The sequence below is a fragment of the Sinohyriopsis cumingii genome, chromosome 11, assembly GCF_028554795.1.
Source record: "Sinohyriopsis cumingii isolate HCF-2022 chromosome 11, ASM2855479v2, whole genome shotgun sequence".
In the NCBI taxonomy this organism is placed as follows: Eukaryota; Metazoa; Mollusca; class Bivalvia; order Unionida; family Unionidae; genus Sinohyriopsis; species Sinohyriopsis cumingii.
In genome coordinates this window covers 83,783,115-83,855,203 of record NC_142971.1, presented here as the reverse complement: position 1 = coordinate 83,855,203, position 72,089 = coordinate 83,783,115, and the positions used below count along the sequence as shown (strand labels likewise).

Sequence of the window (72,089 nt, the reverse complement as noted above, 5' to 3'; positions counted from 1 at the left end):
CGTCCGTAAATATCAGCCATTATACTTTAAGATCTTTTTAAAACGATAAACGGCTACTTGTATACTCATGCACTGCTTTATGAGGTGGTAACGTTGATTTTGATATAACATTAAGTACATTAATTACTCCACGACCACATGTTGGGGGATCGGCTATTGTTTGTGTTGGCAATGTTGAATACCAAATTGCAGCTTTTATTCTGTTTACGTGGTGGAGCCAACCCATACGAATCGAAATAAGCAATTCCACGCAGATCAATTGCGATTGCCACCCGACGAGTTCCTGGACCAGAACTATTATCGATATTAATATATAATGCCTGTTTCAGCATTGTTTGGTTTGAAAGATAACTGATCACGCATGAAAACGCCTTTAAACTTTTTGTGATTTGATCTTTTAATATCATCAAGTAAATCAAAATTTGACATTGGAAGAATTAACGAAGTGTTCCTGGAAGTCTCAGACCTTTTTCACATCGATAAGGAATTCTGGTTGTAACAAGATTCATAACAGAAGACTTTTGACGATGATGGAAATACAATGTTTAATAATGAATGACTTGAATGAACAATTAATTATGAATAAAGTGTGCGTATATATAATCAAAATATTGGATTAATTAACATAAGAACGCATAGACATAATTATGAAAAATACAAATACATTACTTTACAAAATGCAACGTCAAGGGATGAATGATTCACAGTAATTTCACAATAAAAGAGATGGATATGGTTTACTCAAATAGTAAACAATGTAGAGTTTTACTCATGTAGTAAAATGAATTCACTCAGATTTTGACATTATGCAAACAAAAGGGACAGATCTACAAATCATCTTTACAGTCCCGAAAGATACAATGGGTCTTACAAACCCAACAATTAGACTACGGCTAATAGATTATATGTAATAAGATACACTCCGTCATCAGCACACTTTATTTCAGCTCCAGTTTAGCTTCACTGCGGCTACAGTTAAATTCCTGTAGTTGACTTTACGGCTCGTACCACGTCGACCCCGATCACTCCAATAACTTTGAACGCTCGGGTCACTCCGATCAGTTGGACTACTCCGACCTCACTGGCCACTCTAGTCACACTAGACACCCCTGACACTCCAGACACTCTGGACAGCACTACACAGCTGTAACACTCCGGACAGCTCTACGCAGCTCTAAGCAGCTCTACTCAGCTGAAAATATATCCAATACCGTGTACTATACATGACACGGGCATATAAAATGTAATAACGTTATACACGATAAGTTATACAGATTACATTATCGGCACGATAGTTACAAGTTCATAAATAAGCCTAACCCTGCTCGATAAGAAAAATAGAAATATTTGCATTATACTGCACAAATCAAAACTACATAGAAAACATACAAAAATAAACGTGGTAATACAGTAGTTATAACTTATATACAAGAAATTAATAAACTTACATACCTCTAGAGCAGAAAATGTGCACGTCCTTAAAGTAGGCCGCTGACTGACAAGATTATCTTTGACGTAAATAGTTTTACCTACAGCGAGGTATTTATACACAGATATAGTCTGTGCTCTGAAGGCATTCGGTTCTTCCCATCGAAAACACTTCGCACGTGCAGCATAGGATGAACCGAACTCACTATTTTGAAAAACAACACAATATACATCAATCACCCTCAGGTATCGTATATCGTATATTTAATAAATATAATAATTTACACAACTCCGTGACACTGGTAATCTTCGCCCTTTCCATCTTTTTCTAAATCCTTGTCCTGTTGCTTTCTTCAATGCCATTCTAGAGTCAGTTCCAACAGCACCAAGTGCAGCTGCGTTTGCTACAGCTGGAACCGCAGTGGCTATTAACGCTTTTATAGCCGCAATAAGTCGAAATATACCGCCTGTTTTAATTGAGTCTTGAATGGGACTCGGAAAAAGACGAAGTTGAACTCCGGTTTTTGATCCTTAAACCTTTGTTAAATGTTTGAGTTGAGTCTTGGTTAATGATACCTTGTTTGGACCACCACATGAAAACTGATCATTTTTAACGTTATTTTTGTCCGCATTTACTTGCAAGTTTTACTAATTTTTTCACCTGACCGGAAGTCAGAGTGACATTAACGTGAGCATATTGCATTATAAATATCGTGAGCGATTTAATTAAGTGTTTTCTACTGGTGCGTCAATAACTTGCATTCGTCCACCAACACATTCATGTATCATTACTTTGTCGCTGTGTATAACAGCAACTACTCTGTAATTAGGAACAGCTTCCGCGTCTCTATTTACTTGAGCTCGAATGTGAATATCAACGACAGATTGTCTGGATTAATCAAGATGTTTCAGCGAAAAGTAATCAATCGGATACAGATTTGTAAAATCTAGTCGTGATATTTTCAAACCAGTATCTATATTTTAATCAATGTAATTATCCAATGATATGCACCTGCTTCATGATTTAATTCAAAATTTAATAAAATATCTCCAGCGGGTTCTTGATGTCCACTTGTCCTCAGTGAAACTTCAGAAACTTCAGGTTTGTGAAATATCATTGGACTCCTTTTTTGCGAGTTTACTCGTTCAGTATTTTGAAAAACAATGACAATATGCCTTGGCGCAGAAACACCTTGTGTAGATGCTATATGCCAAGTGAATAAACCATTAACGGTACTTTGAAGACTGTCTGTAGTTGTTGTTAACCATGATAATAATTATTTACCGCCTGAATACATTAAAGAGAGTAATTTTTATTCTTCGGAAATCGTTGGTGCATTAACGGCATCCATAACGAAAGTTTTGTTAGTAATACTTTTACCAGCATTAACGCCAACGCCATCTTCTACTACCTCTTAACATCGATCGACGTGTTGTAAAATCCAAGTTGAAACATACATTAACGTTGATCATTACATGTTGTGAATCAACAGCAGCGGTGGTTGCAGCGTTTTTTGGTTGTCCTATATTATGCTGTCTGTTGTCAGGAAAGTCAGAAGTCTCTGTAGCAAACATCATTGATGGGCAGCTGTTCTTGTATAATCATCAGAATATCTTGCTAGACCTATTTTAGTTGTAGCAACATCGACGTCTTTTTGAATATTTTCAATATTTTCCGTCAATCATGTATGTAGCACTGTCAAACAACGCCATGATACCGTTATGAACGAAACTAATTCTGTCATTGGCATTATATTCTGTATGGTCAACTTTCAAAAGGTCCCCTTGTACTTCAATAAACGCTTCACTTGGTAAGAAATATCTGCTTTTATCTTGAATTTGCAATTCAATTTGACTACACTGATCTGGTTATCGTGCGTCATAAAAATTATACTGATAATCACGCACAGATTCATCTTTAAGAATTGGTGCGTTCATATCCAACGCTGGATCGGATACACGTTTGAATATTTTATTATAATTGTTATCGTCTAACACGAAGACCACTTCCTGCTTTTAAACTTGCAGTTGTATTTTTTCTTTTTCTGACTAGGGTATATTAGCCAACTCTGTTAGTTTTTTTATTTGCAGCTTGATTTATTATTTTACTGACATTTGCAGACATAACTTCAGTGCTTGGTAATTTTGCTTGCTGAAGTTTTCGGCGAATTACTTGAATTACTCGTGCTAGTCTGTTCTTAATCGATGAAAGCGCTTTAATGGCAGCATTACCAATCGCGCCAGGAATTTTTTTTCCAACAAAATTAATAGATTTCATTTCTAGATGTATTCCAATCAGTATTGTTTTTATGGCTATCCTTCTAAATTAAACTTGGACAACATTACCGAGTCCATCTCCGTAAATCGCTTTATAAGTTGGTAATCGTGCGTTTACTACCCTAATTATTACAGGCCCGCGTTGAGCAATGTGCATAATCTATTTTAAATTACATGGTGATTAATCAGTTGATTTTTAGTAGCTGTAATAATCATCGACAATTTCATTAATGAGAGAATGATAAATAGTACGATTCATAACACCTCGTGCAAGCAATCTTCGACAAATATCAGATATTTCATTAATAATGTCTGGAGAATTATTTCCTGCACGTTTTCCTTCGATCAGTATTTCTAGTCGGTCAACATCGGCATAAACACAGTCATGACAAGTTCGGTGAGTAACAAAACCACTTCAAGTTGTTTATTCTACTTCTTTCTTACCAGGTGATGAACATAATTCCTATACTTGTCTAATTCTTTTAAATTCTGGATCTTTTTCTTTTCCTTGTTCTCTCTCTTGTTTAGCGTCTTTGAGAGGACACGATCGAAAATATCCCTACACAGTTTAGTGCCGGTACGCTAAAATAGTTTTGATTTGAGGGATAGAGAGAAGTCAAAGAGCATGGGGCATGATACAAATGGCAAACAAATGACAGACTCGTTTTTTTCTAAACACAACCTATTTATTCAAATGACTCACAATCAACAGTCAACAATAAACAATATTTAACAAACTAACCAACATTTTTTATAATAACCATCTATTTTGGGCAAGGATGACAACGTTGTGAACTGAAGTTGGATTTCCACTGTTGGAAGTCATTGGGTTATTGATGTACACTACGTTTCCTAGCTAAAGAAACTGATAACAATAATGGTCACACAACCATCTATCTCTCATCATTTCTAGAAGAATGGCGATCAAAATGAGTCACTAAATGTTCTAAAGAATATCCCAGACTGCGTTGATGAAGGAAACACACACACACTATCGTCCACACACCATGGAAAATGTGCCTTGTAATTTCACACTATTGAATAGTGTTGTCTGAACAGTTCTTCTCATCAAGTCAATGATATCGTCTTCCAAAGGGGGCAATCTAAAGGAACCACACAACCTTCACGGGGAAAGTAGACGGCTACCCAGTGGGATCGTGGGAGATGATTGTCTTCCGTGTTGATGACATAAGCTTGATTGTCTTGAGGTTTGCGATGAGGCGGTTCAAAAGGTAATAAAGTTCCCAGGTATCGATTTCTCTTGTTGTTTTGTTATTTTTCTTCACAGGTAATTATAAGTGATCATTTCAATCCGGAATGTTTGCCTGAAAATCTCTGACAAGTAAACGTCTAGTAGCTCGATCTTCGTACGCTGGGCCAAGAGAGTTTCGATGCGACAGATCTCCAGGGTAGATACTGGATGACAAGAATGTTCACGCAGGCCTTTATACCACTCATGACAAGGCTGTCTTGGTTACACTTTTAGGCACAAGTACGGCTCAAGGGAAATATCTGTGTCCTTTGGCAATGGTGAGGTAACACGGAATGGTACAAATCGACGGGAGGCAAAACTTTGCACTTGATCAAGCCTTCGTATTGTCGAATGTTGTACAGGCAATGTGTTCCGTCAGCTATTTCGGGTCCCCAGTAGGAAAGTGACAATATTTGCACACGTAGGGATACAGTGAACACACGTCCAAACATTTGATTTCTTCTCCTTTCTCTTCGTCAGCATGGTACAGCAAACAGGTGGTTTTTGTCCGTCCTACGTATAAACTACCCATTGTGTTCAGAGGGTCAACCAGCTTCTAACATTCTACGATACGTTTACACTCGGAGTCGGTTTTCAATCGCTTATTGTATTCGTGTTCCCACATTTCCACCACTTGGTATCCTTGCTCTTTTAACTTTAAGCGCCGCTGACAAGTAGCCTGGTACGAGTCTTCCATGGTTCGTTGTATAAACTGATTATTGTGCCACTTTCAGGGTAGTAGAGGGGACATCGGTGAAATAAGCAACCGTTAAACTCGTACACGATATTGGCGTTTTCTAAGTCTCAGTCATCCACCGAATAAGTTCCGATGGTCTTTTTGCCTCCTCCGTTGCAGGCGTGCTGGATCCATTTGTCTTCCATGTCGCACAAGTAATATAGCCAGCGCAGAGCTCTGACCTAGTATTGACGTCTGATAAAGTTGGTTGTTTGAGGGCTAATGACAGCTAGGGTCTTTTCGGGCATAAATCGTTGTCTGTACACTAAGGAACTCACTTTGGCAATTGTGCAGGTTTCTTTCAAAGGATCGACCCCTCCGTGTTCCATGAACAGTTTCCAAATTTTCCACAGCAACGTCGTAAAATGTCCATGTCGGAACGACAATACTTTAACATTTCTTCCTGAAAATCGAAGGGGTCCGAGGTGTAAGCCTGGTACCAAGCGTTAAAAGCTTCTTGTTGTTCGGTACGCATGTTGTCGGAGTCCTAATCGTGAGTCTCAGGCAAATGGGGTAGAACGGCGTGTTGATTGGCTTTGGTATTGAAAATGTGAAGAAAATAACCTTTAGCCATTTATGTCATTCTAAACGTTTTAGGCATCCGATACTCAAAGGCATGGCCAAATAGCTCATCAAATCTTTAAACTATTCTTGTCCCACTTGCATGGACATGATTTTTGCCCCGTTCAAAGTCAATTTAGGACGCATGGTGCCTTGATCAGTATAGTATCTCAAAGGAAACTGTCCATCGTATCCCGAGAAATTGTGAGCCATCACTGTGGCATGACGATGACAATCTCCGCACCGTTCGACGTCCTCCTGGCTCCACGTCTCGTCGATGGGGTCTAAGATCCATTGTGCGAAATCAGCTAACGTGCTCGGTCATCTTCCTCATGTTGGGATTGGTACTTTTGAATGTAGCATTGATGTTCCAAGTCCACGATTTAGTGACAAATGTGACATCGTTTCTTTCCTGAACATACGTGTGCCTTGGGATTATTGGTACGTATGCATTGTCCACAAGTAGGACACAATCTCAGGAGTAGACAAGCACATTTCTGCTGTGAACCTTGTGTCTTCAGATGTTATTGGCAAAAGGTAGGCCTGACAAAATGGCGCTGACAAGCTGGACAATGCACTCGTGTTTATCCTTCATCTAGACAGGGTTGAGAGTTCAAACATCCTGAGCATTTCGTTCCACAATGCTTGTGTTGCTCTCGATTGTTATAGCCATGGTTATATTTCTCACCATAATAACCTTATTCTAGGAATCCAATGATATTGGTAGTGGTATCGAAATGTTCATCGTGATAACAGACGTGAATGTATTTTCCGTCTTGGAAGTCTTTGCCTCGAAACAATAGAGGTCCTCGCACTTCTTTAGGGTGCACTTTCAAGGTGTAGCTTGGAGCTAGGACATCTTGAAATTTTTGCAGTTGATGAATGCCACAGGGTGTGTCTTAGGATAACACCACTTGCTGTTACAGGAGTTCTGCTTCATTTCGTTGTATGGCATGATTCAATTTTTGAATTGTTTGCCAGACTTTTTTTCCATTCTGCCGTATCGTTCTTGTCGGCATACCTTCGTCGTGCCACAATGGCATTGGCTAAACACATCTGGTCTTAAGAGTTGTTAATTCGAACGAGGCTACGCTTAATGCTAGGAAGGTCGTCCAATAATAACACATTTTTTCGTCCGGTCCCTTTGGGGAGAGAGACATGGGTCATGAACAGAGTGGCTTCTCCATCAGTGATGTGAAATTTGTCGTTGGATTGTTGTACGTGTTCAATTTTGTTTATAACATTGGAAGGTGTCAATTCTGCTGGATCGCTAAATTCAGTCCATACGGGGGATTTCAGACTGTCGTGATGAATGGAAAGTCTCAAGCGATCGTCTTCTTTGGCTTGACATTGGCGTTTCAGAGTGGTTAACAAGGAATCCCACACCTCAGTGATGAAGCCCCCTGCTTTCTCCAGTGGTACGTTGGACTAGAAATACTTAAACTTCACTGTGTAGGTGTAAGTGGTCGTTTGAAAATTTCTAGAGGAGGGCTTCTCAGTCTCTCGAATGTGATAGAAATGTTCAGGGTTTACTAATGGTGGTGAACTTTGATTAGGTGTAGAATCGCTGGTCCTGGATTCTGGATCACTCATGTCATCTTCAAAATCACTGGCGTGAATTTGTGCCAAGACTTCAGTTACTGTACGAGGCGATAAATCACATTTCTGCCTCTTACTTTCTTCTTTTTTCTTCACAAACTGATGCGATCGTTTCATCTTGACTGCAAAAAGTCAAATGACTACATTTTAAACACCATGGGTAACTTTGTATCCATGGCAGACCGGGGTATATATAAAGGGGGGTGTTTTGCCTTCCACTATTCATTTCACTCTCAAACTGAGCAGAAGGATGTAAGAGCCGACACAGATCGAACTTTTGATCAAAGTTTTGCGAGGTGTCATAAGAAAATTTTCTTCAGAGAAGCCGCCGGACTACTCAACCTCCTTTTCAGATAAAAGTCAAGATTCTTGCTATATCTGTCTTCATTGGTCTTCCGAGTGTCTAGACCGTCAAAAAAAAGCAAAACAGGTGCTAGAAGAGACAAAAGTCGTGATACCTGTTATAATTGTCAAGAAAAATGACATTGGTCTTCCGATTGCCCTAAAATACAACAGGAGCAAGAAGAGGATTGGGATTCTGGACAGGAGGAAGAGGTAACTTCTCCAAAGGAAGAAGCCAGGCATGTGCAGAACGAAGAAAATGAGACGAAAAAAAGAAGAGTAGAAAGGGAGGAAGAAATGGAAGAAAAAACTGTGAAAGTGAAGAAATTATTTAAAACAACAGAGAGAGTGAACACAGACAGAAAAGACGCCTATGAACTTTTTAAAGTGTTGTGTTGTGTTATGAATTGGATTGTAGAATTTGTACCAGAATAGACTAGGCATAAAACGTAAGTGTCTCTTGGTTTTGATTTTTAGACTATGGACCTATACTCATGCACACACACACTGACATCAGGGTAAAAAGGGTTATTGAGTTTTAATTGATGTTGGCAATTGAAATAGTATCTCTTTTCGAGAGAAGTGGGTGGCCCTAAAAAGGACATTTGGGTATTTGTTTGTTTTTTTTAAAAAAAAAAGAACTCAGGAACGGGACGTAATCTGCTTTAACTGTTTTAAAGGAGACCAAAAACCAAAGAAAATATAGAATAATAATAAAAGCACTATAGAAGAAAACCTTATTCTGAAGTATCATCTGCGACCGTAATGCCAGTATTTAAATATTGGTATATCTTCTTGGAGCTATATTTCCGTGACCTCGTATGCAAAATTTCCGCGTCTGTTTGGTTACTTTCGGGATGTGACGTCATAGTAGCGACTCTCGCATCCCAGCTGAAATTACCAGAGTAAAAGATAATGCCGCTTTGCGTTGCTTACGGGTGTAATAGCACATTAAGAAAAGCCTGTTGACATTTTCTTTTTCCGAAAGATAAAGGCATAAAGAAAGTATGAATAAATTTTTACAAGTGAGTTAATTTCAAAGCAACACCATACAGCACTATGTGCTCATTACATTTCTCAAAAGGAATGTTACGAGAGGGATCATGAAAACAAATGACAGCTCTAGGTTACGCAAATGCTAGGCCTAGACTAAAGTTGGCACTGTTCCAGACATACCGTTGGGTATTTTAAATCATGGGGAAAATGTTAAACGTGTGAGTTACGAAAATAGGCAGAAGGCCGAATAAGTGACCACAAAATGAAACAATGAATCCGCAGATATTTTATCTACACAAGCAGTGCTAAGATAAAATTTGATAGCTCGACACCCGGATCCCCTCTGATTTTAGCTCGGGACAATCTTGTATTCAAAGTGAGGTGTCGTCGGGCTTGTCAAAACAAACATTGTTTGCCTGAGAAAATTTTGATCGCGCTGGTGAAAGGAGTAAATGTATTTTCAAGATGTTGACATACACACCTTAACACGGCACAATCTAAATCAAGTCACCACTGCCTTAGGTGAAATTGAGGTCTGATTTTAATCAAATGGAAGCTTTGCTAAATATAAGATTCTAAACTTGTCGTGTTTCGAGAAAACACAATTTTCAGTATTCTTAAAAGATTTTTTTGTTGAATGTCAGCCTATGCCTGTTACATGTAGTATATATGAAGGATAATCTGTAATGACTGGAACTGATATAAAACTATCCCTTGGGTAGTTTAAATTGCAGCTATTAATATAAAAAGGTCATGTTTAAAATCAAAGTTTCGCATTAACTGGCTAACGAATGAAATTGGGGCGGAAGCGACTATTGACCCCCCCACCCCACCCACTATGCCCTAATGTGCGAGCTCCCATGGGACGCGCCATTTCTCCCTGTGATACGCCTTATTATTCCCCCAGACAAACCCCTTTTTTCATAGTCTGGTCAGCTGTATCTAAACTGCAAAACAGCTAAAGTTTTGATTTAAGTACACAAGTAATAAAGTCAGTGTGACTAATTAATAGTTAATCCTTATCCTTGCATTTATCGTGTGAAAAGCACTACATTTCGGACATACTTCAAAGAAACCATATTCGACCGAGTGTGTAGGTAAGTACCATTAACTGATTGGTAAATAAACGATGTTATTTCAGCGCCGTAGCGGACAAAAGCTAGCCCAATGAGAAAGTTACAGTTGAAATTTCGGTATCGTATATCGAGAAAGCCAACATCAAGTGTTGGATCAAACTGAATGTCCTTAAAGTTCCATTTTCAAGATCGAGATTTTAGATTCTATATGTTGAATTAAACAGTGGTGTTTAAAGTTATATTTCCTATGTCGATGTTTTAGAGAGTATATTTTGAATTACACAGCGGTGGTTGAAATTTCAAAATCATATGTCGAGAATCCCTATTTCACACGTTGCATGTAACTGTGATGAAAGTTCCATTTCATATGGCGATTATGTAGATTTATCTGTCGAATTTCACAGCAATGATAAGCAGCCACCTTGTTTAAAAATGAACGTGGTCCATTCACGAGAGCGACGTCTAGCGAAGAAATTCATAGTAATTCTCGACATGTAAATGGTAACTTTCAAACTGTAAATGCATGAACTGTAATAACTGAATACACTAATGATGTATCTTAATACTCGATAGTATTTTGAATTATTAAAGTGGACATTGTGTAGTGTTACTTTTAACACTAACACATCATTTCACCATATACAATATATAAAAAAAACATTCTGACAAAAACAATAAAATGTCCAATCACCACTGTGCAATTCAACAGATACAATATGAAAACTGAGCATACGAAACTGAACTTTCAGCATAATCAATGATTCAACATGTTAAATTGGTACTCTCGACTATCGACAATAAAATTCAACAACCGCTGTGTAATTCAGAAGATACAATTTAAACACCTCGACACTGGACACATAATTTTCAACCAGCGCTGTGTAACCCAAAAGACAAAATCTAAATACTCAACATGTGAAATGGAACTTTCAACATAAACTCGTTGAACCAATATATAAATCAGGAATTCTAGACGTATGACATTGAAATTGTGTGTGATATTAATTATTTTGCCACTTCAATATTCACAAGTGATAAAATATAATATGACATCTGTGGATTGCATACATTGTATCTATTTATGTATGTTATTTTTTTCTTCTGAGAAATGAAAATTGACTGACATAATGTAATAATCGGGAGTTCTCAGCGAAAGATCGGGAGATATTACGAGATCGGGAGGTAGGTGTGGAAATACCCACAAAATCGGGAGGTTTTTCTCTCGGCTTAAGAGTTGACAGGTATGAACTATCTGGGCTTGTGGAATTTCAGTCAGGGCTAGTGAATTTATTTAAGTCACCACTCTGTGGCCTGTGCCTAAAAAATTTTTTTTTGAGCACTGACCAGTACAGTACATTAACTAATTATACCAGATATGTATATACTATCGGAGTTTTCAATACGCTATCTGTAGCTTGCATGTAAAATACACTGTAATTGAATCATAAGAAGGAAGCTTGTTAATATTTAAATTAATTACTTATTATTTCTGCTTTGCATATTTATTTGTGGGGAGGCGAGTGTGTGTGTGAAAAACTAATGCATAAGTTACGACCGATGAAAATCGTTCTCAGTGCCTTTTACACCTCCCCTGTAATGGATATGTAATTTACATATAACACGATTGAACCTCATCCTTCTTAAATGAATTTATTACATTGTGGTAAAATTTTTATTTTTACATTGGGCACCATCACTTAATCCTTATCACATTTTTGCACAGCACATAATGTATAAATATATAATTTAAAATTACATTGCTTCTTTTAAATTTCAAAATATGAAATATGTGCACCTTTTTACTGTTGTACTTTTCTGCTGTCTAGTCTTAAACACATTGTTAACACACAATTCAATAGATAACGTTATGAGCATATCTCGAAAGCAGATTCAACTTTTGAATGTGCAACTCAGATCTAGTATCCTCCTCTCTGTCTCGCTCGCCATGTTTCTGTTTGCATTCGAGGACTGGCTTGTATTGCGTCACGGGACCACGTGATCTGTCGTCTCATCAAAACTCGAAAACAACTCGGCAATTTACGGAATCGTTATATCTTCTTTGGCTCCGTCATGATTGAAAACTGTGTCGCATGGATTGACTGCGAACAAACGCTAACGCCTCTATGTAGGGAATGTGACGTCATACCTTGTTTTTTAATTGAACATGTTCTGACCTCTTTCAGCTGCCTACCTCGTTATAGCGCTAATTTTGTAAACCCTCCTGGTGTGCTCTACATATAAACATTATCTTTTTAAACACACCTGGGTGAACCGGTAGCTCTGTTGGCGGAGCATTTGACTCCTAAGCAAATGGTCCAGTTTTGATTCCAATCCACGCCAGCAGGATTGGATTGTGTTGTTTAAGAGCGTTTCACATAAAGGGAGAGAATAAGTGACAAATGGGAGGTAATTATTTCTATACTTATTTCCTTTGTTAGGTGTGTTATTTCTTCTGTCGTGTAATGAACCCTGAACTGCAGTTCTATTTTTGAATGTAGCCTGTGCTTCTTATTTTTCACACGATCTATATACTGTACTATTATAAAAAAATTTATTACAGAATTTATATACAATGTCAGTTTGAATGGCATGACCAATATGCTATACCTATTTTAAATAAATTACATACATACTGTTCCAATTTTAATTACTCGACCTGTATACCGTACACTTTTTAACTACACCAAATGTATGGCACTTATTTTTAGTAACCAACTGCATTTAACTTAATATGAGGTCAGAATATTACATACACCAAGGTTTCTTTTCTGAAATAGCATAATAGTATGCTATAATTCATCAAACTAAAAAACTCAGTTAGAGATGTTGGGTAGGGATGATGACTGTCAAAGTACCAGAATCAATTAGCGATGTTGGGTTGGGATGATGACTGTCAAAGTACCAGAATCAATTAGCGATGTCGGTTTGGGATGATGACTGTCAAAGTACCAGAATCAATTAGCGATGTTGGGTTTGGATGATGACTGTCAAAGTACCAGAATCAATTAGCAATGTTGGGCAGTGATGATGACTGTCAAAGTACCAGAATCAATTAGCGATGTTCAGTTGGGATGATGACTGTCAAAGTATCAGAATCAATTAGCGATGTTGGGTTGGGATGATGACTGTCAAGGTACCAGAATCAATTATCGATGTTGGGTTCTGATGATGACTGTCAAAGTATCAGAATCAATTAGCAATGTTGGGCTGTGATGATGACTGTCAAAGTATCAGAATCAATTAGCAATGTTGTGTTGGGATGATGACTGTCAAAGTACCAGAATCAATTATCGACGTTGGGCTGTGATGATGACTGTCAAAGTATCAGAATCAATTAGCGATGTTGGGTTAGAATGATGACTGTCAAAGTACCAGAATCAATTAGCGATGCTGAGCTGTGATGATGACTGTCAAAGTACCAGAATCAATTATCGATGTTGGGCTGTGATGATGACTGTCAAAGTATCGGAATCAATTAGCGATGCTGGGTTGGGATGACGACTGTCAAAGTATCAGAATCAATTAGCGATGCTGAGCTGTGATGATGACTGTCAAAGTACCAGAATCAATTATCGATGTTGGGCTGTGATGATGACTGTCAAAGTACCAGAATCAATTATCGATGTTGGGCTGTGATGATGACTGTCAAAGTATCAGAATCAATTATCGATGTTGGGCTGTGATGATGACTGTCAAATTATCAGAATCAATTAGCGATGTTGGGTTGGGATGATGACTGTCAAAGTACAAGAATCAATTAGCGATGCTGGGCTGTGATGATGACTGTCAAAATACCAGAATCAATTATTGATGTTGGGCTGTGATGATGACTGTCAAAGTATCAGAATCAATTAGCGATGTTGGGCTGTGATGGTGACTGTCAAAGCATCTGGGTCAATTAGCGATGTTGGGTTGGGATGATGACTGTCAAAGTACCATAATCAATTATCGATGTTGGGCTGTGATGATGACTGTCAAAGTACCAGAATCAATTATCGATGTTGGGCTGTGATGATGACTGTCAAAGTATCAGAATCAGTTAGCGATCTTGGGTTGGGATGATGACTGTCAAAGTACCAGAATTTATTAGCGATCTTGGGTTTGGATGATGACTGTCAATGTATCAGAATCAATTAGCGATGTTGGGCTGTGATGATGACTGTCAAAGTACCAGAATCAATTATCGATGTTGGGCTGTGATGATGACTGTCAAAGTATCAGAATCAATTAGCATGTTGGGTTGGGATGATGACTGTCAAAGTACCAGAATTTATTAGCGATGTTGGGCTGTGATGATGACTGTCAAAGAACCAGAATCAATTAGCGATGTTGGGTTGGGATGATGACTGTCAAAGTACCAGAATCAATTAGTGATGCTGGGCTGTGATGATGACTGTCAAAGTACCAGAATCAATTAGCGATGTTGGGTTGGGATGATGACCGTCAAAGTACCAGAATTTATTAGCGATGTTGGGTTGCGGGGATTACTACCAAAGCACTATGATCAATTATTGACGTTGGGTTGGAATGATGACTGTCAAAGTACCAGAATCAATTATCGATGTTGGGTTCGGATGATGACTGTCAAAGTACCAGAATCAATTAGCAATGTTGGGTTGGGGGGATTACTACCAAAGCACTATGATCATTTAGTGACGTTGGGTTGTGGGGATTACTACCAAAGCACTATGATCAATTAGTGACGTTGGGTCTTATTATTGACAACGAAACTTAAATGAGATGAAGCAGCATTTCGAATATTGGTATTATTGGTACGCATAAGAATTTGCCTTAGAAAAAGAAAGAAAGAGACGGACAGACAGAGAGCCAGACAGAGACAGATGTTCGGACAGATATAGAAGGAGGGCGAGATGCAAACATATTATTAAGGTTCCTTCATACACAATGTATGTAATGGAAATATTATAGCGATCTGACTACTGCTAACATATCTAATGCACAGATTCACAACCATCATTTTAATTTCTCTACTAAATTTAATAATGTCCAGACAAAATTGTATGGATATATATGCCTGGTGTATATGAAAATTATTAACCAAAGAAACTTATATTTCAGTTAGAATTTTAAAATTGGGCATGAATAATTGGTGTATTTGAAAATTGGTAACTAAATCACCAATAATTTAGTTAGAATTATTTTGAAAGGCAAAACATTTTCACGCGCGATGCCTTCTTCTTTCATAACAAATAGCAAAGGGATTAACTCTGCCAGCAATGTGCTATTTTTGAGAAATGTCAAGGAAAGCCGTATTACGTATTTTGTCTTCTTCAAATATTCCGTTTAGTCGCAAACCACGAAACTGTATTTCCTTGAGCTTGTCTGATGTTAATATAGATAGATAGATTGTTTGATACATACATACATACATACATACATACATACATGCATACATACATAGATGGAGAGAGAGAGAGAGAGAGGTAGATAGAGGGATCGATCCTTTACGAGAATGAAGATCATTTAAGAAAATAGTTTATCCACCAGCTTTTATAAGACGGATTTTCTCGTAAACTCTTGATCAAGCTGTTCCATGATATTCGTCAACCTCTTATTATTAATGATGATGATTATTTTCGAAATGTCTTTCCCATGGCGAGAGAGAGAGAGAGAGAGAGAGAGAGAGAGAGAGAGAGAGAGAAGAAATGATTTATAGGCTCTTTTGAAAGAGGGTTATTTCCCATTGGATGGGTCGGTCAGGTGGGATTCATTTGCGTCTTTTTTGTATTGTGAACTGTCGCATAGTGAGTTGTAGGATTTACGGTTTACAACCGTGTGCGTGTATATAAACATATAAACTGAATAACGAATTTCATTTCTATTTTATATGTTATTGTTTTATCATCAATCTGCATATTTGTTTAACGTTGTGTTTAGATATGATGTGAGACGAGACATTTGTTTTTGAACAATTCATTCGGACTACTGGTCTTTTACTCTTGACAAAAAGTATTATTACGGTGCTGTAGTGAATGCATTCAAGGAAGTTTTGGAATATAAATATTACGACACCAAGTCTATCGGTACGTGAACATATTCGAGGATCTGGAATTCAATCGGAACACTCGATTCTTTTTTATTTGTGCAGACTATTTAAGGAATATTTCGGATTTATTTTATGACAGTTCAAATTCCCCTTAAATGTCAACTTTTACAACTTAAAGAAATGAATGGTTGTTACGTTTCACACAATTTGTTCGTTTACTTCTTTCTTTCTACTTCGTTTATGACCATAGAGTCGTAACAGATAGATGGATAGTTTGAGGACACTGTCCCTGTAATTATGTATTGTGCGATTATATGTCAGCAAAGCAACTCCAGAATATAAAGTTCTTTATTAAACAAGGTGGTTATATATAAGATGATAACAATAATCAATTCAAATGTAACGATGCATTACATAATTGGGTATATTTTAACGTGTATTCAACGAGCGGTGTAATCCGCTGCAACTGAGAAAAAGTCAAGAAAATTAATGAGGCTGTCTAAAAAGTCGATGATAAACTGGCAATAATTGTTGGGTTTTTCATGATTCACAAGAGAGGTGGCAGAAAACCTAATCAAGTACGACCTTATGCCAATGGAATCGTTAGCAGGGTCTGTCATGTTCTCCACTTCTTGCGGTTGATCAATGTTCTAGCGGCAGAGTGAGGTAAGGGCTATAAACTCACCAGCAGAATAAGCATCAATACTATCCATGTACACACCGCTCTACCATGACTGTATCATATGCATGGTACAACCGATATTATCAGCGTATATTTAAATCTCTATCATGTCTATGTGATATGCATGTCTCTATCATGTCTATGTGATATGCATGTCATTATCATGTCTATGTGATATGCATGTCTATATCATGTCTATGTGATATGCATGTCTATATCGTGTCTATGTGATATGCATATCGCTATCATGTCTAAGTGATATGCATGTCTCTATCATGTATATGTGATGTGCATGTCTCTATCATGTCTATGTGACATGCATGGCTCTATCATGTCTACGTGATATGCATGTCTATACCGTGTCTATGTGATATGCATGTCTCTATCATGTGTATGTGATATGCATGTCCATATCATGTCTATGTGATGTACATCTCTCTATCATTTCTATGTGACATGCATGTCTCTATCATGTGTATCTGATATGCATGTCCATATCAAGTCTATGTGATGTGCATCTCTCTATCATTTCTATGTGATATGCATGTCTCTATCATGTCTATGTGATGTGCATATCTCTAACATGTCTACGTGATATGCATGTCTCTATCATGTCTATGTGATATGCATATCTATATCATGTATATGTGATATGCATATCGCTATCATGTCTATGTGATATGTATGTCTATATCATGTCTATGTGATGCACATGTCTCTATCATGTCTATGTGATATGCATGTCTCTATCAAGTCTATGTGATATGCATGTCGCTATCATGTCTATGTGATATGCATGTCTCTATCATGTCTGTCATGTCTATGTGATATGCATTTGTCTATCATGTCTGTCATGTCTATGTGATATGCATGTCTCTATCATGTCTATGTGATATGCATGTCTCTATCATGTCTATGTGATATGCATGTCTCTATCATGTCTATGTGATATGCATGATACACACATAGTTATTAATGCATACTTAAGCCTCAACCATACCACGTATATGTTATATGCATGGTATACATAATTATCAACGCATACTCAAGTCTCTACCATACCATGTCTATGTGATATGCATGTCTCTATCATGTCTGTGTGATATGCATGTTACACAAAGAATTATCAAAGCATCCTTTGTCTCTAACATGATTATGTGATATGCATGTTACACACATAATTATCAATCCATACTCAAGTCTATACCATACCCTGTCTATGTGATATGCATGTTACACACATAATTATCAATATATATTTGTGTCTCTACCATATCATGTATATGTGCTATGTATGGTACACACGGCATTATCAATATCTGCTTAAGCCTCTACCATGACTGAATTATATAAATATTACACATGACTGTGTCAATGCATGTTTGGAAGTGAAATGAAACATGTTCTTTAAACTATGTCGAAAGTTTATAGCTTGCTTTTTATGGTCGTGGCTTAAATAAAGCGAGAATAAAACAGTGACAAGTTAAATTCCACCTTCAAAGATTTATGACCTACTTCCATAGGGTAATTTCCTTTTTGGGTGTTTCAAACCCATGCCGCCAATTTTATCATTACAATGGCCCTGTTATTCAGATGGCAAAGGTCAATTATCACGACATTATATGAAACGTTTTCATTCATATGAAATCAATGTTATTTAAAACATTTCCCTGAATAACAACAGAAACGTTTTAGTACAGTTTACACTTGTCAGACAATCGATTTTAATAAGATCCTTGGCATTACAAAAAAGGTGTGTTGTTTCTAATACTTTTATATATTTGTCGTAATGTCTTTCGATCTTTCCGACATCTGAAAGCACTCACAAACACGCTGACGATGAATTCCCGAAATTGCGAGTTGAAAAACCCGTAGATAAAGGGGTTGCTGGCACTATTCAGAAAGTAAGAATGGACCCCAATTGCGAAAAGCACCAGCTGCCAGTCTGTTATCCGGTTGACTAAGTAATCCAATGAGAAACTCTGCCATACAGCCAGACTGAAATAAGGGAGAAAACTCACAATGAATATGACAGTAATCAGCAGCATGATCGTCGTGTATTTATCAGTGGTTATATCTCTGGACTTCTTTTGAGTGGAAGGAGACACAAATCTAGAACCGTTAACAATTGTTATGACACATTTTTGGGCATTTTGATCTACAGTCTCCACACTTTCACTGAGATCGATTGAATTATTTTCAGGTTTATGCTGCAACCCAATATCATCCTGTTTTTTGGATTCAAAGATGATGTTACTTTCTTGATTGTGCAAACGTTTCTCTTGGACAAGAGTTGTACAATTTAATTTGATGCATAGCATGACCTTTGTTGTGTTATATTTTGTTTCGACATTGGGTATCTCCTTTTGAATGTTTTGTTTCATTTCTGCATCATTATTCTGTTTCGATGTAACACTTGATATGCTGGTCTCCGTTCTGTTGTCTTGAAGCTTTGGTAAGACCTCTTGTTCGCTTGACCTTTCTAGCGGGTTCTGGCACTTCTGTCGGAATTGTTTCCCTCTAATCAACTGTCTGTATACCAAAAAATAAAGTACAATTATAGCCAAGCTTGCGAAAACAAACAGCAAACTATGGAGGGCACAGAAAGAAAGTAAATAAATTCGTACGGACTCGCTCTTGACTGTTGTGCAATCGTATCCTTGGATGATATAGGATCCGTTAATGGGTACGTCTACTGGCACAACTGAGAAAAAAAGGAAACCTGGCCAGGAAATCGCAAAGGCTATTACTGTGGAAATAACGCATAAGAGTTTTGCCTGCAAAACCGTGATCTGTTTCCTGAACGGAAGACAAATTCTTCTGTATCGTTCCGTCGCTATGGCTATGAGGATAAATACAGATGACATTGTGAATATCACAGTTGATGTTCGTAGTACCTTACAAACAGTAGCATTTGGAAACATGTAGAACAACCGGATGTCCACTATTTCCATTGGCATAGAAATAGTACAGCTCATTAGGTCCAATGTTGCTAATCCGACAATAAAGCATGAGGTGGGAGTAACCTTTGACTTACACCCGTAAAAATAACAAACAAATGCATTGCCGATGAATCCCGTGAACATCAATAATCCCATGTATATGAAAGCTGGAATGTGCAAAATGGCTTTCTCATCACTCAGTTTCTGCAGAAGATCTGTGACAGAGGAGTTATTCATTCTGATGGCTTTTCTACTTCAGTCTAATAAGTTCTGGAAAAAATACAGAATGCTAATTGGTAGAAAATTTATTAAACGTAATATGAATGTAAATGAATGCACATATGCGGTAAACAATGATCGTTGCCTTTCAAGGCATGGACGAAGTGTGATGTGATGTGATTTGGATTTTTAACGTTCGTTTTAACAATTGTCCAGTCATATCGATACGATGTATGCAAATGTGGTAGTTTATAGTGATGTCTTATCCTGACACCAGGCCGACCAGTCCTAACACTAACCTCTTAATGCTGAACGCCCAGCTAGGCAGCTGATAGTACCTGTCTTTTAAAAGTCTTTTGCACGACTCCGGCGGGGATCGAACAAACGACCTCTCGCATCCGAGGCGGACGCTCTAACCAGTCATGGTCACTTTGATTAAGATAAGGTTTGAGTCATGGTCACTTTGATGAGGCTAAAGTCAGAGTCATTGAATATGATAAAACCTGAGTAAGCCGATGTGATTATGATAAGTTCGGTAGCGGTAACCTTGATTGGGGTAAAGTTAGATTCCTTGTCCCTTCGTGAAATATAAAGTTAGAAATAAGGTCACTTTGATTAAGTTGAAGTTCGAATCATGGCCACTGTTGTCAGGGTAAAGTAATAATAATATCAATGTCAAGATTGCCTTCATTGTATTGTCTCTCTAGTCATACATCGTTCTGATATCATATTTAATGGTGGAGCTGACGGTGAATTAAATTTATTCTTGAGCTCATGTATGAGCTCAGAAATGTTCGAGAATAGGTCTGGAAGACTTCGAAATGTTCGAGAATAGGTCTGGAAGACTTCGAAGATTCTCAATAATGTGGATGCTAATATTTAGCTCTAATTTCCATTATAACATCTTCATCCTTATTTCCATCCTACCATTTCCACATTAATTTCCATCTTAAAATTTCCACATTAATTTCATTCTTAAAATTTCCAGCTTAATTTTAATCCTGAAACGTATTCGTCCTACGTATGGATTGGGGGAGTGGAAGGGGTCGATCATTTTAAATTGAGATCAAAATAATGCATGATCTTGACATATATTTATATTGCAAAACTTACTATTCGTAGATTTGTATCTTGCTGATTAAGCATGAAAAAAATAAATCTGATGTAACTTAATTCATTTATGCATGGATGATCAGTGCAACAAGATTGTTTTCCACTAAGAATATTGCCAGCCAAATCCACAGAAATGTCATTGCCATCATAAAAATTTAACCTCAACTCCGCCATTAAGTGTCTGCTATACGTTATTAATGAAATAGCTGCTATATGGTGAATACAATATTTATTATGTACCTGAGATTCCCTTTTGGTTACCTATATAGTATACGTTTACTTAGCTTTATAGTATACTTTATTGTCATAAAAGGTTTGAACGCTACATTCCATAACATCTGTGCTATAATGTCCACAAGTACACTTCTTACTCAACGCACAGTCATACGTCTGAATAAACTTATGATCCACTCATCTATATTCAGTGTATCTTCATATACTATGACCTTGTTGTGTTTACGAACTCTAAATACACATGAATAAAAACAACTTAACCACACCTTCCTATGCCATATCCGAGTGCACACTCGAGCTAAGTTTTGATGTCATTCTTAAATATTGTGTTGCTTCATGTTATGTGAAGGGATCTGCTAAACTCCTCGTTATTTTTAAATTAAATTAATTGCGATGTTAATAACTATACTTGTTTCATCTGCGTAATTAATTAAACATACCTATATATTTGTTCCGGTAGCGAAGTCATATCATCAGCATGGTCAAACGTTTGTATTTAAGATTTTTTAGATACATCAAGCTGGAGCGGACAACGTACATTGTTTTATCCTCAGGTTCTTACAACCAAATTTAATTAAACATGTTGTTGTTGGTTTTTGCATAAGAAATATATATATACACATCGCTTCCAAGCGCCTGTTGGTGAGATTTTTGTTACCTTCAAGCTTTTCAAACAAAGGAGAGGTTTTAGAGTGAAGACTATTATTTGTTAAGCAAATCCTTCACTTCCAATTACTTTCCTCACTGCGAATTGGTAAATGTCACAACAGTTTAACTATGCATATTCCTCGTTTGTTTTGTTTTTACACTGGACAATACAAATCAAATATATAGGATAGAAAAAGCTCATGTAACCACTACATGCTTTAGAAATTTTGTTTCATAAAGCACACGATGACCAGATAAATGTACGCCACTATTGCAATCACTCTGCAACGATTATAACGCAAAACCTTTCTTCTTTCTAAAAATGTTTACAATCTTATACTATATTGTCAACTTTTTATTTTTATTTTGGTAGCGTTTATACGCTAATATTTTGGCCCGCTTTCGAAATAATGTTCTTCATGCGCTACAATGCTGTTCGTTCTCAACTATGACTGACTGGTAGAATACAATGGTTTCTAGCTTCGTGGATTACTGAACGTGCATAGACACTTTTCATCAATGTAAGAATTTCTTTCTTGAAGTGAAAGCCAAGACTGAGCCAGAAAAAGACCTATTCTTTGTACATTCACAGGACTGTTGAAATCAGTGTACATGGACTTTAGCTCCCCTAAGTCATTTGCTATAAATTCGATGTCTTTCCGTCAAAGCAAGTGTCACAGGGCACTGCTATAGACCAGAGGCGGCGTTAGGAGTACGCGGGGCCTAGGGCGGACCATGACGGAGCGGGGCCAGGGTATCGGTATCTCGATTGCTAAGCTACTGCAAACACTGATTATGTCTTTACGTGCAGTACATGCGGCCTGTATCAGCGTTTCCAATTTACCGGAGAATAAAGCTTGACAAAGTCATAAGGACGACCTTAGGCCTGAATCGCGGGGAGCCCTCGAGCTGTAGACAAATATAACCCTTTATATGCATCGGCCTAATTGTCCCTGAATCGGAACATGTTAGGTATGATAGATGTGTCCCTGTACCGGAATTCAAGACTGGAAAATATGATCATACACGAAAGGAAATGTAAGAATAGAAATTTCTTCACCTTCACAAATGTAGGTGCTTGAGATGCAACGACGTAAGCAAAATGGCGTCAATTGTTCACCGAAATAAGAGGTGTAATGTCAAAAATAAAATAAAGAATGCACGCGATTCTTTTTGTGTCCATACATTGGTATGGGTTATACTCCATATCATATGTACTTAGGACACGTGTATGGGGAACTTGTTTGCATTTGCAACGTGCAAGGTAGAGAACATCGTCTTACTTATCTGCTACGTTTATGTATTGTAGCTGAATCATAGTAGCATTTAGTTGTTATGGAAACCGTATATGACCAATAATATCAACCTCAACTAGTCCAAACTAGCATAGCTTTAGCAGTAATTAAAACAGAGACAACAAATTCCGCCAGAATGAGCAATGCTAGTTTCTCAATATGTCATGACTAAACTACAAAATATAATTTCTTTTTAGATAAAAGCAAAGTTATCGGATCGTTTGTTGTTCACAGTATTCCTTGCAATGCCAGGAAATGAAAATGATAAGAATTAGCAGGTTCTTGAAAGGTGCACAACAGAAGTAAAGTTAAGATGTATAAGCTATAACATCTGTTACATAAATCAATCATACAACAAAATGTGGGGAATTTAATGTCAATTTTGACAATATCTATAATATACAAGTTTTTGTTATATAGCCAGGATAAACAGTTCGAAACTGTAGAGCGCGACCTTAACCAAATATGAAAATGTGGGTAATTTATGTTCTCTTTTTCATATAATCATACATGCCTTTCTCAACAAAATGGTACATTAGCATTGATGTTATGTACGACAATAACTTAATTATGTGTAGTATGTGTTTGGTTATCCAGTACGCCTTATGGCATTCGTATGTGTGCAATAGCATTAATTATGTGGACGTAAGAAAACGTAGAAGTCAAGAGTAAAGTGAATTTAAATTAAAAACTATTGCATTAAGTGAAAGAACAAAATAACAGGATTTTTTCTTTTAATTAATTGTAATATAATTAAGGACAATATTGTAAGAACGCTATAATGAGAAAATGCATGGTACATTGTTTTAGTAGGGTTCACTTTTCATGATGGGAAGAGTTGGTCTTGAGCTTTGGTAATAATGAATACTGTTCTATGGAAGACGTAAATGAGAATTAGTCAGACCGTGAAAGTTACCTGCATTTTTATTCGAATGAACATGTTTGTACTATAATTGAGAGTGGCAAGCACCACGAAATTCACCTTGGAAAGGATTATTGGCTGGTCATACAAATGTGAAGGAAGAAAATTCCAAGCTAGAAGTTAGTTTTTTGATGTATAGTCATTAGGTGATCAGACAAATTGTTATTTGCGCGTCAAAGAACCCTAGATTGGCAATTAATGTTGCCGTGATATTGTTTGAAATAGAGGAGATAATTGTCGCCAGCCGGGCAAACGCAGAAGTTGTTTGGTTCTCTCTGTAGTAAATACATTGAAGTATACGTTGTTCCTATGAAGGTTTCATTTAATCGTACTTCCCATTACCGTGTCATCATTATACCTTTCTATAAGGAATGCATGAGCAGAAGCACATTTTCCTGAAGACAGTATTCCAGGACGTATACGTAAATGGCAAATATAAAATAAAACATATCCAGATGGGAGTATATCATAAATAACATGCAAAACTTGCATAGTCTGAATCTGCCCTGAAACAAGACAAGTGATCTTTGAAGGACTACGTGACGTTGACAATTTACCGTAGCTTTTCTGCTGCTCTGTCGAGCGTTTCGTATTCTCGTGAGGGGTCGTTAACCCTCGTTTCAACGAGCAAGCACTACCAGCAGCTAATTATCAGTAGGGACGTATCGCTACAACATCCCAATCCCTTTTCGAGCATATCACAATTATGTATAGCACGTGATTTATGAACACTACCAGGCTCAACAAGGTTGCAATGGATAATCTGTATATCGTACAGGCAATCCTCTAAAATAACAGACAAATGGAATCCCTTCTTGTTGAGCTTGTCGTACAATGCACCAACAGTGTTATTGAAATTTGTATATGTGTGACCTCACACCGATATCATTAGGGACATTTATGTGTGTGTCTGTTATAATAGCAATGATTCGTTTGAACTACACACAAATCCGAATAATCTCTTAAGGATTTCAAGAACAGAAACATTTTGTAGTACCAAATATGTCAGCAATTATATTGACTGTATCTTGGGAACCTACGTACCACATATATACCAAAGTCTGCTGTCCAGGAAAATAGCTATCCTTCTACCGAGTTTTATGTCAGATTTTTCTGATATACGAAAAAATCTGTTCAAGCGTTCAAATGTTTCTCTACACATCCAAGTGCAACGCTTGAAGTCATCAAATCAATACATACGAACTACCAACTCCACATATGCAAAAAGTTTTGTTTTGAGATTTGTACTCTTGAAATACTGTAAAGGGCTGATAGAATAAAGTCCATGATTTAATCTCTGTAAACAGCTTTCCCCATGTCTGCAACATGATGATTCTGTGACAAAAAAAGCATGTTAGCTGAATTAAATAACCTAACAAACAAACAAGAAAAACACTCTAGCTGTATTAAACTAACCTCAAACATCAGGCTAGTTGTTTTAAACTAACCTCAAACATCAGGATAGTTGCATTAAACTAACCTCAATCATCAGGCTAGTTGTATTAAACTAACCTCAATCATCAGGCTAGTTGTATTAAACTAACCTCAAACATCAGGCTAGCTGTATTAAAATAACCTCATACATCAGGCTACTTGCATTAAACTAACATCAATCATCAGGCTAATTGTATTAAACTAACATCAGGCATCAGGCTAGTTGTGTTAAACTAACCTCAAACATCGGGCTAGTTGTATTAAACTAACCTCAGATAACAGCTATTTGCATTAAACTAACCTCAGACATCAGGCTAGTTGTATTATAATAACCTCAGACATCAGGCCAGCTGTATTATAATAACCTCAAACATCAGGATAGTTGTATTATAACAACCTCAGACATCAGGCTAGTTGTATTATAATAACCTCAGACATCAGGCTAGTTCTATTATAATAACCTCAGACATCAGGCTAGATGTGTTATAATAATCTCAAACATCAGGCTGGTTGTATTATAATAACCTCATACATCAGGCTATTTGTATTATAATACCTCAGACATCGGGCTAGTTGTATTATTATAACCTCAAACATCAGGGTAGTTGCATTAAACTAACCTCAGACATCAGGCTAGTTGTATTAAACTAACCTCAAACATGAGGCTAGTTGTAATAAACTTACTTCAGACATCAGGCTAGCTCTATGAAACTAAACTCAAACATCAGGCTAGTTGTATTAAACTAACCTCAATCATCAGACTAGTTGCATTAAACTAACCGCAGACATCAGGCTAGTTGTATTATAATAACCTCAGACATCAGGCTAGTTGTATTATAAAAACCTAAGACATCAGGATAGTTGTATTATAATAACCTCAGACATCAGAATAGTTGTATTATAATAACCTAAGACATCAGGATAGTTGTATTATAATAACCTCAGACATCAGAATAGTTGTATTATAATAACCTCAAACATCAGGCTAGTTGTATTATAATAACCTCAGACACCGGGCTAGTTGTATTATTATGACCTCAAACATCAGGCTAGCTGTGTTAAACTAACCTCAAACATCAGGCTAGCTGTATTAAACTAACCTGAAACATGAGGCAAGTTGTATTAAACTAACTTCAGACATCAGGCTACCTCTATGAAACTAAACTTAAACTTCAGGCTAGTTGTATTAAACTAACCTCTAACATGAGGTTAGTTGTATCAAACTAACCTCAGACATCAGGCTAGCTGTATTAAACTACCCTCAATCATCCGGCTAGCTGTATTAAACTACCCTCAATCATCCGGCTAGCTGTATTAAACTAACCACAATCATCAGGCTAGTTGTATTAAACTAACCTCAATCATAAGGGTATTTGTATTATACTAACTTCAGACATCACACTAGTTGTATGAATCTAACCTCAGACATCAGGCTAGATGTATTAAACTAACCTCAATCATCAAGCTAGCTGTATTAAACTAACCTCAAACATCAGGCTAATTGTATTAAACTAACTTCAGACATCAGGCTAGCTGTATTAAACTAACCTCAAACATCAGGGTAGTTGTATTAAGCTAACCTCAAACATCAGGCTAGTTGTATTAAACTGACTTCAGACATCAGGCTAGCTCTATGAAACTAAACTCAAACTTCAGGCTAGTTGTATTAAACTAATATCAAACATGACGCTAGTTGTATTAAACTAACCTCAATCATCAGGCTACTTGTATTAAACTAACCGCAGACATCAGGGTAGTTGTATTATACTAACTTCAGACATCACGCTAGTTGTATTAAACTAACTGCAGACATCAGGGTAGTTGTATTATAATAACCTCAGACATCAGGATAGTTGTATTATAATAACCTCAGACATCAGGATAGTTGTATTATAATTACCTCAAACGTCAGGCTAGTTGTATTATAATGACCTCAGACACCGGCCTAGTTATATGATTATAACCTCAAACATCAGGCTAGCTGTATTAAACTAACCTCATTCATCAGGCTAATTGTATTAAACTAACCTCAGACATCAGGCTAGATGTATTAAACTAACCGAGGACATCAGGGTAGTTGTATTATAATAACCTCAGACATCAGGATAGTTGTATTATAATAACCTCAAACGTCAGGCTAGTTGTATTATAATAACCTCAGACACCGGGCTAGTTATATTATTATAACCTCAAACATCAGGCTAGTTGTGTTAAACTACCCTCAAACATCAGGTTAGTTGTATTAAACTAACCTCAAACATCAGGCTAGTTGTATTAAACTAACTTCAGACATCAGTCTAGCTCTATGAAACTAAACTCAAACTTCAGGCTAGTTGTATTAAGCTAACCTCTAACATGAGGTTAGTTGTATTAAACTAACCCGATCATCCGGCTAGCTGTATTAAACTACCCTCAATCATCCGGCTAGCTGTATTAAACTAACCATAATCATCAGGCTAGTTGTATTAAACTAACCTCAATCGTAAGGGTATTTGTATTATACTAACTTCAGACATCACGCTAGTTGTATGAATCTAACCTCAGACATCTGGCTAGTTGTATTAAACTGACCTCAATCATCAGGCTACTGTATTAAACTAACCACAATCATCAGGCTAGTTGTATTAAACTAACCTCAATCATCAGGCTAGTTGTATTAAACTAACCTCAATCATCAGGCTAGTTGTATTAAACTAACCTCAATCGTAAGGGTATTTGTATTATACTAACTTCAGACATCACGCTAGTTGTATGAATCTAACCTCAGACATCAGGCTAGTTGTATTAAACTAACCTCAATCATCAGGCTACCTGTATTAAACTAACCACAATCATCAGGCTAGTTGTATTAAACTAACCTCAATCGTAAGGGATTTGTATTATACTAACTTCAGACATCACGCTAGTTGTATGAATCTAACTTCAGACATCAGGCTAGTTGTATTAAACTAACCTCAATCATCAGGATAGCTGTATTAAACTAACCTCAAACATCAGGCTAGCTATATTAAAATAACCTCATACATCAGGCTACTTGCATTAAACTAACATCAATCATCAGGCTAATTGTATTAAACTAACCTCAGGCATCAGGCTAGTTGTGTTAAACTAACCTCAAACATCGGGCTAGTTGTAATAAACTAACCTCAGATAACAGCTATTTGCATTAAACTAACCTCAGACATCAGGCTAATTGTATTATAATAACCTCAGACATCAGGCCAGCTGTATTATAATAACCTCAGACATCAGGATAGTTGTATTATCACAACATCATATATCAGGATAGTTGTATTATAACAACCTCAGACATCAGGCTAGTTGTATCATAATAACCTCAGATATCAGGCTAGTTCTATTATAATAACCTCAGACATCAGGCTAGTTGTGTTATAATAATCCCAAACATCAGGCTGGTTGTATTATAATAACCTCATACATCGGGCTAGTTGTATTATTATAACCTCAAACATCAGGGTAGTTGCATTAAACTAACCTCAGACATCAGGCTAGTTGTATTAAACTAACCTCAAACATGAGGCTAGTTGTAATAAACTTACTTCAGACATCAGGCTAGCTCTATGAAACTAAACTCAAACATCAGGCTAGTTGTATTAAACTAACCTCAATCATCAGGCTAGTTGCATTAAACTAACCGCAGACATCAGGCTAGTTGTATTATAACAACCTCAGACATCAGGATAGTTGTATTATAATAACCTATGACATCAGGATAGTTGTATTATAATAACCTCATACATCAGAATAGTTGTATTATAATAACCTCAAACGTCAGGCTGGTTGTATTATAATAACCTCAGACACCGGGCTAGTTGTATTATTATAACCTCAAACATCAGGCTAGTTGTGTTAAACTAATCTCAAAAATCAGGCTAGTTGTATTAAACTAACCTGAAACATGAGGCTAGTTGTATTAAACTAACTTCAGACATCAGGCTAGCTCTATGAAACTAAACATAAACTTCTGGCTAGTTGTATTAAACTAACCTCTAACATGAGGTTAGTTGTATCAAACTAACCTCAGACATCAGGCTAGCTGTATTAAACTACCCTCGATCATCCGGCTAGCTGTATTAAACTACCCTCAATCATCCGGCTAACTGTATTAATCTAACCACAATCATCAGGCTAGTTGTATTAAACTAACCTCAATCATATCGGTATTTGTATTATACTAACTTCAGACATCACGCTAGTTGTATGAATCTAACCTCAGACATCAGGCTAGTTGCATTAAACTAACCTCAGACATCAGGATAGTTGTATTATAATAACCTCAAACGTCAGGCTAGTTGTATTATAATAACCTCAGACATCAGGCTAGTTCTATTATAATAACCTCAGACATCAGGCTAGTTGTGTTATAATAATCCCAAACATCAGGCTGGTTGTATTATAATAACCTCATACATCAGGCTATTTGTATTATAATACCTCAGACATCGGGCTAGTTGTATTATTATAACCTCAAACATCTGGGTAGTTGCATTAAACTAACCTCAGGCATCAGGCTAGTTGTATTAAACTAACCTCAAACATGAGGCTAGTTGTAATAAACTTACTTCAGACATCAGGCTAGCTCTATGAAACTAAACTCAAACATCAGGTTAGTTGTATTAAACTAACCTCAATCATCAGGCTAGTTGTATTAAACTAACCGCAGACATCAGGCTAGTTGTATTATAACAACCTCAGACATCAGGATAGTTGTATTATAATAACCTCATACATCAGGATAGTTGTATTATAATAACCTCAAACGTCAGGTTAGTTGTATTATAATAACCTCAGACACCGGGCTAGTTATATTATTATAACATCAAACATCAGGCTAGTTGTGTTAAACTAACCTCAAACATCAAGTTAGTTGTATTAAACTAACCTCAAACATCAGGCTAGTTGTATTAAACTTAATTCAGACATCAGGCTAGCTCTATGAAACTAAACTCAAACATCAGGCTAGTTGTATTAAACTAACCTCAATCATCAGGCTAGTTGTATTAAACTAACCGCAGACATCAGGCTAGTTGTATTATAACAACCTCAGACATCAGGATAGTTGTATTATAATAACCTCATACATCAGGATAGTTGTATTATAATAACCTCAAACGTCAGGTTAGTTGTATTATAATAACCTCAGACACCGGGCTAGTTATATTATTATAACATCAAACATCAGGCTAGTTGTGTTAAACTAACCTCAAACATCAGGTTAGTTGTATTAAACTAACCTCAAACATCAGGCTAGTTGTATTAAACTAACTTCAGACATCAGGCTAGCTCTATGAAACTAAACTCAAACTTCAGGCTAGCTGTATTAAACTAACCTCTAACATGAGGTTAGTTGTATCAAACTAACCTCAGGCATCAGGCTAGTTGTATTATACTAACTTCAGACATCACGCTAGTTGTATGAATCTAACCTCAGACATCTGGCTGGTTGTTTTAAACTAACCTCAATCATCAGGCTACCTATATTAAACTAACCACAATCATCAGGCTAGTTGCATTAAACTAACCTCAATCGTAAGGGTATTTGTATTATACTAACTTCAGACATCACGCTAGTTGTATGAATCTAACTTCAGACATCAAGCTAGTTGTATTAAACTAACCTCATTCATCAGGCTATCTGTATTAAACTAACCTGACACGTCGGGCTAGTTGTATTAAACTAACCTCAGACATCAGGCAAGTTGTATTATAATAACCTCAGACTTCAGGCTAGTTGTATTAAACTAACCTCAAACATCAGGCTAGTTGTATTTAACTAACCTCAGACATCAGGCTAGCTGTATTAAAATAACCTCATAGATCAGGCTAGTTGTGTCAAACTAACCTCAAACATCAGGCTAGCTGTACTAAAATAACCTCATACATCAGGCTAGTTGTATTAAACTAACCTCATACATCAGGCTAGTTGTATTAAACTAACCTCAAACATCAGGCTAGTTGTATTAAACTAACCTCAGACATCAGGCTAGTAGTATTAAACCAACCTCATACATCAGGGTAGTTGTATTAAACTAACCTCAAACATCAGGCTAATTGTATTAAACTAACCTCAAACATCAGGCTAATTGTATTAAACTAACCTCTTACATCAGGCTAGCTGTATTAAACTAACCTCAGACTTCAGGCTAATTGTGTTAGACTAACCTCAAACATCAGGCTAGTTGTATGAATCTAACTTCGGACATCAGGGTAGTTGTATTAAACTAACCTCAAACATCAGGCTAGCTGTATTGAACTTACCTCAGACGTCAGGCTACTTGTATTAAACTAACCTCAGACATCAGTCTAGTTGTATTAAACTAACCTCAAACATCAGGCTAATTCTGTTAAACTAACCTCAAACATCAGGCTAGTTGTATGAATCTAACCTCAAACATCAGGTTGGTTGTATTAAACTAACCTCAAACATCAGGCTAGTTGTGTTAAACTAACCTCAATCATCAGGGTAGTTGTGTTAAACTAACCTCAAACATCAGGCTAATTGTATTTAACTAGCCTCAAACATCAGGCTAGTTGTATTAAAATAACCTCATACATCAGGCTAGTTGTATTAAAATAACCTCATACATCAGGGTAGTTGTATTAAACTAACCTCAGACATCAGGCTTGTTGTATTAAACTAACCTTAAACATCAGGCTAATTGTATTTAACTAGCCTCAAACATCAGGCTAGTTGTATTAAAATAACCTCATACATCAGGCTAGTTGTATTAAATAACCTCAGACAGCAGGCTACTAGTATAAGGCTAACCTCGGACAGCAGGCTAGTTGTATTAGGCTAACCGCATACAGCATGCTAGTTGTATTAGGCTAACCTCAGACAGCAGGCTAGCTCTTTTATACTAACCTTAAGCCTACTTTGGTGCTCGAGCAGTACATCGCAGAGATCAACAGCATAATTTATGTTAATCGATAAACGTATTCATTTCTAGCTAAAACTGTCCGCTTTTATCGACTGCTGTAGATGTTAGATAAACGCACAAATTAACTCTACCATTAAGAACAGGTGTCTACACTTGGCTGCTAAAACTGGAGTCGTGCTAAAAGCTTGGTATCAGCTGCAAGAGCTTCGTTAAGTATGACCGTAATCAAAGACAGCTTACAGAGCTAGAAAATATATAGCATGAGTCTCATTTATATACAAAATAATATCGTATATCAATTATATTATTAGAAAATAATAAATTAACTTATGGTAAGGAACACAAATATTTCGACTCAAAGGAAAACCCCAGCCAATCCCCACCAAAATACCCAAAATTATCGATTTATCACTCACCTAATTTCGTAAATGGAACGCGTGAAAAAGCGAATCAAAGTAAAAGCAGTCACTCCTTTCACTAGACTTATGTTCATAACATGTTTGTTTAGAGGCGTTCGAGCAGCAGTTATCAAAACTTGCATCGTGGAATATTTGAATATCTTAATGGCTTGACCTCTCTCTCTCTCTCTCTCTCTCAATACTAATAACGTGTGATCCCGTTCGTTGAGTAAATATATAAAATACTGGTAAATACTATCATAGTAATTTCATCATGACCGATAGATCAAGTCGAGTTTTCAGAAAATTCGGAATCATTACAAAGAACAAAACACGATCTTTAACAAACTGAATGGCCGTGAACGATTTTATCTCAAGCTCTGCTGATATTGTTTTGACTCTTTCATGCACGATATTGACAGGCTCCGAATGAGATCTGGCATGTCCGTGGCTGTATTATTTTGACAGTTATTTACAACGGGAGTGAGTTGTTGTTGTTGTTGTTGTGCGCTTTAACGCCATTTTTCAGCACGCGATAGGCTATACATGGCGGCCAGTATTAATGGTGGAGGAAGAACCCGGGAAAACTCAAGAAAGAACCACCGACCCACGAGAAGCTACTGGCAAGCTTTCTCACATACCCACATTGGCCGAATCTGAGACTCGAACCCAGGCAGATAGAGGTGAGATGGCAGTGATCAGTAACCGAGAGCGCTTTAGACCACTCAGCCACTCGGGGCCCCCAACGGGAGTGAGAAAAAAAGTGTTGGCACATGATAATCTCGATTTGAGAATGGTACTCCTTTCCTGTTGCATAACCAGTCTAGAAAAGGGTGTACAAAAAGCAGAATAAATGCTGGTTTGGTGGTCCATGATTAATTAATAATGAAAAGTAAAATTTTAGTAAAAATATCTTTTGAGAGCTTATCATATCTGTAATTTTTTAAAAATATAGACAAAAGCCTGTTGATGCAAATTTAGTATTTTTACAGACTTGACTTAAGAACACTCAATAATGAAAGCACCATCTGATACATTTGATGCAGAATGGATAACATGCGTTTCATGCACATGTAGATTTCTTAAAAACGCCGCGGCTCATATGGTGATCTCCACACAGAAGCTCGCACGAATCATATTTGTACATGGAGAAATTTAGGTCTGATCATCAGCACCCGGAAAGTTTACGTTATTGAATTATGAATATCATGTTTCCATATGTTTACTATAGGAATTGAATTAGTAACGTGAGTCCTCTTAAGTGAGGCTACGGAAGAGTCATTCATGCTTATTCTGTTGTACACAGGAAACCTCAGATAAAACGGAGTTCTAGATTCGTTAGAGAGTATAGCAATATGGATTCGAAAGACGATGTTATCTTGTTCTACTTGTTGGATTTGACGGCATAATTCTGGCTCATTCCAGGGTAGAAAATCGATAGGCATATATAAAATGTAATTATCATCAGGATTGTGACGTCGTGATGTTGATGATATCACCAATGACGTTGTGGCTATTTTCAAATAAATTAATTTTTAAACATGGACAATATTTGACTTTTGTAGACCTTAAACGTGTAAATATGCACGGTTTGCTCTCGTTAATAATGTATTTTGCATTCGTAAACACTTCATATCGCTCCGTTTTATATTCATTTCCCCTTTTCCCACGTCTGGCGCTATGAAGACGACGAGTATATGATGACCCGGATAGTACGTGATGATTTTCACGAGTCTTCTCCTCTCGTTCTCATTGATGCTGATAGAAGTCGTCAAGAACAAATATAATTGTTCATTTCTTTCTTCCGCCTTGGTAAGAGGAGGTTATACGTCGTAGCTATGTACGTGTTGGAAGACATACAAAGGAAGACAGTTAATATATATGTGCATGTGGCGAAGCTACATTGAATTGAATTTATTGATATAAACAAACAGCCAAGTCGAGAAAAAAAAATACACAGTCTTACATTTACGGCAGACACGTACTTATCAAACTTTAATTGTACAAATGTTATAATATTCATGTACGATTGTTTTCACTTGTACGGGCATTCTCTCTCTCTCTCTCTCTCTCTCTCTCTCTATATATATATATATATATATATATATATATATATATATATATATATATATATATATAGTTCAACGATAAATCTATAAATGTTTCAACCTCCAGGCAACGGTTGCGCGGGAACTAGTACTTAAAAATTTGGTTGTTGTTGTTGTTATTGTTATTTCTTCGATACGTTATTTATTGTTTCAACCGCCCAACACAAGATGCCTCTGTTGTTGTTGTTACAGCTGTGTGCTTTTTGTGCAGTTTATTGCTGTCATTGTTTTGGATTTTGTTTATTTGGGTATTTTCCTTTCTTTTATATAAGTTTTACAGCACGATTAATAATATAGTTTAATAAAGACGAAGAAATGATCAACGGTATTGACATAGCACTTTGAAAACAATCTTGGCAATGGTATTGACATAGCACTTCGAAAACAATCTTGGCAATGGTATTGACATAGCACTTCGAAAACAATCTTGGCAATGGTATTGACATAGCACTTCGAAAACAATCTTGGCAATGGTATTGACATAGTGCTTCAACGACAATCTTGTCAAAGAACATAAACTTCTAGTTCCAAATGCTAGATACACAATATATGCTACCGCGGAGAATGACACCTTTAAACGAATTACTTATTCAAAGAGCTTTTTCCTTTCTGGATTCAAGAAATTCCTAGTCCGAATAAAATAATCGGTTTAGTTTCCTAAGATAGGCAAACATTAATCCATTCAATGAGATTGCTTATTATAACAGTGAACAGATATGTATATGCTATTTTATTTTTGAAGTTAATAAGTAAATTTTTCATCCCCTAATGTCGGCATAATATTGCAAGACGAAACCACCGTTTCATCCTAAAATAATACCTTCCATTCCACAACCCCACCTCATCCCCCACCAAATAGAAGCCACAGGTTACCGCATATACTCACCTTTCATACCCCGGTCCAACTGTAAACAACACTGACACTGACCAATCTGTATTAAACAACCACCTGTTTGCAAAGGACACTTGTCCCACTTCCAAAAGTTCGCTGATTAATACAGGCTTGACTCTTTTGAAAAACGTTAATTTCTTCAATGAAACATAGAAGAGTATTTATTTCTAAAATTACTTAAAAGTATGGCCGTCTTTTCAAAATGTTTCTCACTAAATAATTTCGTACGTGGATAAATAAAGAACCCGTCTCAATGACACTGTTAGAAACTGCGGGCTAAATATACGTTGTATTGTTAGAAATATGGGCGAATAGAAAAATTAAATGATATTCTACTGAGTAGAAAGATCATTACACCTACACGTTGGCGTCGTCGGTATATATTTACTACTGGTTTTAAAATTTGTGTTTGCACTGTAGAATATCATTTTAAATTTAATGCCGCTTTAAAGTTCTACGGATTAACCCAGTGTAACAAGACTGTTACACTTCGTAAAAAGCAATGTCAACAATTCTAAATTTGGCATAAATTGTGACGAAGCTTTCTCTGAAATAGTAATTTACTGTATGTGTTTTCAAAGAAATAGCGGTCCCAAAGAACACTGGGTCCAATAAAAGAAATATAATTTAATCAAAAGATGAGAAAAAATGGAAGGGTAGGACGGTATTACCAACGCAATCGCCGTTTGATATACGAGTAAATAAATAGATCAAATACTTTTTAAATTAATGAGGAAAAAAATTGGTTAATTCGTTAAAGCTAACTCAGATATTAAAGGCATCGGGGGGGGGGGGAGGGAGGGAATGGAGGAAGGAAAGTTAGATAGAATCTATTGAAGCTGAGAACGGAATATCACAAGCAAACCTGCTTCCAAATTGTGTAAGAGTTTTCAAATGCATTCCGTATTAGCAACATCAAAGTTAAATGTGATTGGAAAAGTACTGTTTTTGTTCACTGCTCGCCAATTACCTAATAACAATACAACAATAAATGAAAGATTGAATTTGCAGCCTTGCTCATGTATTCACTGTCTTGTCCAGTGCGACATTGGTTTTTGTCTACATTATAAATGATTCAAATCTAGGGCTTCAATATTTGCCATTTTCCTTTTAAAAATGTAGATTTTAGTTTAATAGTTTGCTTCAAGTTTTACGCTTAAAGTTTTGAGCTTTCAGAAACAAACGATTATTTAGAATAAACTCGCCAAGAATGTGACCACATTGTAGGATAAAAGAACAAAGAACAAAACATAAATTGTATATAAGCAAATTATAGGTTATATGAGAATCTGAATTGAATTGATTCAAAGGAAGATAAAAATACCAGCTACCGCTGATATTGTAACCGAGAAAAAAGGCCGACAGACAGACATGATCTATCTTTTCCGCAATGTATCTTCATTCGTGATATTTTATGTTTATTTTGTATCATTTAAAACGAAAAATAGTTTGTCACGTTCGATACAGTAATTTAAAAGTTACTAGTAATGTTTCATCCAATGACAGACGAACACATTTTTGACAAAATTCCACATGATTCAGTACAAAGGTTCGCTGATGAAAAACGTACACAGTACTTCTTAACGTTTCTTCTTTTGTCTTATCTTTTAAGATGGGATATAAATTGTATGTTATCTTTAAGTAATCGCCTGTACGGCTGCAAACGTACCATTTTCTAAATTTTTGTTTCTTTAACTGAATGTGTTTTTGCATTGAGAAAGTATCACAAATAAAGCTTTTTTTGTCTTCCCCAGTGTTTCAGCGTAATTCGTATTTCGATCACGATAATCAAGTGCCCAGAGGGTCAACGCTTAATTTTGTAATTTGCTCACCAATTCTATTAGAAGGGAACGCGACAATGACGACACTGTTAAAATTTCTAGAAACAAGGAATGAAGCATGCGCAGATAATTACTATGCCGATAATAAAGTGTATCATTTCGTTAACTGCTAGCACACACCATGGACTGCGTTATAATAACTTTGTCAAAACAACCACTTTTATATTCGGATACTAAGGAGTAATTGGCCACTTTTTTCACTGACTTGAATTTCAATTTTTTTAATTAAAAAAGCCATGTTGCACTTATTCATTGAAACTTGTCATTCTGGTTCTGTCATATTTGCCAATTACTGCTGACATTGAGTACTCATTACCAGACCTAACGTTTATTTTTTATTATTTTTCCTTCCAAAGACTCTCACGAGGAAAGATGGAGAAAATATGGTTTATGTGATTGTAAATGAGTTCATTTATATATCTGCTCCTGAGGAGGGATGATTCGTTTTGTTTTCAATATAGCAAACCAATAAAATACATTATTCACATTTTAATCGGTGTTTGGTTCTAATATTTGACTATATTTTCTCAAACTAATTTATAAGTGATAACTTTGGATTATGTTTACAAACAACGGACAATGTCCGTTGTTTTCGTCAAGATAGAGGAATGAAAGTAAGAAAAAGTTGCTATAACCGCCAACCTAAATTCAACTTTGAACTGGAATAGGCTATCAATGGGAATTTAACATGACGGATGGCACAGTGTGAGCCTTTGAGAAGACGAATCATTTAAATATTTGTTAAAGCTAGTTGAGGGCCAAAAGTTTGCTTTTCAAGAGAATTCCGAGCCCAACGCAGAAAGGTAAATGATCACACCCCAATAACCAACAACAACTTGTTCTTACGATCCATCATCCATTTTGATTCACCAGACCTGAAAAAACGAATAGATAGTGCAATGCAAACACTTCTTTAAAATAATTAATAGTTTCCCTCATCTCTTCTACTTTGTGTTGGTTTTTACCTGTTCACCAAGGGATTGAGTAAGATCGTCAAAAAATACGCCACAAGAGAGATTTTCTAAAATAGATCCCGGATATTAATTTTGTACATGCATAGCTATTAGAGGCCGACCGAAACTAAATTTCTGGTTTCGGCCAAAACCGAAACCAGACCGAAAGTTATAAATTGAAGCTGAAACCGAAAGTTTAACGACACCTTCGGCCGAAACCGAAAGATAAACCGAAGTTGCCGAACACAAGATTTATTAAATAGGCCTGGGTCATGATGCAATGCGAAACTAATTAAAAACAAATCTAGAAGTAATCATTCAGAGCCTGCAGGAAGAGGAATTCGCTAAATGTCAAATCTTTAGGTGTTACGTAGTAATTATATCCAAACAAACGAATATTGTAGTTCAGAAACAACAGTTTTTCCGCATTCTCGCCCAGCAGATTGCTTCGTCGGTCTGCATACAACTGTCCTGATGAATTAAACAGCTGTTCACTGGCTTCACTGGTCGGCGGCGCAGACAAGTATTTGCGAGCTGCGGCTTCCAGAAGTGGGTACTGACTGCAATGCCAGTACGCCTTTACGTCCGTGGTCATTCGAGGCAGACGCGGTTCCTTTAAGTAACTGATCAACTGCTGTTCGTACGGCGTCAGTTTGACTGCCGGCATTTTGTGATGGGTTCACATAAGCAGGTTGTTTGTCATGCGCAGCCCATAAATCAGCCCCCTCTTGAGCATCTAATTCGGACGTCTCGCTGCTTTCAAGTCCTGGCTCAACGTTGTCAATTGTAGCTGCGGATGGCGCAGTCATATTGTTCATAGCGGATTCTTGGACTGAGCGTAGAAAGTCCAGGACCATTTTCGTCGCTGCCGCTGCCTCCTGTACATTGAAATATGTATCCTTGAAGCGTGGGTCAAGCAGCGTCACAGCAAGGAAGGGTGCCGAGGAACTGATATCAGAGAATCGACGGGTCATTGCGTCATGCAGCGCCACTTTCATTTGCTTGAGGCCATGGTGTGCTGCTGTAGTGTTGAGCATGTTCTTCAAATTTGAAACAAGCGGCATTACAACAGAAATGCATGCATCATCAGCACAAATCTCCTGCGTTGCAGTGTAAAATGGTTTAAGATATGTACTATTTCATCTAGTCTCAACGTCTTGCAGTAGGGAATGTCCTGAGGATTTAACCGTTTGCTGGTGTTCCACGAGATGACGGCACGCCTGTTCACTATGCTTAAAGTGAGTAACAATCTTGCGAGCCTTCTTGACTACAGCTTCTACTGATGTCTGCGTGAACAAGGCGTCATGCAGAACCAACTGCAATGTGTGGGACATGCAGCCAATATCAGTGACGTCTGCGACTCTCATTGCCATTTTCATGTTGGCGGCATTGTCGCGCATTCCAACGTGAATCTTCTCCGCGATCTCCCATTTCGTCATGGGTTCACGAAGTTTCGATGCAAGATAATTTCCATCATGATCTTCTTCCAGCACCATCGCACTCAATATAACTTTACGCCGCACAGCATCATGAATGAAATGACCCGTGAAGCTTAGTAAGGAACATGATTTTGTTGGATTGCTCCATCCATCTGTAGTAAACGATATCCAGGTGGCCTCCTGCAACAGATTTTTCAAGTGTTTCACGACTTTCTCATATGTGGCAGGCATCAGCGTTGTTCGGTAGTATTTTTCGCTTTTTACCTTATAGTGATGAGCACTGAGTGGATCACCAATGTTCAGTCTTTTGAATGCTTCACCTTCAACAACTGAGTAGGGTAACATGTCGACAACGATCAAGTCCAAGATGCACTTATCAATTCGCTGAACTGCAACGTGGTCATCAGGCCAGACCATTCTGCTCTCGACTATTGATGTCAAGGACGTCTCACAAAATTCGGTAATGCATGTTTAGTAGCTTTCTCTTCCATCATCATCTTTTTTGAGGCACGCTCTGCTCCGTCATTCATGGGCCTCTTGAGATACGTACCATGGAGCTCCTTCTGGCAACTGGCCAGATGACCTTTCAAGCCTGAAACTGTCTGATGTCTTGGTTTATCGCTGCCAAGTGATAACAGTTTGTTGCATTCTTTCCACTGCGCCTTGCTTGCATCAGAATCGATTTTTGTGAAGTAATCCCACACTGCATTTCTCGACATTCTTTGCGGTCATTAACTAATCCGTTTATTATTAACTTAAATTTTCTACTTCATACAGATTAATTCGCTACAGTTTAACTAACTAAAATTATCAATATTGTCAGAGTTCCAAATCTCTGTATTCAACACGCGAATAGACTGAAATGCAAGAGTGCGTAGAATTGCCTAGCGCCGACTGACCGGCCGAAAAGCAAAGTAATAGACGTAGCACTACCGTTGGATTCTGAAAGTTAAAATAGATCTTCGCCTGATGACCGAAAGTCAATATCAGTTTCTGCCGAAACCGAAAGCAACCCGCAAGCTAACATTTTGGCTTCAGTCGAAACAGAAACTATGCCGAAAGAGGCACTTTGCCAACGTTCGGCGCCGAAACCGAAACCGAAACCGAGCTTGTAAACAATCAATTGGATATCAGTGTAAATACGTGATACTGTTTGCCATAATGGAACTCAAATTACTGGCCGTGTCCATGACTAGAAGTAAACAAGTTGTGATGTATGATATATATGCTACAACGTTATATATTGTTTTATTACATAGTACGTATAGTTTTCATATAGTATGCGCCGTTTCATATTTATGATTCTACCACACGTCAAAATATCACTTTATGTGGTTCTGATTGGTCCAAATAAGAACATGAAATTAGTGTGCAGTATCATCTATTCTGATTAGCTGGGATCGTGGGAAAATGTTTTTAATCCCGCCTTCTTGAATGTTTGGTTTTGAATGAACATTTTTGGCGGCCATATTTGAACTCGTCTCGCGAAAGGGAATTGAGAACAAATTATTTCCGCTGTCTGAATATGGATATGTTACCCCCACAAGGGTTTATTTTGTCATGTATAACATTATCATAATGAGAAAAATGGCTTTAAACTACAAGATAAGAACAACAATAAGAAGTAAAACTAAGGGTATTGCTTATTTGATGGCGGAGTTGGGGGAGGCAGCGGTATATATGCAATATTTACAATCCACCGTATATGCAAGCGTGGTTTAATTGTAAACGTACAGAAGTTTATAAACTCACCTCTGTTCACACTAAAATTTGGACATAATTGGGTCTCCTACCTAACCGAACTTTATCCAACCCCATCATCTTTACGCAGTATATATGGGATGCAAATCCGATTAAAAAAGAAATTTGTTTACGTCTTCTGTACAGTCTATTATTCCAGTCAAATACTGCAAATATCCGGTCACAAATGCATTGCGGTAAATGTGGGAATATCTGCATCCAGGATTCCCGATTTTCATAAAAATCTCAACATGGTAATGTTTCGTTCTGACAGTGACATTTTAGGGTAAACATATACTCTAGGCACACTGTTTACGGTATCAAACAATGTGGTATCAAATCGCATTGATTATTCTGTTTTGAAAATGAGATTTTCGTTATAAAATGGTCTGTTTATTCGGATGGAAGCTTTTTCTTTGACTTATAGTTTGTAAAATAAAAAAAGTACAATCTACTTTTAATAGTTAAACCTTCTTTTGGGACTACATTTTATGCACAACAGATGAAAGGTGCACCGTCAGTTAGAATGAGCGAACCTATTCGCTCTTCGTTCTATTTAAATAATTTCCACTGAAAGAAAAACTATGCGATCAATAGAATCTCAGTTGGGCAATGATTTAATATTAAATTTATGAAGCTCGTTGAATAATGTCCAGCTTTTGCAAGGCTCTCAAAAGCTGGACATTATTCAACTCGTTTCATAAATTCAATATTAAATCGTTACCCATTTGAAATCCTCTCTATACACACCTTTACTTGGGCTATATTGATGTTCATGGAAACATGGAAAGGCACAGTTGGTCCAGATAATAAGAAACCCAGAATGATATGCACGGTTCATGCACGTGTTGCTTAGATATTTCTTTTGTCTGACGCACAAAGAGCTAGTACATCTCCGAACACAAAGATCAGCAAAGTAACACAGACAAGATGAAGATGAATCAGAAAGCGTATTTGTACTCAAGGATGATTCCCAATACACAAGTCCAGGCCTTGCTGGTGATCTCCATTGGCAACGACAACACAACACGTCCTAGACTGGACTAGGATGACGGTGAATATGATGTTAATAGTTTTTTGTTTTTGTGTGTGTGTGTGTTGTTTTTTGCAATTGTAGGCCTGTAATTACAGGTTACATATGTTGCAAGCGGCGTATTTCAGGAGGTCTCAGTAATGTTCGATTTGGTCAGCCCGAATTAAAAGAAGAACTATAGATAATTTGAAAGTAATCAGTTTTTATTAAGCATCTGCATATGTAACTGAAAGTAAACACTTTTATGAAGCATGTGTATATGTACCTTTTCCTGATTGAACAAAGCTATAGACAACTTGTTGACTGAGAAACATATCCTTAAATTACAGAATTGAGAAAACAAATACAACCAGGCAGTACCAAGTTGATAAATTGGGCACACGTCTTTGATATTTATGATGTCTCACAAAAACAACAGGGAAAAGAATAATACAACTCAGTGCATATTATCATTATCTGAGCGGCATCCTCGAAACAATCTGAATATTCAATTATTCGTTTCTGACAATCCTTGCTTTCCCTCTTTCGCGTGCACTTAACAAATAGTTACACATATTGCTGTAGACTGTATGGAAAGTATTGTGCATAAAATGTACGATGACTGAAGTTTTAAGAATGCGAAGCGATTAGTAATAACAATTAACAATAGGACTCCTCTTTTTGTGACCCTGGTCACACACACACACACACACACACACGACTTATATGGTCATAAGCAAAGTAACAGAACAGAGCGATATCCTTTCAAAATTCAATAAATAATTTATTTCCCCAGAATGCGAAGAGAAAAATGTTAAAAGAACTTACGATTTTTTTACAAATTTAACCTCAGTTAATTTTATGAATTCAAATACAAGTCCTAAGGATTAAAGCTCTAAATATACTTAAGCGGTATGTGATAATGTGAATATTGTGGCCCATGTCGTGGTGATGTGCCAACAGTCATTTGTTAGATCACAATAATACAAACCTATAATATATCAGCATTTTAAATTTCACTATAAATCTGTTTCCATGAATGTTAATTTAGCACTTTGTATTTTTAGAGAAGAATATCATGAATAAGATTACTTGAATAAATAACTTCTAGCCCAAATTAAATACCTGACACAACAATAATACAACTGATTCGGCTCAGATCTTCCACCACGAGTGAATAAAGTTTAGATAAACAAGATTATATGGTCTTCTACTTGATCTCAGGTCAAAATTACCATTTTCTACCAAGAAAGACCATTATCTCCTGGAAAATGAAGTTCTGCAAGATTTCATTTGTTTACAAGATAAAATCATAGCGATACTTAGACGATCGCTTACAAAGCGTATAAATGTAGTAAATAACATGTATACCCTGTATTTCATGTTGAATTTCTAATGTTCTGAACTCCGATTGAGATAAATAAGTTGTTTGCAAAATTAAAGTCAATGATTCAGGTCAGGCAGAATATGAATTCGATTTTGGACAAGATCAAGTCCAAAATACATGTCGATGGGATATATTCAATAAAATATCATTCAAACAACACAAATTAAATATACATAACTCTCTCTCTCTCTCTCTCTCTCTCTCTCTCTCTCCACACACATTAAGTATGTACAGAATATATTTCTAAACTCCACTGAGTAAAGTATATGGGAAACTATTACATAGGTAAACAGTCTCTCTAGGTTCTTATAATAGCATTAAGTAGTATCATACTGGAGTATGTTATTCTTTTGATATTGTTTGGTCTTTATTCTAGTAATAGCTATAAATAGTACCTTAATGGATCATAATAGTATGTGAACATTGTAAGTAATAACCATTTTGATAACTGTCTTTAATTATTCTAATAATATCTGTAATTAGTTTGATAATTGTGTATGTCAATTATACGTAATATCCATCTTGATAACAGTCTGTTTTTAATCTAATAATAACTGCAATTAGTGTGATAATTGTGTATTATTCTAATAATATAATAACTGTAAATAGTATGATAAATTTGTATGACAATTATACATAATATCCATCTTGATAACAAAAAGTAATTATTCTCATTTTATACTAATTGTCATTAGTATGATACTTGTTTATGCCTATGGTACGTAATAGCCATATAGTCTGTCTTTATTCCAATAAAGCTGTAAAAATTATCATAAGAAAGTTGCATACTGCACGTAATGGCAATCTTGATTAAAGCCTCAAGCAAATTTCCATTAAATTTCGAAGCAATATTTGTGTATTACACAACATTAAAATTTCCCAGTACTGAGCAATGTGACTTTCAAGAACGTATGTATAGTTATAAAGCCATCTTTGTATTTTTCAGTCATGTGTGTAGTTTCCATTGCATTCAGTAAGTAACCTATTTTCTCATACTTCAGTCATACGTGTATTTCCTGTAAATCAGATCTCTCCGGTGGCCTAAGAGGTTAGAGCGTCAGCCTCAGATGCGGGAGGTCGTGTGTTCGAACCCCTAACGAGTCATACCAAATACATATAAAAATGGTACCATCACTTGCCTCGCTTGGCGCTCAGAATTAAGAGGTAGGTGTCCGGACTCGTCCGCCTGGTGTCAGAATAATTTGACTTGTTGAGACTTGATGCTACATGCCTGCTTCATGGTGCCCCACTGCTAGACTACAATATAAACTGGCACACTGCAGATCGTGTGACTGGACAATTGTTAAGGATCCACTAAAAATCCATATCACACACACGCACACACACACACACACACAGACACACACACACACAATTATATCAGTAAAACTTGTTTTCCTTACTTCAGTAATATGTGTATTTTCCGTCTCGTCAGTTATATTATTGTTTCCCTTATTTCAGAAATACATTTATTATCCTTTAGTTGAGTAAAACGCGTATGAAAATACTTTACTGCAACAAAGTTGAGACATCACTGTCTTTACTAATAGAAAATAACACCGACTGAAATAAGTCACCATCAGAAATTCGTGTTTTGTGTGTTTGTTGCCACTTGTACGCTTTGAAAATGTTTTATAATGCCTTTACTCTATTCAGCTGAATTATCAACCGGAATCCATTTATTTTCTTAGAACTAATTACACTAACACAATACTACTGAACATAAATTTAAAGTGAAATATTTCCAAACAATGCCATCACAAAATACCAGATATACAAGATGATATTTTCTGTAAGGAAAATGGACCTTCTATAAGAATTTAAGGACGGAATTCCAGTAATAAAGGTAGGTGCAATAAAGAATGAAATTCACGTACCAATCGTAACAGTTTCAAAGACCAAATTCCAGTCATAAAGGTAAGAGTGAAAATAACCTAAAAATCGTCGGTTTGCATATTAATATTTTTCTATTCACACTTTACGATTTTTGCTTTTGAAACTGAGAAACTATTATTATGGGTTTTTTTAGGGGTTTCGGGGGAGGGATTTTAGCACATTACACGTTCACATTTCCTTTTATTTGCATTTTATGTTTCTATTGAACCGGAGAAAATTTAGAATTCTATCAGAATTTATGTTTGAAAACGAATCGAACAGCGATATCAGACGATTAGCATTATCACGGTCTATTTAAATCGTCTGATTTATAAGATGTTTAATCGGATGATTATCAGTATCACCAGTCGATTCAAATTATCTAATTCATACAATGTTAAATTGTCTCAGATTCTCAAATTTCTAAAGCCAAAGCGTTTCCTTAATTGCCAAGGGATTCTACAATAATAACAACAGTCGGATATTGACTCTAACGTGACTAATGATCAATATAATTATCACCTGAGATAACAACTTTTGTCAGTATTATCTAATAATAGAGATCCTGAGTAATAATAATAATTTTATGGTATGGGTTCCAATGTGACTATCCTTCGATATCATCGTCTGCGTTAACACCTTTCGTTGATTTTCTCCTATAAGATTCCTCTTGGATAGAGAAATGTGATTTGTACGCAAAAATAGCCCAGGAGTAGGTAACTTTACATCACCACCCCATGCTGTTATATTTTCAAGAATCTATACTGACTTTAATATAATTTCTTTCGTTTAGCAATTTAATTTCACAAGCAAATTTGACGAAATCACGTCACTAATTGTAAGACAGTCATGTCATTTTTTCTGATAACCACCGACAATATGAACAAAAACTTTAGGACATGTTAAACATACATACATACATAATTACATACATACATACATACATATTAGACTACTTTTTCTTTCAACTAGTTTTGCCCTGCTTTTATCTCACACAGTAGCTGATGATAATGTATGTTTCTCCATGCATGTTTGTGATGGCTGTGTTAATACAATTGCCATGAAGTTCATATATGGGATGGTAATTATATTAAGTTCATATATGAGATGGATTTGTATGCACCTTCTCTGATATTTGTCGCTATTTTGACCGACGTTCAGACGTCCGTTCGCCTTTTCGATTCGCTCGAGAGCACACGCAAACTACACTGGCGAGAAATTCTCTAAATTTCAAGTTGTAGAACCCGTAGATAAACGGATTGAGGACACTGTTCAGGAAGTATGAACGGATTCCGATTGAAAACAACACTATCTGCAGGTCTGACATTTGACTTACTAAATACTCCTTATAGAAACTCAGACAGAGATAAGGGAGAAAACTAACAATGAAGATGATTGTGATCAGAAGCGTGATCTTGGTGTACTTGTCAGTATTTATATCTGTGGACTTTCCGTGAGTCGGATGAGACACGAATTTGGGTCTGTTGAAAGCTTTTATAAGACTAGTGCTATTATTGCACAATTTTTGGTCCATAGACCCACCACCTCCACTGATCTCTTGGGAATCAAGAGTTTTTTCCTGGTACGATACAATACCTGCTTTTTCTTCCAATTCAACCAGCATTTTACTTTCATCATTGTATACTGATTTATCTTGGCCTATGTTTGTATACTTTTCTTTCACAGCTGAAGTTTCTTTCTTAATTTTGTCATCTTTTGTTTGCACATTTGCTACCCCATTTGAAATGGAATGTTCCATTTCTAAATGGTTACTCTGCATTACTCTTATACTGGGCGTGCTCAACTCAGCACTCTCGTCGTAAATCTGAAGTGAGTCTTTGTCTTGACTTAATTTTCCAAGAGGGCCCGTACACTTTTTTCTGATCTTTTTCACTCTAATTAACTGTTTGTAAATCAACACATACAATACAATTATCGCTATAGTTGAGATAATGAACAACAACAACTGGATTACATTGAACGCAAGCAAATAAATCCGTAAGGACGCGTCGTTAACTGTTGTGCAGTCGTATGCCTGAATGACCTTTGATCCGTGAATTTGTACATCTTCAGCCACGACTGAATAGAACACAATGCTTGGCCAGGAAAACACACAGGCAATCAGTGTGGAAATGACACAGATCAATTTTGCCTGAAAAACCGTGATCTGTTTCCTGAATGGAAGACAAATTTTCCTGTATCGTTCGGTCGCTATGGCAATTAGAATTGTTCCAGAGGATATTGTACAAACGAAATTCATTGTTCTGAGTAACTTGCAGGCAGTAGCATCTGGAAACAAGTAGAAAAACCTGATGTCCACTATTTCCATTGGCATTGATATAGTACAACTCATTAGATCGAATACTGCTAAAACTACAATAAAGCAAGTAGTCGGACTACTCTTTGTCTTATACCCGTAGAAATAACAAACAACAGCATTGCCAACAAAACCCGTAAACATCAGCACTCCCATATATATGAAAACTGGAATGAGCAGGATGGCTATCTCATCGTTCATTCTCTGCAGGAGATCCGTCGCAGACGAGTTGTTCATGATGAAGGCTTATAAAGCGAAACTTGCTTAAAACAATTCTGAAAATAAAAGAAAATATTTCTTATTGGACTATGCATGGTGCAAAATATTAAAGTATATACAATGTACAAGTTTTGACCAACAAAAAAAAACTTCATTCCACGTTTCGTGCTGAACGTTGAACGTGTTTAAAACAAGAGATTCGATTTTAATTTTACCTAGCCATGTATAAACAATTTTTTACCTGTGTGTTATTGCTTTACGTACCTGTCTGGTATACTTTTGCATACCTGTGAGATATACCTTTACGTTCTTTTGTGATATACACTTACATATTTGTATGATATACTTGTACGTACATGTCTGATATACTATTACGAACCTATGTGATATTCTTTTACCTACCTGTCTGATATACATTTACGTACCTGTACGATATACTTGTAGATCATTAAACGTTACAGCGTAATACATTACCAAATATCCGCACCAAAGCAAAATTTCTACTTCACATACCGAATCTGAATAAAGTCACAACTGACCCTTCCGCATATTTCTTTGTATTTTTGTATACTAAGAGCTTAGAAATATTCCCACTTTAAAGATTCAGACGTATATGAACGTGTTAACCATACGCGAGTATGGCAGGTCCGGTGCATGCCCCGTATTATTGAAGGCCCTCAGTTTGAGTGTGCACTCGGATTCAATTAAGTGTCAGTCGTAAACAGTTTCTTTCTGGTTTGTGCAACATCCTGCTAAAATTCAACAATTTCGATCTGAATAAAATTTAGAACATTGCACACTGTAAGTGTTGCATTACTTAACATATTTATCACGTTTTGTTGGCGATGGATACAGCGTCTGCGTCAACCTTAATGTTGTGTGTATCGACGTAATATTGTGTGTGTTGGCGTTAATGTCGTGTCATCGATGTTAATGCTGTGTGTGCGGCTATACTTTTTTCATTAGGAGATATTACGAATACAGTTTTGACAAATTTGGTGGTGGTGGTGGTGGTGGATGCATAGCTTGTATTGATATAAACTATGTACATGCGCATATATGTATTTACACTATGCCCAAAACATGAATATCAATACACATCGTATCCAAATGCCTGTGGGTGCGAATAATTTACAAGAAAAACAACTCTTAAAATGAAAGGCAGGTATAGAGATTAAAGATCACCGCATATCACCATACGACAATTGACTAACGTAAGTAAGGAGCTGCGGTGCATGCCTGGTTAGCTTGCCGGAGTCGCAACCGAAAGGCTGCGGTTTCGAATTCTACAATCAGTATGGGTCAATAACTGTGGTGTGTTTTACTGCAATCGCATCGGAACTAAATAACCTACTTGTGTGGCTGTGCCGTAAAATACCGAACCAAACCAAACGGAAGTTCCTGATCTACTAAGCGGTAGAACTTTCTTATTTGTAAGAATATTCAAAAGTGAAATAATATGGCAAATTTACTGTTTACATTTCCTACTTTTTAACTCTAATTTTATTTTACTACTTAGGTTGTTGTTGTTGTTGTGGGGTTTAACGCCATATTTCAGCACAAGATAGGCTATACATGGCGGCCAGTATTAATGGTGGAAGAAGAACCTGGGAAAACAACGGAAAGAACCACCGACCATCGAGAAGCTACTGGCAAGCTTTCTCACATACTCACATTGGCTGTACTACTTATTAGCTAATATTTTCACATGCACCACGATTGGTCCATCGTGTCCACAAGTGCACAACTAAACAACGAAAGCATCCGATGTCGCGAGCGACCAACATCGACGCCAGTGTATGCCATGGCAGGCCCACGGGTTCGCACTAAAAATAAATGTTTCTCTGTAACTTAAATGGGAATGTGATGAATGAATAGTTTTATCTAGTATCATCGGGTGGTCTCTCATGATTTCTCTATATTTGTATTTTATTTGCGACTACTTCTGAGATCATTTTTCATGCGGGAGAATCATTCCGCGAAGTGCCGGTCGTGACTAGGTCCTATAAAGAGCCATTTCATGTACACGCCAATGAATATTCCGATTCTATAAACAGGAAATGAGACCTACGTTGTAAGACCAGTTATGTAGAAATAGTATATCTGACATATTCACCAAGAGCAAGTGGCGTTTCAAACACATTTGTCCCTGAAGATCTCTACTGACCATGGAGAGGTGTTATCATTTAAAAAAAGATCAAAATGGACCCATTAGGCAACTTGTTCTCTGAGAAAGAATGCCCCATGCTAAATTTAACGAGGTTCTGATCATAGTCTTTTATGGTTTTGAAGCACTGAATACTACATCATATTTTGCGACAGAATTAAACAGTCCTAAAGCACCATGAAAGAAAATAAAAGTTCATTTATTTTAATTCCATGTCGTGCTATGAATTTAAAACAGTCTGTAAATACAAACCCAGGTTAAGAAATGCATTTGCATGTTTGCATATCTGTTCCCTGATATCGCACAAAAACGGTCGTTGAATAGTTCTTTTATCGCGGATAAAGGGTCGCTAGATCGTCCTTGTATTGCGAATAAAGGATTGTTAGATCGTACTTGTACCGCGGATAAAGGGTCGTTCACGTGTACATAATTTTCTTATATATGAGGAAGTACTTGTAGCTCTCAAATGTACCTTAAAATTGGACGTGTGGCATTGGTGCAAGTCATATTCAAGACACACTTGAGACAAAAGAGGAAACTTATTTTTCCATACAGCTATAATGAGAATATATTTGATTTAATTCAATTTAGGCTAATTACAAAAAAAGATAAAATGATTTTTTGCGATGCAAGATGGACATTAATATTTCGAACGTGGGTAATTTGTTACTTCCTTTGAAGAAAATGTATCAGTTCAACTATATTGTACTGAGTTACTTACTTTCAAAGACAAAAGATCAATTAAGTTGTATCGAACTACCTTAATTCCCTTGAAAGACAAAGAACCAATCAAACTTTGTTTACTAACTTACGTCCTTAAATAGACGATGGATCACTCTAACCGTATTGTGCTAACTGACGTCAATAGAAAGACAACAGACCGTTCAAAATGTATATTGTACTACCTTTTCTTCCAATCAACGATGGCGGACCATACCCGCAGTCTTGTGCTACCTTAGTTGCCCTAAAAGTCAGCGGACCATCCCCGCTGTCCTGCCCTACCTTATTTTCCCTAAAAGACAACGGACAATTACAATTGTTTTATTCTTCTTTTTCTTCCCTTAAACTACAAATGGCCATTCCAACTGTTTTGTACTATTTTTTTGTATCAGCGTCACTGTTTTACATGTATTGACTAATGCAATCAAATGACCAAATTATACATGACTATTTCTAACAATGGGCTCTAAATTTAAGGGAAGTTGCAGAAGAAATTGTATTTTAATCTCTAGTGGACGCAGATTCTAGATTGACCGGCAGTGGCAGATCCCTGGTCAATTTAAATTTTACCTTCGGAATGAAATTATTACTACACACACACACACACACACACACACACACATACATACACACACACATACACACACACACATACATACATACATACATACATACACACACACATACATACATACATACATACATATATACATACATACATACATACATACATACATACATACAGACAGACAGACAGACATACATACATACATACATACATACATACATACCCTCTCTATATGTGTGTTTCAAACACTGTACTGTTGACTAATCTGCAAGCACGTTGTCTAAATCTAGAACTGTACAATAAGAAATCAATATAACTACCTTTATCAAACTATAATGAAACTTTGTAGTGAATTCTGACGATTTCAGAATCTTGGTCCAGACATGTATATATAATGAAATGTCAAATCTCCAGCTGGCAAAAACGAGACAAGACTGCGTGCGCATTTGAGGATTGTTTACACCAACCTGATCCATGTTGATCCTATCTTCTAATTGTCGCACTCGTTGAGATAATGGCTTTTTTTTAATGTGTATGACCTGAAAACTGACGCTGAGTTAAATTAGGTCTAAACTAATCTTGCAGCATTCTTCCTGGTTGTAATATTGTTCTTTTATTTGCTTTAAAGGTGTAAGTGGTGCTTTTTATTTTTCTTATTATTAATTTACGTTGGCCAACGTTTCCAACACAAACTATTACTCTTAGAGTTGAGACGCCTCCTTTATAATTCGTTCTTTCCCCTATGCCCTGGTTAGCATTCGGATTTTATAGACATGACCTACGTTATGTCTCCTCATGTTGTTTTTTTTTTTTCGTGGTGATTTTCACACAAAAGTCAAATATTAAAGTTAGCGATTTCCTCAATGAAAGAGTACGTTATAATAATTACATTTGATACGTGATGACAGGGAGATAAATACATACATAATTAAATATCGTTAACCAAATAAAAAACTGCACATGGAGAAGGTACAAAAGTTGCATTAGTTGATGTCAATGTAGTCGTTGTTTACGCGTAAGGAACATTTTCTCGTGATATGAACTATATCACCTGAGAGAGAGAGAGAGAGAGAGAGAGAGAGAGAGAGAGTATGTGTAATTTCCATTTTTAACGTAGCTTTAACAATTTTTCAGTCATATCGCTACTATGTCTATAGTGTGGCAGTTTAAAGTGATGTTGAGCATTGGGTCCCACCCAGTCACATTATCCTGACACCAGGCCGACCAGTCCTAACACTAATCTCTTAATGCTGAGCACCAAGCGAGGCAGCTTTTGTAAGTCTTTGGTATGACTCGGCTGGGGATCGAACCCACAATCTCCCGTATCTGAGGCGGAGCTCTAACCACTGGGACACCGGAGAGAGAGAGAGCAAATATTATGTTGCATAATGTCCAGGTAGCGATTTCCAAGGTTTTGTTGCACACTGTCGAGGTAGTGATTTCCAAGCTTTTGTTGCATACTGTCCAGGTAGTAATTTTCAAGGTTTTGTTGCGTACTGTCCAGGTAGTGATTCCAAGGTTTTGTTGTATAATTCCTAGACAGTGATATAATTTTAAGGATGCAGTAAATTGATATATTACATTGATACAATCAAACAAGCCTTAGAGTTGTAATTCGTTCCAAGCAAGAATCGAACCCATGACGTAAGCGACGGCTTATATTATCATGTTTTCATACACTAGTACAATAAATGATGGAAAACGGTTGATAGAAAGAACACAATTTGCATGCAAACCCTTTCCCGGGCGAGTAAAATTTGACATTTAAATAGAACATGATTGACGGAAAGTAAACCCAAAGATGTGCAAATAAAATTTGATGTTCAGATGGTACACAATTGACTGGAAGGAACTCCACTCACAGGGCAAGTGACATTTGACATTAAGGTGTATGCACTAAATATATTTCTACATGGAAACCATCGATATATAGGTCACAACATGCCATATGTCCGGCATACCTGTCATTAGGATAGACTGGAACGTAATGTATATCTGTATTGAGGTATGGTACGTGCTGCATGAGCACGGAACAATTTAAAGCAAGACAATGCAAAACAGATAGAAAGAGAGAGAGAGAGATAGATAGGTACGTACGTACGTACATACGTACATGCATAGACAGATACATACATACATACATACATACATACATACATACATACAATATGCACGATATTCTCATTTATCCATACTTCTCGCGTGACTTTGTGAGATCTTTACTTAGGCTTGCATTCTTAAGATTTTGAATCCCCCTCTTGTATAATTATGCAAATGCAATTTTTATGAAATCAAAGAGCGATTGGTCAAAAACTACCGAGCAGAGTTTGTAAACAAACGAAGAAGCATGTAAATGTGGAATGAAATTACATGCAATATTATATGCATACCTGATCATAAAACAGTTATCAGTTTGGTTACGACACTAGATATTTTTGTTTTTTATTTTGGTGTCATTTTTTAGCAATCCATTTGCTGGAGGTGGGGGGTTCGAGGTGGGGGACTATTTAAAGATAAATGTAGCTCTGTTTTGGAAAGACATAGTTTATGTTGATCAATTTCGACGAGACATCCAAAAAAGAGAAAAAGGTAAAGTGGACAAACAAAATTTAAATGTGGCTTGGCAACTTGTGACAAAACAATGTTACCTCATTACATGCGAGCTACTTCCTAGTGTCTACCGAAACAGTTATATAATAATACATTTTATGTTCATTTAATTTAATGGTTTGTCTGTTAGTATTAGATTTTTGTAACTTATTACATGTGATTATAATGTAACATTGTTTGCTTGACTTGACCTGGTCCAAAACTGAATTCATGTCTGCTTGACCAGGTTGACTTTTTTATTTTTTTAATTTTATTTATATAAACAACTAATAATAGCTTCATTATTCTCTATGTGCATGAGCAAATTATCAGGATTATTATTCGTGTAAATAGAGAAGGAGTAAATATGTTTATCAAAGTCAGGGTTTTGGAGATTCCTAAGTGAATTTTGTAGGCTATTTTGTTGTAAATAAACAAGTCTCATTTGATCATTCTAGAAGGTTATTATTCATTAGGTAATGATTGTTTTTAGAAAACGCTAATTTTGACCTGAGGTCAAGCAGAGAACTATAATATTTTGTGACTGTGAGGATTGTACCAGTCGTGGTTTAATATCCAGCACTTTCAGTTGTATTATGTTGTGACCAGTTTGGGCTGAATTATATTTTCTTCAAATTACTGAATTTAAATAATTATTTTCTCTGAAGAAAAAAAATGCTTTGACAAAATTCCTGCAAAAATACATTCATTGGAATTTATACTGAAATCAAACCTGAATAATATTTCTAGGATTCAACAAGAGACAGTTGACTCGTCAATACTTCGCTAGCCATAGCATGCACATCATCACCATCAATTTTAAATCTTTTCAGGACTTGAACTGCGTTCATTCAGGACTTTTTATTACTAGGACTTGTGTCTTTAATTCTTGGATTTTTTTATTTTATTTAATTCGCAATACCGAAGATTTCTTTCTCATTTTACACTTTGTGTTCTAGGAAAGTAAATAATTTGTTAAATTTTACAAAGCTTGTCTTCTTTTCTTTTTGATGTTAATCAATTTAAGAGCATAGACTCGTAAAATAATAATAATAATAATAATAATGATAATAAAAATCTGACTAAACACGAATCAGCATGGTTGTACAATATTCAAACCGGATGCTGACTGTTGACCTAGAGGTAGTTTTTCTCCCCATAGAATAGAAGGTATATACGTACATTCCCTTTCTTAACTTCTTTTCAGGCAAAGATACCTGTTGCCATCCCACCTCTGTCGGCGTGGGTTCGAGTCTCGGATTCAGCCAATATGGGTATGTGAGAAAGCTTGCTAGTAGTTTCTAGTGGGTCGGTGGTTCTTTCCGGGGTTTCACCGGGTTATTTTTCCACCATTAATACTGGCCGCCATGTATAGCATATCGTGTGCTGCAACATGGCGTTAAACTCTATTACTACAACAACAACAACAAGGATATCTGTAACGGAAACAATGCGTGTTTGCTGATTTCTACGAATATTATTATCATAAACGAAAATTAAAAGATATTAAGATTTTGAAAACTTAAATTAATGCCGTTTTAACTTCTTTATCACCGCAGCAGAAATAGTGGTTAGGTCTATCAGGAATTAGCTCTCTTCAAAATTGATGAAATTTTAAAACAAAATTAAATTGAAAAGTGTCGAATAAAGTTTTAGATAATCTTTGGAACTTATTCAGTGAAATAAAACGTATTCTCATGTCCACTGAAAGGGTTGTAATTTATGTTATATATTTGTTTCTGTTTAGATTGAATATCAGAAAGACATCAATATATTTCCTAAATATGGACTCTCTGACCACAAATATTTGTTAAAAAATGTTTCTAACTTTTTTTAACTATAAGATCAATACTATTAAATACCTATTGACTCCGGACCAGTCCGACAAAGCAACTTGAAATATAATAAGGAGACTGGGTTCCGATTTTCTGAATGGAAATAGCCACGGCACAGTTACGATGAGATTGGGTTCCAATTTTCTGAATGGAAAGATCCACAGAACGGTTACGATGAGATTGGTTTCCGATTTTCTGAATGGAAAGATCCAAAGCACGGTTATGATGAGATTGGGTTCCGATTTTCTGAATGGAAAGATCCACGGCACGGTTACGATGAGATTGGGTTCCGATTTTCTGAATGGAAAGATCCACGGCACGGTTACGATGAGATTGGGTTCCGATTTTCTGACTGGAAGGATTCACAGCACGGTTACGATGAGATTGTGTTCCTATTTTCTGAATGGAAAGATCCACAGAACGGTTACGATGAGATTGGGTTCCGATTTTCTGAATGGAAGATCCTCAGCACGGTTCCCATGAGATTGGGTTCCGATTTTCTGAATGGAAAGATCCACGGAACGGTTACGATGAGATTGGATTCCGATTTTCTGAATGGAAAGATCCACGGCACGGTTACGATGAGATTGGGTTCCGATTTTCTGAATGGAAGATCCTCAGCACGGTTCCGATGAGATTGGGTTCCGATTTTCGGAATGGACAGATCCACAGAACGGTTACGATGAGATTGGATTCCGATTTTCTGAATGGAAAGATCCACGGCACGGTTACGAAGAGATTGGATTCCGATTTTCTGAATGAAGTGATTCAATACACGTTTACAACAAGGTATTGGAACAATATCTTGCGTAACTCCTTTAAATAAATCTCATTATCAGTGACGATAACTAGGATAAATGTATAAAGCTCCTTGGTGGAGTTTATACGACGTAATTTAATAGATACAGAATAAACAAGGCTTGGTAAAATGAGAGGGACAAATGTAGATTTCATACCTTCCCTCAATATATCTACCAGAACACACGCACTCACATACCTGCCTGCTAGTCCATGAAGAAACTGCTTGTTAATAACTTTGTAAAAACATATATATGGTGTTATTTAATGAATTATATATTTTATGTCATGTACTGAAATATACTAGTTGGAGTAAAACATATCGCCATAGGGGCGATACCATTGATATGGCCATATGGGCAATACCATTGTTATGATTACAGGGGCAATACCATTTTTATGCCCACAGTAGCAATATCATCGTCGCGAACTATGGCTTTTTTGTCCAGCTATGACGTGTTTGTTCTTGATGTATGCTCTTCTTTTCCTTCTCACCCCACCCCTTCCCCAGCTGGAAAAAGGTTTTAAAATATGTAAAAGAGTATTGCCTCTCTATTATGCATTGTTATAACAGTGAAAATGAGCAGATATTAATGCATAAAAACTGACATCAAACAGCACAAGAGGTTTCAAAGGTTAAATTTGTATATTTAATTATCAATATGAATTGTCAGTGACTAAACTGACATTATATTCCGTATCACTCATACAGTTTCGCATACCTGGTATGATCAAATACAAATTATTCATATTGCTAATAAAAAAATTATTGAATACACATAGTAACAAAATTGTTTAGGAAGCAATTTTAACTGTCACCACAACCACGATCATTTCTGGAAACTATGGAGGAATGATGCATTGGTAAGTGTCGATTGCAGTCCGAAAGTAAGTGGCAATTGAAATTTGGGTAACGAGTATGTTTCCTAAAGAGGCTGCAAGCTTGTCAGCACTGAATGCAAATTAAATAAAACAGCAGGCCAAGTCCTTGCACATAAATTAACATTCATTAAAATGAAATATTTAATGATGTTACGCACTAAAGTCTGTTGGAGCGTTTTGTAATTTTTCTGCATCACACCCACACCAACCATGTTTACTTTATCTATCCGCGCAAGTAATGTGTGAAGAAAAATAAAACGTCTCTTCAATTTCACATGAAAACATTCATTAATTTGACACAATACACAATCGGCAGCATTGTAGGTGCAATATAAACTTGTAAAAGGGTTCCAGTCTGAAATATATTGTAGAATGGCTTAAGTTCTTTTTATCAATATAGTAATGAAGATATGAATCGCACTGACAATTAATGGAGAGAACAAATCTATGAAAATCTAACGGTTTTTTATTTCAAAATAGTACAGTCTACATATTTGAGTAGATATATAGGGAAATATTTCACTCGTGAAAAGGAAACCTTTTGTATTCTTAATCGTATTTCCAGTTCACTTGTGGTGACAGTACAGTGTTCGATTTAGCTCATGAAGTATCTTCTGATATCTACTGTAAAATGTATATCTCCTCTGTCTGTATACCAGTTGTAATAATCATGATCGTAGTAATAGGGGGCTGTTTACGGACAATGGAAAATCCAGTCAAAAAGATCTGGGGCTGTTTACGGACAATGGGAATTTAACATGGCGAATATTGGAAATGTATACGGAAAAGGGAAAGTTGAGTTGTTGTATAGGTACAATAGAAATGGAATAGGTGAGGTGACGTCACGGTACTGAAGATTGGTAAGAATGTAGAAATAGGCTGACCTCAATCGGACCAAAGAGCGGGGAAAAAACTTGAACGCTTGGCTGGACATAGACATATAACTAATACCACATACAACGTACAGACATAGATGGATGAACACTTATCTATCACACAAATAACTATACAACCGACTAAATAATTTTTAGGCAAGAAGAAATCTTTTCGAGGCAAATGAGTGGCCCTGAAAAGGCCTTTGAGTTCTTCTTCTCTTTTCTTCAATTCTGTTTTAACCAAATATAAAAATAAAATCAAATAAATCTAACCACATAAAAGAACACCTGACAAATAAGGCAACTATGAGAAGGAACTGGAAAGGGAAGGAAGAAAAAGAAGGAGAATATGTTGTTTTTTCCACCCTTTTCTCTTCGGAGAAAGGGAGAGAAATGGAGATTTTTCATTTTATTTTAAACAAAATTCTGTTACAGTTACTTCTCTTTTATATATTCAATCCAACCACTCCTTTCCCCCTTTCTCTAAAGTATACCTGACAACCTAGCATGCACGTAACACCACTAATACCTCTGAGAATACTCCAGCCGACGGTGACAGTAATATCAATTAGAAATTCTAGGCCTCAGATTAGCATCTATAAGGTGGTCTAAAACACCAACGACCATTGGCCTATATGGTGGAAAGGCTAGAACATGAATGGAGGTATCCAGTTACCAAAGACCTTGTGACAAGTCAAGTGACCAGCCTGAAAGTAGCCAGGGATCTGGTGAAAGGCATGATAGAGGAGGAGGTAGAAAAGTTAAAAGGATTTATTCCACCAACATATGTGTGAGCGGGAACCTTAAAAGAGGCCCTTGATTATGTGATGAAAGTCAGATGCTTCTTGGAAAACATATTTGATTTGACAGGGTGGTCTTTTGTTAAGTGGGGGATAGAGCAACTAAAGAAAGGAGAAGAAATGATGAGTCGTTGTAGGGTTCAATGCCATTTTTCAGCACACAATAGGCTATACATGGCTGCCAGCATTAATGGCGGAGGAAGAACCCGGGGAAAGCCCGGAAAGAACCACCGACCCACGAGAAGCTGCTAGCAAGCTTTCTCACATAACCACATTAGCCTAACCAGAGACTAGAACCCATGCAGACAGAGGTGAGATGGCAGTGATCCGTAACGGAGAGCGCTTTAGACCACTCGGCCACACGGTGCCCCAGAAATGATGAGACAAGTGTTGGCAGAAGAGGTGAAAAGATTAAAGATAACTAGGGTAGAGAGAGAAAGGAAAAAGAAAAGCAGAAAGATAAAAGAGTTTGAAAAAATGAATGCAAACTGGGTGAAGGTGCGAAAGAAATTTAGATCTATGGGACTTCCTGACTGAGTGGCAGAGAAGGAAAAATAAGAAAGGAATTACTAAGACAGTGAGGAATTGGTAAAAGAACTGGAGAAGAAGAACTCAAAGGCCTTTTTCAAGGCCAATCACATGCCTCGAAAAGATATGCTTTCTTGCCTCCAACATTAATTAGTCGGTTGTTTAGTTATTTGTGTGATAGATCAATGTTCATCCATATATTCATGTATGTTATATGTTGTATGAGTTATATATGTATATGTCCCGCCAAGCCTTCTATGCTTTTTCCCGCTCTTTGGTCCGATTTAGGTCAACCCATTTCTACATTCTTACCAATCTTCAGTACCGTGAGCTCACCTCACCTATTCCATTCATATTGTCCTTATAAAACAACCCAACTTTCCCTTGTCCGTATACAAGCCCAATATTCCCCATGTTAAATTCCCATTGTTCATAAACAGCCCCATGACCTTTCTGCCTGGATTTTCCATTGTCCGTATAAATCTTGTCTGTAACCAGCCGCACGATCTTTCTGTCTGGATTTTCCATTGTTCGTATAAATATTGTCCGTAAACAGCCCCACGACCTTTTTGACTGGATTTTCTATTGACCGTATAAATCGTCAGTAAACAGCCCCACGACCTTTTTGATTGGTTTTTCCATTGCCCGTATAAATCTTGACCGTATATAGCCCAAGATCTTTTTGACTGGTTTTTCCATTGTGCGCATAAATCTTGACCGTATACAGCCCACGACCTTTTTGACTGGCTTTTCCATTGTACGCATAAATCTGGTCCGTATACAGCCCACTATTACTACTCATGATAATGAAAAAAGATGTGACTCGTCAGCTGACACCATCAATTGCCTTCTCCACGTTGGATAAGAAAACCATATCTTGGTTGGTATGCGAAGCAATCGTCAAAGTTTTTCAAATATTGAGTATTGAAAAGGAATCCTAAATTACATTGTTGTGTTCCAGAATTTGCATTTCTGGAAGTTTTTCTCTTACAGAATCCTTCAGATATTCTCTGTTTAAAACAGTGGGATCTCTATGACCGATATTAAAAGTCAACCATTGGAAGCGAGATTAATCTCAATATACTCAAGTTTTATTTTCTATTTCCTCTTCCGGAAACTCTCTCTGAAACTTTCTTTTCTCTACTTTTCTTCCATCTTTTTTAGTGACGCTGTTGTTTCTTTTTATTTGTTTCATTTTTTTCGGTTCTGACTTCCTGTCGTCTCTCTTTTGTTATGCTTCAGCAAACAAAACGCCATCACTAATACAAAGATTAGCGTATGCATAACATCAAATACAAACCAAAAAATATATGAACTTCGCAACCACACGGCGGATAAAGTTTCTGTATTAGAATCATAATAACTCACATACCTCTAGAGCTGAAGACATGCAAGTCCTTAAGTATACTGCTCACTGACAGGGCGTTTCGTAACGTAAAGATTTAATCATACAGCAGTTTCTTTATGAACAGACGATGTAACCCTATACAGTGTGCGCGCTTGATGAATATCGGCTTTTACCATCGAAAGCACTTTGCACGCGCGACATAGGATCAACCGAACACACTGTTTCAAAATATTGTACAATATACGTAAATCACTCTTGGGTATCGTTGTACACAGAAAACGAAACCCGAGTACATATATTTCATTTTTAAAAAGGAAGTATGCAATTCCTTGACGGCGGCGACGGCGGGTTCTAAGCAAGATTTATGACCCTCTATCGCGATGCATGCACTGTCCCGGAACGGTATCGAAAAGGCTTGGATGAATCTTATCTACCTGATTAGTATAACGTGTCGTTCAAAACGATCACAATCCGTCGGCGGCGGAAGAATGTCCTCAAGATGTTTATTGACCAACGGAGGCTTGAGTCATCGCGTTTTTTGAGTCGGTTGGCCGAACGTTTCAACGTGATGGCGCTGTAAAATAATTCAAACCCATTCTGACCACACTCGAGGAGGCCAAAACGATGTATGATATGAAACAAGATCAATTGTTGGATATGCAGCGATTGCTGAAGGAGCTCATGCCACCTGCTCCGGAAGTCGACATCTTCGAGACGATCAGACGAGCCGAAACTGTATAAAAGTGAGAAGCTAGGTAGGCTGAATGTTTAAAAAAATAATGAGGCAAAAGGAAGATGAAACAGCCGCCTCCCTGCAGAAAGTGAAAGAGGAACAGGTGGCCACCGATGCTGTTCTTGACACATTCATAACAAAGGACGACAGCAATCAGCAGGAAAAAGAAAAGTTTCAGAAAGATTTTCCGGAAGAGGAGATAGCCCGAACAAGTTAGAAGGATAAGTTCACTAGAGCCACAGAACATTCGAAGATCGATACTGGTTATCAATCAGAAAGAATGGCTGAAAAGCTCTGTGCAAGAAACGATTCCAGAAAGTAATGCCTATGCGACTTTGTGATCGTCTGCCAAGAATAACTGCTTTAATGTGTGTCACTTTCTCAGCAGAGTCAACCAGATGTACGGACCATGGATTGAAAAGCATCAGGAAGAGTCTGAACATTATCACACGAAACAACTGCTTAAACGGTAAAATGATTTTAACGTTTATCTGATGTAAGAAATCAAGACTAGAGAATAAGTCTAGCATTACGGAGCTGAATCTATCTTTCCCATGACGTAACAGTGCTATCAGGTAAGTCAACCAGTGAGAGTGGAGTCTGCTCGACTGAAAGAACAACCATAGTAGGATGAAAAGGAGTAACTGTTAGCGATAAATAATGATGTTGTGTACATGATGGATTGGAAGGGACGAGTGAAGTCCAGTGTGTCAGCTTTTGAAGATAGTGACATTGGAAGCGTGCTGGATACATTGATACCAGTGAATCCTACTCGTAAAGATATCGACATCGTGAATAAAATAGCATAGCTGTCGAAAAAGACTAAGCTTAAAATGTCGGAGGTGATATTGCATCGACAGCAAATCGCAAAAACGAAGACTGGACTAGGCGTCAACTACTTTCGCACTCCCGCCGAGATCGCCTCGCGACTGGAATTGCTGTCGCTTCTAAACAAGCGGGAGATGTCGGGCTGGAAATCGATTATAAAATAGTATAAATCCTCACTCATCTTCTGGATCAAGAATTGATCACATCAGATCAGTATTGAATTTAATGCGAGGAATTAGTATAGAAAAAACTAACGTTTTCCGAATCGATGATACCACGTTGATGTTCGATATGCGGTCGGTCACGTCCATTGTGAGGTTTAGTCCTCCACTGGAACTCGACCAGCAATCGTCGTACGAAATTACACTGATCTCCGCCTATATCTGGAACAGATTCTTTAACGTCACTGTCAACAACAATCGATTTTTGTATGTAGTTGCACTTCAACAAAAAACGAGCACGATCTGCCCAGGCGGAGTCAGCATCACGGACATCGCAACAGAAATCTTCAGACTGATCAACGCAAACTGAAACGTCTCGGTCAACATTAAAATTGAACCCAATTTCTAGACGCTTCGTACTAGGATTATCCTCTCGGGAAATAACATCCTACGATTCGACATCTCTCACTAGACCGAATTACTCAAGGGGGTTAGCGTGGAGACTTATCTGACCCAAAATTAAGTGTACGACGGAGATCTAGCCGTCAATATCACCGATGTCAATAGCCTCCTTATCAAATGCTCGATTGCTCATCGATCTTCATCCCCAGCAGGATGGCTTCCAAAGTGAATTATTCCACCTCGATTTACGTCCATCCATGCTCACACACGCAAATTCGTCCTAATCCTTTCATTTACTATCCAAGCAGAAATCACCATGTGGCTGACGGTCTGGAAAAGACATCGATAACAACCACAAAAGAATCACATTTTATCTTCAAGTCACACGTAAAGTCTGATAACGGCAAAATACGTATAGAAGTACAATGCATTTTAGTGAAAATCCGCGTACACGTGTTCGTCGATTAAATAAAACAGCTATGAGACCTTCACCGAATAAGAATACGTGGAGTATTAAGACACCAACATCACCAATCTCAATGAGAGCACCAATCGAGAAAAAGATACGCGTGAAGAAAATGTGTACTTAATTCTCAAGAAAGTCTTTCTGTTATGTCCTTGAAAAATACAGACTAACACCAGCCTACGAGCGGACTACGTGGCCAATGCCCAGATCACGCTAAAAAAACGGGTAGTCGTTATTCAAGTCAGCGCGGTATCAGCTGCAATATTTGATTGTAGAATAAAATACTGGTTCAGAGACAAAAGCTCAGAAGCTGCGACGAGCACCAAAGTTTCTGCCGGCGCGAATGCCATTCATGCAGCAAATGGAGCTAAAGTGAATGAAACCCTTTCAGAACTAATGCTGCTTATGCACGTACTGCTATATACAACATGAGATTTGCAGTTCTGGCCAATATTAGCCAAGAGATCTGCGTGTTGCTTCTTCACAGAATCATCTTTGGTGTAAGTCTTCATATCCGTACCATCTTCTGAGGCGTCAAGCTCACGCTGATGCATAAAAGAGACTCACCCGCTCAATACATGCACATGATCCGCAGCTTCTGCCAATAGGGAAATTACCATGACATGGATGTCGCCGTGGAAGTCCAAAATCACACCCTCCACAACTTACATGCTTGAACTGTAATCGACGTTGGTCAGATTCACCAAGAATCTGTACTTCGAATAACACCGCATTTACATTCAGCAGTTTCTCGCAGTTCAGGACACAACGTCGTGGAGAGTCGCCACCAATCCAGGCAGCGAACTTACCAGACACGTCTTCGTCACGTTACAGCTGGCAGCACATTGTAGCAAAGCTCAACCACAACTCAAAACAAGCACATCTTTAAAAACGTTGATCTGTCTCGCATTCACGTTCGCATTAACTCCAAAACAATACCCAGAACGAGAACTCGAATGCAACGTCGCAGTCGCTACCCGAAATTATGCTGTTGCGTACTTGATGGTAATGGATACCATGCAGAAGTATCAAAACGTTGACACAGATACGCGGATCTCGCTCGATGGTTTCGCTAATTTGTATCTCATCTTCCGTTTCGATGGCTCCAAAACGGTCCGAACATCTCAAAGACTCTCCTGCCGACATCAAAATCCATTGGACTGTCCCTCCAGGAGCGGGTTACTTCTGTTACGCATTAGACACCTCAGACCTACGCTGAACGCACTCATCGAAAAATGAATATTCCTTTTATAGACAAAGAAGCCCAGAAAAAAATATCTCAGAGTAGACGTGATGGAGGCTCCCTTACCACTGCCATCATTCCCTTTGTCAAGACCATAGCTACGAAGTAATTTGATTTCATCCTTGTACCGTTTGAACTGGCTGCAGCCACGTGAGATAAAACCGTAGATGTTCATAAAACAGTCATGGATGGGCAACGGAATGCATGGCAGCAGAGTTTATGGAAGAGAACGGCAAAAACTTGTCACCTCATGAAGCTGATATACCAATCGTCGCAACCCAGGAAAAAAATATCATTTTATATAACGTCGTATCGTACGTTACAGTCAAAGTCATGCTGTCACCACAAACGAAGAAATGTATTTATGTGGCAGCCACATACAAAAGACCTGCCTCCATTCGACTTAAAGCCACAGCACTCCTCGGACTCAATCACACCATGCTGACTCAGCGTCAAGCCACTTTTTTAGTTAAACATAAGCCAGCTAGTAAAGGCATCGTTATGAAATAGTCTGTGTCTCAACTGTCAACACAATGATGATTTATCGACCTCTGTTAGTGGGAATCGATGAAACGTTAATGCCCGGATCACCCAGCATCGGAAAATGATTCCAGCCGTTAAGAACCAGGAGGGGCAAAGTGATGAGGAAAACAAAAGATCGTAAGCAACTTCGATCTGGGAAATCTCTTAGGATTCTCGCGGTGTCTTTTCTAAAGATCAGTTTCCTGAGCACATCACCTTCCACGAGAGCTGCGTAATATCCTGCACACTTATTAGTATGGACAGAGCACACACTGGGTCGCCATCGACAACCATCGTCATTCGGACCATATGGAGTATTTCAATTCATTTGGTTTACCTCTGACCGATGAAGTCGTGCGATATCTCCACACAGCGCATAAAGGAGCGGTGTATAACTCGTTACCACATCAAAAGTCGACGATATCACCTGAAGAATGGTTCCGTGTCGACTTAATCCTAGAAAGACAGGAGTGCCAATCTCCAGATGAAACAGTGTAATCACTGCTTTCTAAGTAGTTTTACAACTTTTAAAAAGGTGTTATCACTGTTCCCCTAATAGTTTTAGAAAATAAAATCTTCTCCTCATATACTAATAATTATCTCGTAGTGTCTCAAGTGTAAAACCAAAACGGAGAGTATCGGTCCCGTCGAGGTGGTCAACCAAACTCATCGACACATGATCAAGTTAATGAGTGCTGTGCGTGGTTCAACGAAGCACACATTATCACCGGTAAAGCTTAGTTTTATGACTTTGTATAATGATTGCACCATTGCAGACACTGTTAGCTCAATACTAGCTGCGGAGACTTTTGCGTGGAAATAAATCTTTGCGTGGGAGACTGTAAAGGATGTGGACATCGACAAATTCTCGGGAGAGCTTTGGATGTCCATGAGCTCATCGGAGACCCTCTATTACCTAGGGGTTAATGGACGTTGACAGGACATAATATCACAGGGCCATCGAATCCCTTAGAACAATTGGATGAACACGAATAACCCTGCCAGGTCAGGAATCTTACATAGGTGTCGATGCCATAGCGATGCACCACTATCTCTGTTACCGAGATCATCGCGATGATAAGCGGATGCGATCTAGTCATGCTGAGGGACTTAAAAGAATTCACGCCTAAAAAATCAGAGAACATGTAGATCGAGCTCTCATGTGTGGCATCATTGGCACTGAAAATAAGTTGGTGTAAGCAGTTCATCAGAAGTGCCAGCCATGAAGAACTGCATAACCTCGCACACAAGGGTTTTCCACAAAGAAAAGTCATCGCTGTAGATGTAGACGTAATGTGATCAGTTATCTCATTACAGCAATTGATGACTTCAGCAAATCAGCCTGGGTCACTCCTCTCAGACACAAAAAAGGAAAATCCATCGTGGAAGCACTGGATGGCCTAATAAGAGTACATAAACCCAGTAAACTCATGTCATGGAAGAGAATTTTATAACAAAACCGTTTCAGACTGGAGTTATAAAATAGCATCACCTTCTACAGCGCCCATAATCCCCTCAAAGCCTCGAACAGTTTTACAGAACTCTCAAAAATCGCATATGTGGAAGAAATTCACCACTGATAATACCCACCGATACTGAGATTTAATGCCAGAGTTCGTCGATCAATACAGTCATGTCTGGCATCGAAGCATTTTAATGACTACAGCAGAAGCATCTTCCAAACATCAAAATCAACAGGTCGCAGAGGTTTGATTTTTTTAAATTCAATTTCAATGGAGGTGATCACGGCAGAATCAGCAAACATCAACATTCGAGAAAGGATACCCTCCACACTGACCTGTACAAGTCATCGTCTTCGATACCGTTCAAAAACCATTCCCTTAACCTACACACTCGAAGATTCATCAGGCGAACCCAGACAAGGGTCTTTTATGAGCAGGAGTTACATAAAAACAAGCCAGGATGTCTTTAGAGTTGAAAAAGTAATCTCTACCCAAGGGAAAAATCACTCGTCAAGCGGCATTGCTATCCTGAACAATTTAACGGGTGGATTCCCACAGCTGACATTACTAATATAGCGCTTCCAAAAAAAATCTTATCATACTCCTCCATCAAGCTCTTCGCAGAGACTGTCTTGCATTACAAAGCATGCTCGTAAAGACCCATCGTCTCGACGATACGCTTGAACACATACTCAGACTGTTTGATGTTCGCACGACCCATCAGCTGAATTCGATTCAACCGGTTCACCTAATAATAAAACTCATTCCGCTGAGATTCCGACAAATGAAAACGCTCAAACTTACTTTTGATGTAATACTGCCATAGTATCTCTGCAGTGGACGCTGGTGACTGTGACTACACTACACCAACTCCTTCGAACGCTTCAATAATTCAAGAGACGACGACTCGTTGACTTCAAACTCTGGATATTTGCTCACCTCACGTAAACCCAATTTATCTACACTCCAGGGATAACAAGGAAGTGACATCTTTGCTATAATACAAACACACCTCTGATAAACCGACATGAGAAAGTGAGACAGGAAGGATAAAAAGAGATAAGGGACAAAAAGAGCCAGGGTGGTCCAGAACCTACATTACCCAATAGTATAGACCCATGTGGACACTCAACCACTCTTTAGTCACGATGAAAAGTCCAGAACCTGTATTTATATACTACTAATGTCATGCTCTACGTTTGTTATACGTCTTACATTACCATGGTGGAGTGAGAAACACATTTTTTGTTTTGTTTTTCTTCACTTAAGTATAATATGTTCAATACATACGATTAAATGTGAAATAGCTTGTTCTGTATATAACTTTTTAAATATATTTTGTTCAATGTTGAAACAATCAGTCAGCGAACCGATTAATGAAGTAGACACATAATTGTTTTCTCTTTCTCTCTTTCTCATGAAAGGCAATCAATAATGTTACTTTGGTTATATAAATACATTCAAAAATCCCTTTTCACTTGTTTTTAATTGTTTTAATTTTTTTTATTTTTGGCTTGGAGTTTAAAGCTATTTTTAGCACGCTATCAAATATATATCGTGGAGATTATAAAGAGTGGATGAAGAAACACGGTAAGAACAACCAGTCTAAGTGCAGTTACCCATATTTGTTGACACAAGAAAATCGATCCCAGTCTAAAGCGTGAAATGGCATTGATCGTTCGAGGCGACCTCTTTAGATACAACGGCTATCTAAGATACGCGTGAACGACAAACATTTGACACTTTCGTTCGTGATGACGTTATATATATATATATATATATATATATATATATATATATATATATATATATATATATATATATCCTACAAGTCTACAAGAATACACGTTAGTTCAGGTTACCTTTATTTATTTCTCTGCAACAAATATACATCCACCAAGCACCAACGTTTCCAGTGGACCTAAGATGGTATAACAATATCTAAGATGGTATAACAATATCTAAGATGGTATAACAATCTCCAAGAAATATTAGATCAGTGTCTTAGAATCTTTGTACAGGTAATAATAATATTAAGCCATACCCAAAAATCGCATATATATATATATATATATATATATATATATATATATATATATATATATATATATATATATATATATATATATATATATATATATACACACACACATCTGGGTTCCATGCTACATGAGTTGACTTGCCGTCGCGTCACTTCAATAGTCAGCATCCGGTTTCAAGTTGTTTTAGTCCTTTAGTTTCCGTTAATTAGTCAAACCCTTGGTACTCCACTTAAAATATCTGTACGTGTAAGACCTTTCTTAGGTGACGCACATGACATAAGTGACAAAAAGTTTATAGAAACTCAAAACTTTTATATATTACACTGACATGTAAGATATGCAAGTAAAGAGTAAAATAACGAAAACAAAGGGCAAAAACAAATTTAAAAAGAGTAAAGTAGTGTAAAACAGAATCCGATGATACTCAAGATACAGATATGCAAGCTATTTGTTCAAGCGTTTGTAACAAAATAATCAAGGGCATGGAGTAAGAACCTGCATTATGCACATAGCCACTCATTATTTTCATTTAAGTCCTTCTCCCAAAAGTAACGGATCTCTGGTATAAAATCAAATGCAAATGGCACAAGCATGATTCCTGTCCTTTAAAGCCTTAGTTCGACTTCAGGTTTTGTAAAATTATTTGAAACACCAAGCAAAGTAGGTCCTGTTATTAAATGATGTCCTCTCTGATGCCAAGCATCTACGCTGACACATTTAGTCTACTATGGAGTATTCCAGTATGGACATGTTTGAGGTCCGCACATTTCTGTCCTACATAAAGTATGTTTGCAAATCCTAGTGTCTTTTTTTCTAAGAAGCAATAACTGTATTCTATTGCGAATATTAGTTTCGTATATATGATGACCAACCGTACGTTTAGCAACGTGTACGTTTATACTAAGAACGTATTTATATCATAAAAGATGTGGTATTCACCGAGCTATAACCGGCACGTTGAAGCTCTATTGTCTTTCTACAGCAGACCATGTTTTTAATGTCGTTCCAAAATGTACGTGTGTAGTATGTGTACAATATTGGATTAATACAACAATTCATGTAGGCCATGCATTTAGCTGCATATATTATTGATGCAATTGTCACAGTAATATGTTCCTTCTTTGAGACATGACTATAGAGCATAATAATCTGAAGTGGCAGCCAACATACCTCAAAGACTGTCGCCAGCAAAATCACCATCTTTGTGACACGTTTCCTAGATTGAAATTGACCATGGTCTCCCTGATTGTACGGTCCACGAGACTTTCCAGTTAGAAAAACTTTCAACATATGCCCATATAGAACAAACAACACAATCAGTGGCAAGAGATAGGAAAACATAAATAAGCATATGGAAAAGCGAGAAGCATCTTCGAAATGGATAGCACAAACCTTTCCTTGTTCATCAATACTTTCTGGGTTTATATTTACTTCTTTATCCATAAATAGCAAGGGAATATTTCCTAATATTACGAGGATCCATAAGACAACAAGTGCAATGCAGCAGTTTCGTTTTGAACGCAGCATAATGGCCCTGATTGGATGTATCAAAGCAATGTATCTGTCCACTGAAACGAGAACAAGTATATACATCCTTGCAATGTAGCAGACATATTCTACATACGTGTGAATCCGGCACCAAATGTCCCCAAACGGCCAGAAGTGTAAAACAGGGTATACGGCTTGGAACGAAACACAAAAAAACAACGTAGAGTAGATCAGCTATAGCCAGGTTTAATATGAGGTACTTTGTAATTCCTCTAATTGCCCTGAGGCGCAGAATAACAATTATTGTCAGGATGTTGCCAACCAATTCAAATATAGTGATCAGTCCAAATAATACTGGGATGAGGATTCTTGTTAAATTTATAAAAATTTTAAAGCCTCTTCAAATTCTTCCAAATCGATATCTTATGTAATGTCATCTGTTGAGCTGTTCCAGAAATGAATACTATCAACATCATCGTACATCAGTGTTGTTGTACTTTCCATTGTTGCTGCTGGTGATATTACGTTACTTATTGTAATCTGTCGGAGTTGTTGTGATATATTAAGAATAAGGTTTCCCTCTGTTTGTCCCTTTTCTCTGCGAAGAATAAATACATAATTAGTAGGTTCATTATTTGTCAAGAAGAAATACATGTATGCAAAGTAGCCATGGGTTTTCTTATTTTAATTACACCTAAAATATGACGGAATTTGAAAATACAATATTAGTAAGAGTAGCGTTTTAGAACTTGATACACACGACATGGAAGTGGTCAAAACATTGG

General features: G+C 37.1%; 3 protein-coding genes across 4 annotated transcripts; all 3 read right to left on the bottom strand.

The window, feature by feature from the left end:
* Positions 1-16,700: 16,700 nt before the first annotated feature.
* On the bottom strand, positions 16,701-20,365 carry LOC149788883 (uncharacterized). Its single transcript, XM_089975799.1, has one exon. It carries the CDS (start codon positions 20,133-20,135, stop codon positions 18,699-18,701), a length of 1,437 nt encoding a protein of 478 aa, XP_089831925.1. The 5' UTR covers positions 20,136-20,365; the 3' UTR covers positions 16,701-18,698.
* Positions 20,366-39,996: 19,631 nt separating this feature from the next.
* On the bottom strand, positions 39,997-40,713 carry LOC149788882 (zinc finger BED domain-containing protein 4-like). The gene has a single exon (XM_089973558.1). It carries the CDS (start codon positions 40,711-40,713, stop codon positions 39,997-39,999), a length of 717 nt encoding a protein of 238 aa, XP_089829684.1.
* A 2,541-nt stretch (positions 40,714-43,254) lies between these two features.
* On the bottom strand, positions 43,255-49,468 carry LOC149788881 (uncharacterized). Of its 2 annotated transcripts, none has more exons than XM_089975019.1 (2): positions 49,272-49,468; positions 43,255-48,902 (listed from the first exon to the last, which is right to left on the bottom strand). In XM_089975019.1, the coding sequence occupies exon 2, from the start codon at positions 48,862-48,864 to the stop codon at positions 47,452-47,454; it is 1,413 nt and encodes a 470-aa protein (XP_089831145.1). In that variant the 5' UTR covers positions 48,865-48,902; positions 49,272-49,468; the 3' UTR covers positions 43,255-47,451. The 2 variants fall into 2 exon arrangements, with proteins under 2 accessions (XP_089831145.1, XP_089831146.1); XM_089975020.1 differs by having other exon boundaries at positions 49,360-49,468.
* Positions 49,469-72,089: the final 22,621 nt, after the last annotated feature.

Coding starts and splice junctions, on each gene's coding strand:
- LOC149788882 (XM_089973558.1), bottom strand. CDS start 40,713: ATGGTCTGGCCTGATGACCACGTTGCAGTTCAGCGAATTGATAAGTGC.
- LOC149788883 (XM_089975799.1), bottom strand. CDS start 20,135: ATGAATAACTCCTCTGTCACAGATCTTCTGCAGAAACTGAGTGATGAG.
- LOC149788881 (XM_089975019.1), bottom strand. CDS start 48,864: ATGAACAACTCGTCTGCGACGGATCTCCTGCAGAGAATGAACGATGAG.